Source organism: Salvia miltiorrhiza, chromosome 6, assembly GCF_028751815.1.
Source record: "Salvia miltiorrhiza cultivar Shanhuang (shh) chromosome 6, IMPLAD_Smil_shh, whole genome shotgun sequence".
Taxonomy (NCBI): Eukaryota; Viridiplantae; Streptophyta; class Magnoliopsida; order Lamiales; family Lamiaceae; genus Salvia; species Salvia miltiorrhiza.
The window spans coordinates 5092577-5163287 of record NC_080392.1 but is presented as its reverse complement, the minus strand read 5'-3'; the positions used below and the strand labels follow the sequence as shown (position 1 = coordinate 5163287).

Below are 70711 nucleotides of genomic sequence, written 5' to 3'. Positions count from 1 at the left end.
ATCATTGGTTACCAAGAATCCATGAAGATTACTATGGTCCAAGAATGCACAGACCTAAGCACCACTGATAAAAGATCACAATATTTCCAATCTCTCCTAATTTTTCACCAAATATGATAAAAGATCATCATATATATAACCATTCAATTTTTGTAGCCTCCCCTCCATCATGTAGTTCCTTACTTAATTGCTTTGCTCGATCTTAGTTCTAATCATTCCTTTCCATTGTAATGCAACACACTAATTAGAATTTCAAGATATATTTGTTGACTCGAGAATGAGTGAATCTCAAGCATTGGCTTTATCTGATTGATTGCAGGAAGCAATAGGAAACTAACTTTGATCGATATTTCTAGCACTACCACCATTGCTAAGGTTTGGCTAATTACATTACATCTTAACAAAAATAAAATAAATTTATGATTTCAAGAATCATAAAATTTTGAAATAATTAAGAAGACATACATATATGAATTTTTTACCCGGTTGTGTACAGAATGGTGAGATGAAAGCTGAGTTGAAAATAGGAAGGGAAGAACAAATTGCTTCTGTAAATTCGTCGTCGAAAACACAGCAAGGGCAAGAGGGTTTAGACATGGCTGAGATGGATTACACCTTGGCAAGAAGAAAACCGCCAATACACAACTAAGAGTAAGACAAAAACTTTTCCAACTTAAGCAAAAAGGGTGCAGCATTGCTGAAATGCTGCCACTTAGGAACATTCTGTATATAATATATATAGTGTATTCTTATGATCCCAATAATTAATTATTAGATTTTGTGATGATCATTGTGATCAAATTATAAGCACTAGCTACATAGGAAAAAGGTTTTGTTAGCTACGCTTGCTTTTGTAATTTAAAATAATTATAATGCGACAAGTACAGGTTGCCTAAAGCAGCTATGCTTTCATAAATGGTATCTCCTTTTGTTCTTTTGAGTTAGTTTTTTTATCGATGAGCAAAAGGTTTTAACTTTTAAAGATCACATGACGAATTTTAGGTTAAACATGCATTAATCAGTCTGTCACTAAATCAACGTAAACACACACAAAATGAAATAAAATAAAAACGAGAACAAATAAAAGAAATAGATACAACGCAACGGCACCGAAAAGAGTGCAACTCAAGAATTTCACAGGGATCACCTGTTCTAGTACTACTCTCACCAATCACATTTAATTTCGGAGTTATGATGAAATTCCAGTGCATTGGTTTATTTTGATTTGAGAAACATATAATTCGTTTTTAAACCAGGATTTATATATGCTGTATTTTATAGAAATCTAGATAACTTTTTTAGTACGGTACCACACACATATATTATAAGATTTCAATATAGTTAAAATTAATATGACTAGAAATCTAAATGACTTATTTTAGAAATTTAAATGACATAATTAAATGGACTTTAATAGGGGAGGGAACCAGGAATGCTGAGTGGGTGGGTGGGGGTCTAAATTTTTTCAAATTGATTCGAGCCAGTGTCGAAATATTCGACATATATATATAATAATATAATCAAACAAAAAATAAGCCTTATACGAAGTGTGTGTGACATAATGATAGGCGAGTAGTGTGTGTTTACGTATATTGGCCAAGTAGTAAGAGGTTAATACCTAAGGTCAAAAATCTTTGATTTAAATCCTTTATAGTGCGGCCTTTAAATTTTTTTATTTTAATATTGTTAATTTATCAAAAAAAAATAATAGGCAAGTTCATCACTTATATTAAATTAGGCTCCAATAATAAATAAATATCCAGAAACTTCACGGACGCATGTTTTCTGGCAATAACTCAGAATCCGGCCTCTTCCCGGGTTAACTAAAAGCCCATCAAACATAACATACTAAATACATTTAATTAAAAATATAGCAATTAATAATTAAGGATAGTGCTGACCGCAGAAACAATTGTGCTGATGATCTAATGCTTTACATTTATTGATGAACATCAGAATTACAATATAGTATGAGATATATTTATTTTTGCAAGATTCTTGTCTGGTATAATGCATTAAACTTAAGGGCCTCAAACGCATGTATATTCAATTATTCTTTGAATATATACTAGTCATATAATATCTCTTTTTTCGACAAATAATTATAAGGATTTTTTTTTAATTTTTTTTTTGGGTATATATTTGATTTGAAGGGATCTGTTATCATCCTTTGTATTTATTACAAGAACCCCATCTGGGCAAGGGTTTAGGTAAGTTTTGGTTGCACACATTTATTGCAGTTTCGGTGCCCATTCCCTACATGTACGCTCTTCCGCTCGATTAGCATTTGGTCCCATTCATGGACCACACACAACATGATGAGAATTTTCTTCACTACTAGTGGAGTTACGAGTTTGTATTCTTGAGGTTAAATATTTTAAATCAGAATCACATCTGATTTTCAAATGTGGTTTAATCTTTCATGTGGTCTCTTTAATGTGGTACGGCCATTATATACTTTCTCCATCTCTCAAAAGTTTATAATAAGAAAAACGATACGAATTTTAATAAAAATTAGTAAAACGTTATCACAAAAACTTGGGTGGTCCTGATCCGCATCCTAACCCGAACCCACATCTTGATCCAAACCGTGTAAATGACATTATTCGGTTATACAAATGGCACTGCCTAAAATGTTATAGTGTCATTTATATAATCGAATAATGTCAATTATATAGGCAGTGTCATTAGTATAACCGAATAGTGTCATTTACACGGCTAGTGTCATTTGTATAACTGAATAGTATCAATTATAAACAGTGTCATTTACAATGTTATAGTGTCATTTGTATAATCGAATAGTGTCAATTACAGGCAGTGTCATTTGTATTAACCGAATATTGTCAATTATAGACTGTGTTATTTGTATAACCGAATAGTGTCATTTACACGGTTAGTATCATTTGTATAACCGAATAGTGTCATTTACAATGTTATAGTGCTATTTGTACACAGTGACATTTGTATAATCGAATAGTGTTAATTACAGGCAATGTCATTTGTATAATCGAATAGTGTTATTTACACGAATCGGATCGGAATGCGAGTTTGGGTCAAGGTGCGGGTGCAATTCGGTTGCACGGTGCAACCAATTGCACCCAAGACCACCTCAAAAGTTATTTGGTGATGGGGTCATGTATAAAAATAGTGTTTAAAGGATTGTAATTATAAAATTGAATGGTAAGATTATGCATAAAAATACAAAATAATGAGATTGAGGCAAATTTTTTGAGAACATCCAACAAAATTTTTTGAGGATGAAGGGAGCATGAATTAGAGTTTACCCTAATGTATACTTCAGGTTTTACCTGTCATAAAAATTTTCTTAGTTTTGGGCACCATAAAAGTCAGTTGAGGTGTTAAATTATAGATATAATATGAATTTTATGATTTCATTTTTAGTGTGTGATGATTGATTAAAGCATATTTGAGCACTATTCCGTTTCAAATTAGAACTCAAGACTGACGTTGGAGTTCCCATGAAATGCGTGTGGGCCTGAAAAGACTTTTGCATGCACGTTCCAAAGCCCAACTTGTTCTCATTAGTATTCGTATCCATTGGGCTGGAACTAAAGCCCATTTATTACTTTTCGATAGGGACTCTTCTCGGCCCATGTTTTAGGAATGAATCGATCTAGTTCGAGTATATATGTACAAATTTCATTCTCTAGCACAGAAACTATTATATTATTCCCAAATATTTGAATACTTCTCAAGGGATAAAACATAAGAAGAAGCGAGGAATTCAAATTTCATCAAGATCTTAGATTAATATTATGCATGTTTATTGGATAGCAACATAGAAAAACATAAACAAGTAGCTAAAAGGGAAAAGGACTACTAAAATAAATATTCCAAATAAGAGCTTCTAACCATCAAAACTCATATACCAATAAAGTGGGCAATTTTATTCTTTTTACCCTTAATTATTGTACGAAAATTAAAACTCAAAAGGTAGAGAATTTACATTGAGAACATGGTAAGATGAGAAGTTTGGCATCATTTTTTTTATGGGATTATAAATATGGAGCACTTATTCAGTAACAATATTCGTATCCAAATGCATAAATATTTGTTCGAAAATGGGATAAGTATGTGGAGATATTATGATTTTGATCCTAAGTGATTGGACAAAGTCATCATCCCATGGGCCTTCAATAATAGTATTAGCATTAGGTACAAGTACAAGACAACTATAAAGATTCCTCTGTATATATGATAGATGGAGATTGATGTGACGCCCGGGGACGAAGTGCGGAGTGATCGCCGGTGCAAAAGAGGCACGGACAAGGAGCGGCTCCGGTTAAGACTTCCAAGCGGAGGGGCGCAGGGATGAACCGAAACACACCCGAACGAGAGGGATTCCAAGAATATGCAGGTATGGGACTGCATATTCGAGGAGAGCTTAAGTGATTTGATAGGTGCTACTCATATCAACAAGATGCATCTTCTTTTCTGGTGCCTATACGAAAGAAACTCCAAGGTTAAGCGTGCTTGGCTTGGAGCAATTTCGGGATGGGTGACCCCCTGGGAAGTTTCTCAGGGAGCGTGCGAGTGAGGACAAAACACGCTAGAAAAGACTCGTGTTGGTCTGTGGGGACAGCCGTCAACTCTGGAGCCGGGCTGTCACAATTGATGTATGTTGGGTTTCATAATTGTGGTGGGTTATGACTTTGGAAAAGACTAAAATCAAAAGGTGGGTTTCATTTCCGATCCAAAAATTTGTCTGTATTTTAAAGATAACTATGTGTTATTGCGTGGTTCTGTTTTCAATATGTTAGTGGTAGAATTTAATTGTAAATTTGTAACAATTGATTAATTTGAATACTAATGCATACTTATCGAATTTAATTAAACGTGCAGATAAAAATATGAACAAACTTGGGAATTTAAAGGGAAATTTTTAAATCTACAACTTTTCTTTAGTATAATATACCCCCCCCCCCCCAAAAAAAAAAACACACCAAAAAAGGACATTTGAATTCGAATGGGCACTCTTTATTCCTTCCTTGCCCTTCTTGTTTTGAGAAAATCTATTTCAAGGTCGTTTTCTATAGTAGCTTTTTGCATGGGTTATCAACTTTTCTTTAACATTTGAAATTATTGCGGACGAAATCCTCAAAGAAACAAATAAGCTTGGGAAAAGTCTTAACGAAATATTTATATTAATTAATAATGAACGTGGTTGTACATTTCTAATTAGTCCTTAATCATTTAAATATTTCGTTAAAGGTCTCATCATAACCATAAAACTATAAATTATTGGTTACATGCTCTAAGCCCGTCGATCTATATATCTATGGAACATTGAGTTATTATTGTAAATTTATTTCTGTAAATTACATTTTTCGGTTCTTATCTTCAAATTTTATATAAAACACACAAAATGTTATCTTTACCTTCAAAAACTTTACATTTTCTTTATTGTTTTCTGGGTTAACAGTGTTTTATGTCCCGAACTTTCAGTGTTTTCCACAAAATGCCCCGAACTTTCATTTTCTTCTAAAAATCCCTGAACTTTCAATTTTCTTTTTTTCCATAAAATGTCCTGCTATACAAATTTCGATGACGAAAAGATGATAAAAAAACCCCGAACTTTCAGCATTTTTCAACAATATTGGTGGTTCCCAATATGGTTTTACAACAATGGCAGTCTCCAAAATATTTTTTTCGGCGAGATAATTTATCTTTTTGTCACCGAATTTTGTATATTGGGATATTTTATGGAAAAAACTAAAAGTTCAGGGTTTTTTAGGAGAAAATGAAAGTTCAGAATATTTTGTGAAAAATGCGGAAAGTTTTAGACATAAAACAATATTAACCCTTGGTTTCTTATCATGTCTGTACTTTCATTCCTAGTTTCACTCAGCCCTTTTTATTACATTCTTTTTTTTTGTCCTTTTTATTACATTCATTCATTCCTAGTTTCGTCAAGGCTAGGACTTGATAAGTATAAGAACTTTGTAAAATTGTTGAAAAACGACTCAATTAATTAACGAAACCAAATTAGTAAGTTGAGGGCTAAAAAATGTTCTTGATTTATTGAATATTATAAGCAGATTGTTCCATCTTATTAGAGCATCCGCATTGAGATTACATGATAGCTTACTTGATAAGAGGGGACCACACTGAGTAAGGAGGCCGCATTGGGATTACATGATAGCCTATTTGATTTTTTAATTTTGATTTTTATGCTTTTCATTTAATTTTAATTGCTCAAATTTAAATAACACATTTTACTAATAATTAAAATTTCATTAAAATAAATTTCCTAAAAATTACATTAAAAAAAACTTAAAAACATAATAAAATTACATCAAGGCAATCAAAACTGCCACATTCGGTTGATTTTGAAATTTTGATTTTTTTTATATATATATTTTTAAATATGACGCGTGTAGAACACGTGCCGAATTTTGAAGCATATCAGCATACACGATAGAACGTGTAGTCTTCGTGTAAGGGAAGACTGCAACGCCTTATACGATCTCCCCTCTACTTGAGTAGAGAGGATCGTGTAATGCGTTGCGGATGCTCTTAAGCAATTTGTCACTGCATGCCAAAAATAGTTGCAATAGCAAACATGACTTTCCACGGCATAACAAATGAACGCTCTTTTGGCCTAACTTTATTCGAAATGCAAAAAGAGCAAGCCTTAGTCATATCATGCATAAAAAGGAATATTCTCATTAAATTAAATATATGAACGGTGGAAAATATATTGCTGCTAGATTTAGTGCACAAGTTGTGCAGCTGTTTCCTTCAACTTACTCAATTTCTTGCCAAAAGACTAAAATTATTAATCCCTCAAAAGGGCACAGCATTATATTACATATTTTAGGAAACTTTCCAAAATTATCCCAACATGAATCATTTGATATATCACTAGCCACACTTTCATCTTCAAAGCAATCTAATTAATGTGTGGTATCCATTCGCTTGAAACTAGACCGCATTCTTTGCGGTGATCATACTTTTGATGGTCAATTTTGATGAAATTTACAATTCATGCATGATGTATATTATTATTATTATTATTATTATTATTATTATTATTGATAAATTTTAGTTATTTTGAATTTAGAAGTAAATTTATGATTCTACTAGTGGGTGTCTAGAAGTTGCTAGAGTGGCCAAATCAACTCCATCATAATTAGACAAAGCATAATGATCCGTAATTAGATTAGTGTTTCTTAGTCAGTTTCGACTTAATTTATCTAGTTATATTGGACTACGGGAGAAAGAGTTTCTACCTGATCTTGTTCATATATGTATATAATTAATATATTTGACACACAATATTTGCTTATATTATATCCCACGTTTATTTACTCATATGAGCACACATCGACCTATTGCATGTTTGTATTTTGGCATTTTTTTTATTTTAGTTTTTTGCATTATTTAAAAACGCCTTTAATTGTAGCCACAACAATTTATAATTTACAAAGGTAGATTCAAATTCAAAGAGACAGAGTTTCACTTTCCATAACTCTGAGTTCGATTAATTAATTCATACATCAACTTAAACTGGCATAAACATAAACATATACGTGTATACTAATATATCAAAATCAACAGAGAAAATATTTTTTTTGGTCAGAAAAAAATGCTTTAATAGAAGGAGAAACAGTTTTTGGTACCTCCCGTACCAGCTGTTTCTCCTTCTATTAAAGCATTTTTTTCTGACCAAAAAAAAAAAACAGAGAAAATATTGTCGTGATTAAATAATTGTAATTAAATAGAGGGATCAAATTAAGTTACGGCTACAACTACAAAGAGCTATATAAGTTATTTAGAAGTATTAACACATATATATATGATTAATTTAAATTTGGGTAGTGATAAATTTACATAATATGTACATACATAATTGGGATATTATAGTCATTTTCTATTATAGGCAATTAATAAATTTTTAACTTAAATAATATTTTACATATTTATCCTTACACGGTAATTAAGGAATACAATATTTCCAATTCAACTTTTATTGTATACTGTAATTAAGGAATACAATATTTTACTTAAACGATGATTAAGAAAATCAATATTTAGCTTAAATTCTATACGTCTCAATAAAAAGTTTTTAAAAGTCTATATTGTATCCTTAATAATAATAGATATTATTTCATATTTTATTTGACTTTATAATATAAATTGTGTATATTTTGTTAGGGCATAAATTGTGTGTATGTTTTGTGTGTGTATAAACGTACAAATAATATATATATATATATATAGATACAAACACATAAATTTTAAATTGTTATAATTTATTTAATTTAAATTCAAATTTTACATATCATATAGTATAATTTAAAGATTTCATTGCAATAAGTAATTTCATATAGTTACATAAACTTTTATGAATAAAATAACACGAGAAAGAATCAAATTATACGAAAATGGAAAAGAAATAGAGAATACATATGCTATGATTTTTTAAGGGTAAATATCATGAAAACCCCTGAACTATACTCACTTTATCAAAAATACCCTGAAACTTTTGAAATGTTCTATAAACCCTCAAACTATTAGGTTTTTATCAAATATATCATGCATCTATTTTTCGATTACCAGAAATGTGACGTGGTTCGCCGGATGCCACAATGTAATTTATATTCTATTTTTTTTAAATGACACAGAAAAAACGACTTCGTTCGTACCATATTCTATCGTGTTTATCCATAATTATAGGTGATTAGCGTGAATTTCAAACACGATAGGAGTGAATTTTAAATTTCAGAGTGATTTTTTTAAAATGATATGGTACGAAACGACATCGTTTTTGCCATTGCATTTTAAAAAAATAGAATATAAATTATATTGTGGCATCCGGCGAGCCACATCACATTTTTGGTGACCGAAAAATAGATGCTGGACATATTTGATAAAAACCTGATAGTTTGAGGGTTTAGAGAACATTTTGAAAGTTTTAGGGTATTTTTGATAAAGCGAGTATACTTTAGGGATTTTTATGATATTTACCCATTTTTTAATTTGAAAATGTGTGTGTGTCAGGTCACAGGTGTTGGACATGAGGCGAACCTTGATAGGTGTAGTGCATAGAGGGGGTGTCAGGTATGAGGTGAACCGTGTAGGGTTTCGAGTGATTATATACTATATATTATACTCCCTCCGTCCCATTAATCAAGTCTCCTTGCTTTTGGACACGGGAATTTAGGAAAGCTAAAGTAGATGTAAAAATAGTAGGGACCACATAATTAGTGTATTAGTTAATGTTATTTTATTTCATAATTAGATGCAAAAATTCTCACACACGCAGATCTTCTCTCTCTTCTCTCTTCTCTCTATTCTCGCCCTTCTCAGTTCTCTCTTGCAATTCTCTCTCTTCTCGCTTGCAAAACTCACACACGCAGATCTTCTCTCTTGCAAAACTCACACACACAGACCTTTGGCAGAACATAGACATACATAAATGCATCCTCCACCACAAAAATCAAAGATACATAAATTTTTCATCCCAAAAATCAAAGATACACAGTCCGGACGGACTGTAAGAGAGGCAGCAACGGTTCCGCCTGAATCAGCAGAGAGCTAGGGCTCATTCCGAAAGGGGGAAACTCGCCTGTGCATTTCGGTGAGAGAGTAAGAGGTAGAGTGAGCGACGATCTCGACGGTCCTTCTGAGAAGAGAGCAGACGACACGAGCTGGCCACTGCTCGCCGGAAATCGAAAGCAGTAGCAATGATTTTGATGAGAGCGTTAGGGCTCATTTCGAAAGGGAAAACCAGGGCACGATATGAGAAAGGAATTGGAATTGAGAGAAAAGAGAGAGAGAAGAGCAGATGTGGCGGGGAAGCAGCGCCGGTGACCGGCGTGACGGCGACCTCGCCGGTCTTCCAGATGCGGCGGCTTTCTCAAAGTGGGAGAGAGGAATTGAAGAGAGAGTGAGGAGAATGAAGGCTGCGTGAGTTCAAGGAAATTTGGGTGCACTAATTCCAAATGGTGGTGAAAGAAGATGACGAGAGAGAGAAGAGAGAAGTGAGGAGAGAGAGAGAGAGAGGAGGGGTAGGTGGGTTGGTTTGTGAGAGGAGAGAGAATACCTAATTAATTGAACTAATTGTATTGTAATTTATGCCAAAAAAGGAAAGGAGACTTGAATATTGGGACGGCCCAAAAAGGAATAGGAGACTTGAATATTGGGACGGAGGGAGTAATACTTACTTTTATATTCTCAAAGAATTAAGAAGAAAAGTAAAATAAAGAAAAATAATAATATTTACTTAAATAAAACAAAATATGGGAAAAAGAAAAATGAAAAACAAATATTAGAAAAATACTTTGATTCAAACTTTTGAATTTTATAGTTTCTATTATGATTTCGGAGTTGGAACTTTGGAACCGTGGAATCATCTTTTTTAGCATGTATTATTGTGCGAGCTTCGTATTATTTAAAATATTGTCTTAGAAATTTTATCCTTCAAAATTATGAATCAAATTGAATATTCGATTTGATTTAAATATTCGTAAATTAAATACAAATCGCAAATAAGATTCGAAAGATATTTGAATATCGATTCGAAAATGTAAATATTTAACTAATACAAATCGAGTACATTGATATCTAATTTGATTTATTTATATCACTAGGTGAACATGTGACATTGTTCTCACAATTTATAGCCATTTTCTTTTAATTTTATAAATTGTAAATTTAATTTCACTGATCTCTTATAATTTGTATAGGTATAGTTTTATAATGTAATTGAACAATGACGTCAATATATAACGTTGTTCGTAAAAATACCTTCTTGCATCATCTCGTTATGTGTGTTGTGCATGTTATCTCCATGCGTATTTTCTGAATTCAAATTGAAATTTGGATTGTTGTTCGCTTCATACTCCGTAAAAGATGCATCACCTTCATCGTCGGTTTCAAATATTTCATACAATTTATCATTAACGTTGCCATCAATGTTGCTCGAATTTTTTCAAAAACATATATTTATGTGACTTTATTGTGTAGCTATAATCTTATAAGAATTTGGAAGAAAAAAAATGACGCCACTTGCAAGGAAATTGTTAGATGTTTTGAAGATTTTTAAAGAATATTTTATTTGCTATAATTTTTAAAAATGAAGCCAAGCAATCTATTTTTAAAAAATAGTCTTAAAATTTGATAGATGTTTTGATTTTTTTAAAATAATATTTTATTTCCTATAATTAAGAAAAAGTGACTACTCACACGAATTTGTTAAATATGTTTTACATATGCTTAAAGAGTGTTTTATTTCATATGAATATTTGAGAAAAGGGGCCATGCTCACACTAGCTAAATGTTTTAAAGTTTTTCAGAGAATGTTTTATTTCTAATTATTTGTTAATTCAAAGTTATAAATGGAAGTTTAAAAAGTGACGCTCACACTTGCAATGATTTGTTAATTCACTAATTTGATAGAAGTTTAAAAGAATATTTATTTCCTAAATTTACAATGTAGAAATAGAATAGAATCATATAATGTTACCACTTCCAAAAATATGTAATAAGGGCAAATTAGTCATCACATAATTTAATTAATAAAAACCCGATTTTAAGAAAAAATCGGTCCGATCCGATTCAAAATTGGAGGGTATTATGTATATACATGTTACGTAGGCAAATCTTTTCCCTTTAAATTTAGATCCCAATTGATTGGACAAGACGAAGCCACGTTTAAAGTTGCGTCAATTGCTTTCGTAACCAGTCATCAACTCGCAAAAGGATTCATTTTAGCAAATCCAATTTAAACCATGCATTTTCATTTTAATGTTCAACAATTTGCCGCTCCACTTTATAAAATAAAATAAAACAAAATAAAATGTCATTTCAATATTTCGAGGGTGTGAGAGTGTAGTAATTCTCTTCCTTTTTCTTTTTTTTTGAGATAAGTAATTCTCTTCCTCTCCTTCTAATTGGTGGCCGCGCAAAATAGCATCCCCGTGCGCATAACGGCACCTTGTCGGGCCAAATCAATCTATTTAATTAAGGTCCAATCTATTTAATTTAATCTATTTAATATCGTGTTATTTTTAATTCGGGTTAATCAAAATATTTTATTTTGAAATAAAAATTTTCAATTATAATACTAAACTTTTAACTTCTGAGGTAGTCCGTCATGACTCACGCCCACAAAGTTACAGTTATTCTTTTCATTTGTGAGTATTTTTTTCTCAATTAAAACATTTCACCTCATTTTTTATATATAAAAATAACTGTTCCAGTAAAAGAAATATAAAAATAAGTGCTTAATTTTCATGTCATGAAGATTAGTGAAATAAAGTTATTTAATTTATTAATTATTGAAAAAAATCAAAACACGTTTCACAAGCATCAAAATTTTATTATCGAATTAAAAAGTAAAGTAATTAAATTTGTCAACTAAGAAACAAGAAAAATATATGTTAATCAGCCACATCCATTCAGTATCCAGGCCATTCTTATCGTGCTCGGGTTATTTTTAATTCAAGTCAATCAATCGTTCTTTTTTTATGCCAAATTTGAATATTTTTTTTTACCTTAATCCTCCTTTCTGTCGATCTATTCAAATCAATCCATTAATTTCAGATCAATTCATTTTTTAATTTTTTTTAAAACTAATTTTAGATTAATTCATTAATTTCGAGCTAAATTGATGTTCCTGATTCTAACTTGTGTGTTTTTATTTCTAGTTTCTTCTTTCCTCTTCTTTTTTTTTTTTGGAATTTACGATGCTTCAAGGTGTTGCGTAGAACCTTCTTTGGAATTTACGATGCTTCAAGGTGTTGCGTATTGAGGTTCTTTGCCACGATAATTACACATTTGCATAGATATCTGTATTCCCAGAAATATGATTTTTATTAAGGTAGAACTACAGCTTGTGGGCCTGGCCTCTCTAATGACTTTTTATACTTGATTTTATTTTATTTCACCCAAGTCATTTAATATAAGCACTATCGTCAAATCAGAGAAATGAGTATTGAAGTGTCCACGTTGGATTGAAGATGGTGGCATGAGCCACTTTATATAGTGAGGCAACCATCTCCCTTATAAAGCCTTTTAAGGGAGGAATGTGCCCAATATCCATTTCTAACATGGTATCAGAGCCAACCCAATCCAATGATAAGCCCCCCAATATCGTTGTTAATAGATGGTGTTTGAGATAGTTCACGCTGCGCATGCGGGGGTGTATTGAAGTGTTCCACATTAGATTGGAGATGATGGCATAAGTCACTTTATATGGTAAGACATTAAGGGAGGAATAGGCCTCATATCCATTTCTAACAATGAGAGAATCGATTTCACTAATCAAGACTCGCCAAATATATGTACAACCAAATGTTTAAAATAAAACAATTAATAAACTATAGGCTACAGAGTGACATCCGCGTACAAAAAAGATACATTATAAAATAATTTTTGGCTTATGTGTGAAACGTGACTCGATCTTGCAATTCAAGATCTTTATCAGTTCACCACCACAAGAGATTTAGAGAGAGAGAGAGAGCGTGTTACCTAAAAAAGTTGGGAATAGATTTTTTTTCAAAAGAGTGACAAAGATATTAGATAGTTGGTGTTTGATTTCCACCTTTCGAATATTTTTTTTATAAAAGAAATATAAAGATATTAGATAATTTGTGTTTGATTTTACATCTATTTTCGCAAAAGCCCAAAAGAGAAATCTGATGTCATTGTCTTTGCATCATATTCATTACATACACACATATACGCGTGTGCCTTGTCCTTCACGACGACGATTTGTTATTTTACTTAACAGTCGTGGCACAATTATTACCAATTAAATATTTATGTATGATCCATGTAATTTCACACTAAAACGGTTGCTTTCATACCAAAAACAAACGATATCATTATCATACATAAATTGTGATTTTATTTTCTTTCTTTACTTAGTATTAGTATTAACTATAGTTAGTTGGAAGCTTTGCTTTATACCATGTCTCCATTTCAATCTTCGGATCAATGATCGTAACTCGTAAGCTTACAGTCAAACTCGACGGTACTTATATCTAATAATAAATAGATTCGACATGACTCTATATAGAAATTTGCGCATTTTCACAAATTTAAAACATGAACAAATTTGGTATGTGAAAATTGTTGAAAATTTAGTAATAAATAGCTAATAAAACTACAATTAATTATGGTAATCTGTTGGTATTTGTCGAGATTATTTGGTAGATTTGGAATCTAAATTTTGAGTACATAAATTTAATATATTTATAAATTTATTTTTGAATCGGGATGAATGAGCTATTAATGACTAAAGTTTGCTACTTAAAATATGAAAAATGTGATTATCTTAAATTGAAAAAATGTACTCTCAAACTATTTATAAGTGTTATTACATTAGAAGAAGAGAACAATCAAGTGGGTCTTTTTATTAGCTATTTTATGATTAGTCCAATTGCCTATACGTAGATGGTACAAGTCTGAGCACATGCAAGGCTGCAATGGACGTTTTGAGGCGCACTTTACACTTCGCACTGTGTAACTATTCAAGTTCAAACATATATTTTCTAACACAAATTATAAGAAAGGAAGAAGAAAATATTTTTTCTCCCTTGTCAAAACGACATTATTTTTATATGTGACTAATTTTAAAAAAAGTAAAAATAGTAATTTTTTCATTGGTAGGGAGAAAACACGAAGAAAGAAAAAAGGAATGGCAGTGAATACGAAAGGAGCAATCGAGAACGAACTATATTAAAAGATGTCATGTACAAATTTATGTATTTTTTCTAATTGTAATACTCCCTCCGTCCCAAACGAAATGTCCTATTTCTTTTCGGCACGGAGATTAAGAAATGTGTATAAAGTAGATAAAGTGGGTTGGTGGAAATTATTTAAATATTAAGTATAGAGAGAGAGTGTATTGCCAAAAAAAGGAAACAAGACATTTCGTTTGGGACAACCCAAAAAGAAAAACAGGACATTTCGTTTGGGACGGAGGGAGTAATATTATTCCATGGGTGTGTTTACTTTGAGATATAAGGGATGGATAAGCTACATTTATCACCTTATACTTCGTTTGTTTTGATGTATAAAAAAATGCAGACACGTTATAATTTTTCGGGCAGCCCCTTATCTCTTGGAAAATGAATAATTTTATACTTAAAAGATGGTGGTATAATTTTATACCAACTTATAAAGAATGGATAAATATATATTATCCTTTAAACCAAATAAAATATAACAAATATGGTCCTCACTTTAAGTGATAAATTTAAACCTCATTATATCCCTTCATTTAAAGGGATGAAAAGCAAACACACTCTATGTATATATATAATACACAAGCTTACATGCTTACATATGCAAATGGTATACGTGCCTATATATGATTTGGTCTCGAGATACATTACCTACTAATGTGATAAAGGAATAAATGAATTAGTAAGTATTATATACAACGAGTTTTTCTATATATCATAATATCAATCCAACCACCTATAACTTTTTAGAAGTTTTAACATACTTCAGCAAATGTGATTAATGATATTTTTGCGACAATATAAGGGTTTTTTAAATTTTTTGAGGGAGTGATACTACTCCCTTTGTCCCACGAATCTTGACACGTTTGATTTCGGCACGGGAATTGTAGATTAGTGTTTTAAGTGTGTAGTTAATAAAGTATAAAAGTGATAAAGTATGAGAGAGAATGTAATAAAAGTTAGTACTATAAAATATGAGAGAGAATGTAATAAAAGTGATAAAGTAGGAGAGAGAATGTAATAAATATTACTTATTGAAAATGTGTCAAGATTCGTGGGACGGCCCAGAAAAAAATACGTGTCAAGATTCGTAGGACGACCCAAAAAAATACTACGTGTCAAGATTCGTGGGACGGATGAAGTATAAGTTACAAACATAATTGTACAAAAAGAGTTTTCATAAATTTGGACATACCACACCTAAAATTAATTAATTAAATAGAAAAAGCAAGGTTGACAGCTAAAGCACAGAGCGTCCATCGCCCAACCAACTTGTCGATAATTTTCATAACTAGCCACTAGGTTTTCAAGATTGCTAGTTGTCAATAAAATTAATTACATATTGTCTATTGGGATAATTTAGGAGTAAAATTGCGATTAATATTTAAATTTTACTAGTACATTTTAAATTGAGCTTTTTGATAAAGTTTAATTATCTGTGCGGATCTCTAAAAATATAATAATACAAAATTAGGTATAACATATTTCGATCTTATTGGTTAGTGGGCAGCTAGAAAAGTTTAAGCTAGCTTTTATTTTCATAAAAAAAAAAAACTAAAACAATAAAAAATCAACTCTAATATATGCAATTAACCACGAGCATTGTAGTTCAGTGGTAGTTCTTTCGTTTTTAAATGTGATCGATCATGATAATTGATACGAATCCATCAAACCTTATTTTCAAACTCAAAAAGAAAAACATATGCAGTTAACTAATTGGGATCCAAAATACATCAAAATATCGAATAGCGAGTGTCTTATATGAAGACCATCTCATCATTAAATGTCTAAATTTAGATCAAAAGTTAAAATACATACCTTATGATAATATATGTGACCAAAAATTAGAATCTTGTTTTGTCTCGTAGTATCACAATTTTTTATTTATTAAAATAGACCTAATGAAATAGTTGACAATTTGAAAAAGATCCGAGATAAAATGCCCGCTTCCTTTATTGACCCCTACTTTGGATCTTGGTAAGGACAATCTAAAGTTGTATATAGCATAAAGTCATATTTAAACATAGAGAGCTCGTTTGGTATGAATAATTAGCCCACGTTTGGAGGTTGGAAAGGGAATCAAGTAATTGAATTCATTACTTGTTGTTTGGTTTGAGTAATGAGATAATCATTACTCTTACTTAAGGGTAATCCAATCACTCAATTTGTTACCCCTTAAAGTAGAGGAAAAACAAAAGAAAGGAAATCCCTTACTAATGATTCATTTTCATTGTTAAACCAAACACTCAATAAAAGTAATGGTTATTGTTATCATTCCACTCCTTTATTTGATTCAATTCTCTTTCCATTCATCTACTTGAACCAAACGAGCACTTATAATGTATAGTATACCCATGACACACTAATATCTTATTTAATAAGAAATAATACGAAATACACGATTCTTTATAAATTAAATGTCCGAAAATATTATACTAATTTGAGAACTCTGTATACCACCTGCAGATGTGGTATACGTAATACAAATCTTAATGGCTCGTTTGCTACGTGGTATGAGATAATGTGTGATATATTTTAAGTGAGATGTCTATTAATTTATTAGACATCAATATCGTATTTGGTAAGATATACTATAAAAGATGTGCTACGCTATCACACCTCTCAGGTGTGATACAAAATTCAAAAGATATAGGAGTAGATAATAAATAACATGACATTAATTTATAAAGAAACTTAATTTTTGAAGCAAACAATATATTAAGGTGTTATAGGTATCTGTTGTGCCCAAAAATATTGCTTCTAACGGAAAGCTAAAAGAATGCAAGAATGGTGTGAAAATATAGAAAACTTTGTATTGTGTAATGCTAAAGATTGTAAACAATTGAGAGATTGTGAGTGGTGAGTTTACAATGAGATTTTACATGCATTGATAGGCTAAAGCACTAAGAATTTTAGTAGGAGTAGGACTCCCTTTGGACTTATAATAGGACTATGATTCTTCATGCGATCTTCGTTTTCATGGCAATCTTGTTTTTCATCGGATATGTGAGAATATTCAAGATAGGGCCGAATTCGGCAAATCAGAGCTGCAGTGTGGTAAAGAGCGCCGCCTTTGGTGAATCAGCCTTAATTTTCCGATTTTTAAGGAATGCGTATTTTTGTCCTCATCAGTATCTATCTCACATCTATACATATATAAAAGCTGGTCCATCTAGCAAAAAAAATTTCCCGCTCTTTTACTCAATCTATTTTTGGAAAGTTGATTTATATTTAGAAAGTTCACTAATTCATAGGATGATATATATATAAGTTGCGGGGCCCACTTGCTACAATCTATACAGTGCTCTTTTATATCATGAAATTTATAGTTTTGTGAAAAATATCCTTTATTTTTGTGAATTTATATTTTTTTAGATAAATTTATATAAATATCCAATATTTAAAATTGAAAGTCACCAATATTTTTCAGTGTGAATTTATATAAAATTTGAAATATATATATATATATATATTGTGAATTTACCCGTGTGAATTTAAATATCCAATATTTAAAATTTAAAATCACCAATAGTAAATTTATGAATTTATACTTAGAATTTATATTTTTTGAAAAATATCCTTTTCTTGTGAATTTATATATTTTTAGATAAATTTATATTGAAATATCCAATATAAATTTATAATTTTGTGAAAAATTATCAATTTCAATTAAATCTTTTGTGAAAAACATCTAATATTTAAAATTCATAATATAAATACATATAAATTGCATGTGATCTTGTAGTCATTTGCAAAAGTGAATATTATTTTTCATTTACACGCAATTTTTTACTATAGATTGTTTTTCAATTGAAGAGAATAAAAACTTATTTACGAACTCTAGCAATATCTCATATTAATTCTTATGGATTTACACGCTAAACAAAGGGATTGGTATGCATGATCAATGGGATTTTTTGTATGATCTTCACGGCTAGACGATGAAGAAGCCTTATTTCAAGGTATGCATGGCGTCAAATTTGTGGGAGAGAGAGAGAGAGAGAGAGAGAGAGAGAGAGGTGATAGAGTGAAATGTGTAATTTGACAACATTCCTTATATATCTCCAAAAATGCAGCAACTTTTTATTATATCAAACCAAAATCAACTCCATTATCAAAGCATCTCATTTAATATAATATATTAAATATATAAGTTTCATATATATCTCCCATGAAATGTGCATCCCCATGGCCTATATAAACTAACTTTTCGTGTTAAAATTTTACTTACACTCCTTTCTCATTTTGATATTCATCACTTCTCTAATCACAAGCATGCCGACCATGTGGTCTATAGTAAAAAACTTGCAACCAAATAATGCCAGATCTACAATTAAAATGAGACTTGTGCGTGCATACAACCGCTCATCTCAAAGCACCAACAATGAGTGTATTTTTCATGATCGTGAGGTAAAAATTCTCTATTCACTAAACTATTATGTATTTAAGCATTTTTGCAACATTATTATGTTTTTCTAATTTAGTTGTTTTTTTTTTAATATAGTGTGACCACATCCATGCTACACTTGATCGCACGTTGATCCCCAAGTTCAAACATATCTTGAAAGAAGACAGTGTTTATGCCATAAAAAAAAATTGGTGATGCAATGATTCCAACAAAAAGTATAGAACAACGACAAATGTCTACTATATTAAATTTATTAATAGTAGTCATATAGTTGAAATTTATGAAGAAGGTTTTCCACGCCAACTATTTAACTTTAAAAGTTTTGAAGAAGTGGCCTCCATTGCAATGACAATATGCTATTTGGTAATGTGTTTATTTCATTATTTCCTTATACATGCATATTCAATTGATAAACTCAAAATTCATATTTTTATAAACTCAACATTTTGATATATCTACATTATTGGTATGCATTTATATATGTAGATGTAATTGGTGTGGTTTATCACAAAGTAGTTAAACTGTACTTTGCAATGATGGAAGACAAGTTGAAGGGGTCTGAAATCTTGATATATAATGAAGACAAAGTAGAATGTTCGTCTACTACAAATGTTGTATATAAAGAAATTTTCCAAAATTTATAATAATAAGATGAGAAGTTTCCAATTGTCTTTTCATGTATTATTATTTTTACTATTGATTTTTATGTAATTAAAAATGATAGTCTTAAATATATTTTAGTAGTAATATAATTGGTATAACAATTGTATAATAAAATATTTTTAAAACTCATTTATTTTAGAGATTATACAAAAATGTCTTCGAGAATATGTTACAATAAAACTTTAACAACATATGTAATCCCGTGCATCGCACGGGTAAAACACTAGTTTATCATACATAGCAAACGAGGACTAATTATAATTATTAGTATTAACTTAATATAATTTTAATATATCATACCAAAAAATATATTAAATTTTACAAATATTTTAATGCATTTTATCAAATATAATATTAATATGACATATAATAAAAGACATCTCAATCAAACATATCACACCTTATCTTATACCGCGTATCAGCCCTTAGTAATTATAGTACCATCTATATATGGCATTGGAAATTACATCATACCATTTAATAATTATTTACGTGATGTTAGAGTACTCGCCGAAAAGAAAAATCTCAACCCCAACCTGACAAAAGAGGAAAAAAAAATTATGTATGTATGTATTGGCTCAATGATAAAATAATTAATATATAAAGATAAAAATTTTAAATTTAAGTTCATCGTTACATAATCTTTAAAATTTTATGTATTCAAAAGAAAGATTATGGAAAGATATAGTTACCCTAAAAAAATATTAAACCATTCAACTAATATTGTGTTTTTAGGTAGATATAATTTTATAACAAGTAAAATTAAAAAGTTTGAATAATATGATTTGCTACAGATTACATGAAAGAAAGAAATCCAAATAAAAGCAACCCAGACTCCAAAAAGTGATGTTATACAACTACATTATTGCTAAATCTAAATTAGTCAAATAGATTAAAAAAAATGTTATTTTAAAAATAAAAAGTAGCTATTTTACTATATTATCCATATTATAGCTATTTTTATTTAAAGAGTCGGTCTCTTGTAAGATCAAGTGTATGGAAAAGATGGGTTGGCTCGAGATTGGGGCAGGTGCAAGGTTGCTCTATGGGTGGCCCATAAAAATAATTACTGTATTTCTTTTTTGAAGCCACCATAAAAGTAATTATTGTTATAAAAAAAAAGATAATGTACTTTTCTCCATGTCGATTATTACTTTTCATCACAATAATAATTACTTTGAATAATTCATATTTTTCAACCAATCCAAATTGGCAGAGCAGTGGAGGGCACAGGAGTAGAACGAAGGGCACGGTGACAGGTGTACTTATTTTAATTAAGTAATTATTATTGTAATAAAAAGTAATTATTGATATAAAGAAATGTAACGTTTCAAAAACATTACTTTTTTCATATCGATTATTACTTTTCATCACAACAATAATTACTTTGAATTATCCGGTTCAGACCCACGACCCGAGCCCAGATCCACCCTGACCTGTGCCCAGACCCGTTCCCTAACCTCAATTTGACCCGTCTCACTTATATATACGCTATGATTATCAAAGGATCTCTCCCCACCAATCGAAGGATGATTCTATCTCATGGAATGGATCAAGTTCTGAAAACTTTTTAACAAAAGAGATGTATTTATTTCTTCACAGAGACCCAATGATGGTTGTTAATATCCCGACAACCTTCAAGCACATTTGGATGAAATGCATCCCTGGAAAGTGTCATCTTTCTTCTGGAAAACCCTGCTCGATAGAATCTCTACGAGAAAGAATTTGATGAAGAGAAGAGTTAGCCTCGAGAACAATGATTACAGTTGCCCCTCTGCTCCTTCCAAGTGGAGTCTTTCGAACACATTTTGCTTCAGTGTTCGCTTTCTGGTATGGATTGAAAAAAAAAATCTGTAGTTAGCTTAGATTACCCTTCATTCGTTCATCTTCAATCTTGGATCACTTCTATGAGTTTGTTGAGAAGAGTGGGAACAAGATGGAAAAGAAGTTATTCAACTGTATCTGACAGTGTGCATGTTGGATGATCTGAAAAGTTAAAAACGAGAGAATCTTCACACATAAAACTCCTGATATTTGGTGGCTAGTATCATTTTTTGCATATGGAGATGGATTAAGGCGATGAGTCCCAATAATTTTGGCTACACATCACATGAATGGGCTACCAATCCAATTAGATATTTCTCGGCCAAAGTCCTTTAATTTCCCCATGTCTTCCTGTGTTGTTTTTCCTTTTTGTACTGTTTTGGTGTATCGTGTGATGGTGTTGTTATTTCTTTTTGTTACTGTGTTGGTACTGTTTTGGTGTTTTCGATTGAGTATTCTCCTGTACTCACTTCTTTAATAAAATTCTTTTACTTAAAGAAAAAGGAATTATAAAAAATAGCTATAATATAAATAATATAATAAATTTTTTTTAAGAAAAATAAATCGAAACAACCACCCAAATTTATCACAAGCATGCTTTTCACAAGCACTAATACAAAAATCTGTAGTCTCCCCCACTCCACCCCAACACACGCACACACATGGTATCTCTCTCTCTCTCTCGCCCCCTCCCCCTTCCACAAAATAAAAAAGCTATACAACCGAAATCCCAACTTACTCTACAGCATACCTCTCTCTCTCTCTCTCTCTCTCTCTCTCTCTCTCTCTCTCTCTCTCTTCATAGCATAAACAACATATTCTGCGAATCTTCTCTCGCCCAATCCAATCCAGTGCCTCATCACTACTGGTAGCCATAGTTTCCCCTCAAATATTCTCAACCTCCCAGGAAAGTGCAGAGAAAAAAGAAAGACGCAGAGACCCTTGTAGTTGACCATAAAAATATCATACAAAATGTGTGTTCAAGATGCAGAGCAAGTTAGTGAGGGAATGGAAGATATGGGTCTTCCAAATGATGATGATGTGAGCGAGGGAAGCGTGAAGTCTATGCAGCCATCGCATTCTGAAGCTGACGCCAAGGAAAATCGAGATAACAAGAATCTATCCCCTGCAGCTGATTCTGTTGCAGCTGCCACAATCTCCTTCCCGGTAGGTAAAATTTGTTGCAGCTGGCTCTGTTATGCGCATCTCTCTCTCTCTAGGGTGTGCTCTTTTTGAGGTTTTAATTTGGTTTTATTTGGTCATGTAGAGAAGGTAGTAGTGTGCGCTTTCTGCAATTTCGGGTAGTTTCAAGTTTGAATGGAAAAAAAAGAGAGAAACGAAGAAGATTTGCTTTTCTCTTTTTGGTATTGGTTAATTTCTTCTGTGATGTTCTTTGCAACGGTGAAGCTATTCGAATTGAGGGAATTGCTGTTTCATTTACTGTAGAGAAGATTGCGATTTCTGGGTATTGGTAAATAGTTAGGTCGTTTTATTTGGGGGATGGGGATAGGGGCGTTAAATCAACTAGTAAATATCACGTCTAAGATTTGAGCTCATTGTGACCTTTTGCTTTTCATAATTATTGCGATTGCTATTCTAGATACAATAAAATTTACCTCACAAATTGATTTAAATGCTTTTGTTTGTTTGAAACTTTGCCTCTCTTAGCCAATCTCATCTTCACACGTGAATTATTGTAGCCTGTTTCTGTCTAGTGAATATTCTTGACTTCAAATGTTATTGAAGCGCACATATAATTTTCTGAGTTGAAAAATGAAGATTAGATGTATTTTCCTTTTCCGGTCCTTATGTGAAACGAAATTATTCATGTCGTGCAGTAGAAAGAATGAAACTTTAGCCTCATTCATGCCATGTGCAACATCGGGATCTGTTTCAAGCATCCAAAAATCCTAGTAACTAAGTATGAAATTTAATCTTCTCTGTTTTTTTCTCCATTGGAGCTTTAGTTCTAGGCTGTTTTATCTCTGGATACTGACATATATTTTGAGGATTGCTTGTCTTAATTTCATGCGAACGGATATTTTCTTTTTGAGCAATTTAGTGAATATGGAGTAGTAGTTTATCCTTCATCCTTTTCGTGTTTCGCTGAAGGCTTACTGTGCTCTCACTTGGCTTAGCATTGACATTGTGCTGAAGACTGAACTTGAACATTTTTCATCAATCTAGAATCTATGGGCCTCAAATAACCTAGACACTGCTTTCCAGCGTGTTGTTCCATTATCAAGAAATGGACATCTGTTGAGATCTGTTATCCGGGACACACACACACACACACACACATCTTATGTATTCCAAAAAAAATTAGGTGGTAATGCTTCCTTTTATTAACACCAGCTAAATGGTGGTGGGCCGGGGATTGGTTTGACAGCCTTTTGGATTTTATCTCATATGATCATTGAACCTTGTATACCTAATTTACTTATCTATCCTTAGAAGTTAAAATAAGTAAGGATATTATAGGCATATCAAAATTTGTAAAAAAGCACACTTTTATAATAGTAATAGATATAGTAATAAGCTGAAGTGTGGAAGTTCAGTATTAAGTTTTTCCTAGAGTATTGGACTATGATGGTATTCGAGAAATGTTTAGGAACAGTAAAATGTTGATTTCTGCTTTGCTGGATTTGTTCTTTAAGCACACCATCTTCAGTAGTTCCTCATATCCTCCCTCATATTTTCCTTCACAGCTGGAAAGCATTTCCGAAGAATCAGCTATCTCAGACAAAACACAGATAGTATTAAACAATTTTCTGCCCGCCCTACGGTCTGGGGAGTGGTCCGACATTGGAGGCAGGCCAGATATGGAGGACACTCATGTTTGTATTCCCGACTTAGCTATGAATTTTGGTTGTGCTGCACGTGGTGACGAAGCCATGTCCTTCTATGGTGTAAGTACTTTAATTTGTCTTTAAGCATATTTGCATTTGGACTCGATATAGGACAATTAGACATGTGAATACTTTGTGACATTCGTTCAAATCTGATCAATAAGTACTTTTTAGATTTTCTTAACTCATGGCTATGGTATATGGCAGTCTGTGTTGTTGAATTGTGCTTTAGCATGTTCACAGATCTCCTGCATGTAGCAATTTATACACTGCCAGATTTCTCCTGCAGTACTTATATGGTTACTTGTGCTTCCTTAAATTATGAATTTTTTTTTTCATGAATGAACATATAATTCGAAAGATCGGGTGACCGTGGACTCAGAACTGAAGACCTTTGGACATAGGCATTAACTCCTCTACCACTAGACCAACACATTTCTTATTGAAGATTTGTGTCATTTCCATTTGGTCTACAAAGTCATACATGTATTTTTTAATTGAACGCGTACCTTTTAATTCGACATATTATCTTATTTGAGAGGAGTTACACTTCTCTATCATTCTTAGAGATAACATGCTAGCCAGAACTACTCCGAATTCAAGATAGAATTTATATCATCCAACGATATGGCATAAATCAGATCATCAGTGTGACAAAATAAAACAATTCCATATCTCTTTTTTGGCTTACATGTTGGTTGGATTTGTGGCAGGTGTTTGACGGACATGGTGGGAAGGGTGCAGCTCAGTTTGCACGGGACCACTTGCCAAGAATTATTGTCGAGGATGCTGATTTCCCGTTGGAACTCGAGAAAGTGGTTACAAGATCTTTCATGGAGGCTGATGCTGCATTTGCAAAGTCTTGCTCTGTTGAGTCCACGCTGTCATCAGGCACAACTGCACTAACTGCAATGATCCATGGCAGGTAAAAGAGCCGTTGACTGTCGTTCTTTGTATTAGCAACTGCATTTGAAATCCCTAGAATCGATTTTTTGCATTTGCTAAATATGGCATAGTTCTGAACAGGTCATTGCTAGTAGCAAATGCTGGAGATTGTAGAGCTGTTTTATCTCGATGTGGAGTTGCTGTCGAGATGTCAGAAGATCACAGGCCTTGCTGTGCAAGCGAAAGGAGGAGGATTGAATCAGTAGGCGGGTACGTAGATGATGGTTATCTAAACGGTCAGTTGGGAGTGACCCGAGCTTTAGGCAACTGGCACATCAAAGGACTGAAGGAAGGGGAAAGAGGCGGACCTCTGAGCGCAGAACCGGAACTGAGGTTAACAACACTCACAAAGGAAGACGAATTCTTGATAATTGGAAGCGATGGAATATGGGACGTCTTCATGAGCCAGAACGCAGTAGACTTCGCCAGGAGGCGGCTCCAAGAGCACAACAATGTGAAGCTGTGCTGCAAAGACATAGTAAACGAAGCCAAGAAGCGAGGGGCTACTGATAATTTGACAGTAGTGATGGTTTGTTTTCACTCAGAACCACCGCCTCCGGTTGTCGTTCAAAGGCCTAGAGTTCGAAGGTGCATCTCTGCGGAAGGGCTTCAAAACCTCAAATTCCTGCTTCAAGGCTAGAGCAGAGCTGCAATAAATTTGCCAACATTGATCCATTTCTTCTTACAGGTAAAACAAGTTATTAATTATTATAATAATTTGATGTTGTGAGCAACTTGTATATATGCCTATTGATACCCCATTCTTCCTTCGTAAGCTTCCATTTCGTTGTCGATTGGTTGCGTAATCGGGGAATAAATCACGAGATTATTGTTGTATGTTGTTGGAAGAAACAGGACCATATATGTGTACATAAACACAAACAGTGTATAAACTATATGGCCATTTTTCTGATTTATTAATCATTTTAAGCACATCTCAATTGAATGCATGAAATGGGATGATTGATGTATCATGACAAAAATGTAAATATGCATTACAGATCTCACACTGCCCTACACCAATTCTTGCCAAACTATGGGAAGGGCTGAATGTTTATGTATTCATATCTCCAAAATCAGATCTCTGCATGCTTCTGTAAAATACATTTCCTAACTATACCTATAAATGCACACAAAGAATGAAGCTACAGTCAGCTATCAATACTAAGGGAGAAAAAAATAATTAAAAATACAAATGTGAAACAAGGCCATGAGATCACCTATCAATTATGCTGAGCCATAGCCATCTACCTTCATTCAGCTTTCCTTTAATTTCATTTCTGACTACGCGAATCAACAAACACGCAGCACAAGAAATCGAAACAATAAGCATGAAGAAAACGCTGTTCCATCCTCTAGTCGAAATATATCCAGCCAGAAGAGGACCGAGAGCAGCACCTACAGAACCGGTGCCATCTATGATTGCTGTAACAGTAGCTAATGCACGGGCACTCCCACTTATCATGCTCTGGGTGCCAAGATCAGCAGCGACTGCGGTTGTTATTAGCGAGTAGGGTCCATTTACGAGTAAGCCAGATGCAAACATTAGTGCAATGTTTGTGAACATCGATATACTTCCATAAAGACGGTAAGAAATAAGGGTTGGGATGGATAGCAATAAAAATATAACTGAAGTAGCACCACGGGCCTCAATCATGTCGGATATGTAACCTGCTGAAATTCCACCAAAAACTCCTCCAATATCAAAGATTGTCGAAAGAATCCCAGCTGTTTTATGAGACATATGCACTCCAGCAACAGCTGCAGTTTACAAGAATAAACAGAAGCATGATGAGTGGGCAATTTTTTGCAGAAAGATAAGCTCAATACTGAGAATATTTCAATGTAAATACACATTGGCAACTTCAGTAAGAAAAAAAAATAATGCACAGTCAGGGATTTTACAGAACTCATTATAAGAACAATTTCTTGCATGAGATTTGAATAAAGATTATATACTTAGGTAAGTCGGTTTGTAACTATGCATTAACGGCCTCCAAACACATAAATCCATCAGAAAACCAGTTTGAAATTGATCTTTGGAAGATACTATAATATTAGCTGAGAACAAGAAAGATATAAGACTATCCTGAAAATATTCATACAGAAGAGTTTAAAATTGAACATCAAAACAAAATATTTAGGCACTGCAATAGCTTTTCAACTACAAGTTTAGTACTAGTATATCTGAAAGAATGATCCTAAACATTCCATTAGCTTTTCAGGACTAAAGGAAATTAGAAGCTTCTAAGACATGTTCCACAAAAAATCTAAGCAGTCAAACTTGAAGTTTACACCCAAATGAAGTAAAATGGCAATCACATCATTTGAGCATGTTGAAAACTACTTTCAATAACCATTAAATATGCAATACACACTCTCCTATCTAACAGGGAAATAAAAAAAAGATCAATTATTACCTGTGTTCCTAATGTAAAAGGGCAACCAATACAAGAATGTGTAAGCCACAAGCTTAGAGAAGAACAAGCAAAATGCAAAAGATGCCACATTTGGCAGCCTCCATGCATCCAAGAAACCTATAGCAACCAAACCCTCACCATCCTCGGTTCCCATCAGATCCCCGTTCTCGACTTTCCCCGACTCAACCAACGCCACGCCCTCAACATTCGACTCTGCATCCTCTCCAGACACCTCAAACCCAATGTTTTCAGGATGCACGACAAGAAACAAGTAGACGAAAACCGCCACAACCATTATCAGAAACCCCGGTAGGAGAAACGACCAGCCCCATCCGAAGCCCAGCACCGACGAAGCAATTACAGAGCCAATAATGTTACCCACAGAGGTATGAGAATTCCAAACCCCCATGATCAACCCTCTCTTCGCCTTACCGAACCAGTTCCCCACAACCGCCACCACGCACGGCCACCCTATCGATTGAAACAACCCACACAACAGTTGAATCGTCACAAATGCGCTAAAAGAGTGCAAATCAAGAAAATACCCCAACCCAAATAGCATCACGAAGATGCCGCTCCCCACCATCCCAAGAGTTAACAGAATTCTCAGATCAACCGTGTCGCCCAAATGACCCGCGAAATACATGCCAATGGCGTAGGCCAATAGGAACGAGAGATCCAGCTCACCGAGACGGTGCGGGCCGTCCGGGCCGTCGAACGGGGCCCACCCGGTTCCATTCGAGGCGGATCGAGATGGATCGTGATCGGAAACCGGAGAGGGGGCGGCATTTGAGGTTAGGGTTTGATTAACTGGGGCTGAGAAAACCGCTTTAACTATGCTGGGGGGTTTGCGGGAAGCATGGAAAGCAGCGTAGGCGGCGAATGTGAGGAGGAGGACGAGAAACTGATGGAATTTGCGGGTTCTTTCTGCGGCGGCGACGCTGGGGAACAATCTGAGGCCTGGCGGCGGTTGTGGCGGTGGAGAAGGGGTTATGGTCTTGAGCTGCATCATACTGTAATGAAAGCGTTTTCTTCTATTAATGGACTGCGTGTTTAGCACCAGAAATCACGTTTTTGAACACCTATTTAGGAAAATCGGTTCTTGATTTGTTTGGTTGATCTACATTTATTTGGTCTGAATCAGTTGAAAATTCATCGAGTTTCAACTTCATGAATTGATTTTTTCAATTCGGTGCTGTCGTAGACATTAAGATTTGGCCCTTGAATAGTCAAGGAGCTCTGTGAAATGATTTATTTTCGTTAACTTAAGAACAAATTGCACATGATTACACCAGTACACCACATTTGTATGATATCTGATTAGATTTAGGGCTAATAATCAATTTATAATCAAATCGATTTTTCGATTAAAAGAACGATAACACTCTTGTCTATTCCACCAATTTGTTATTTATGCTAGAACAAAAAAAATACTTATATAAAAACATGAAATTATATATATTTTGAAATAAAAAGAACATTTTAATTTTAATTTTTAAAATTAAATATATCGATCGGTTACCGATTAATTTAGAGAATTTGATAACCGAAAATTGAATCGAATCGATGAAAATCAATTCACAAATTAATTGAAAATTCGATTTAATTATGGTTATAATCGAACCCGTTTTACCATCCTTATTTCTAATATCGTTAAATTAGAATTGACGTGGTTGTCAAAAAACAGTTCGCATGTGAAAAAGCGCTAAAAGTTGCAATAACTTGTTTTACATGTTTTTTTGCTTTTCTTTATAAAGTAAAATTTGCAGACACTATCAAGTATTTGGTGGTTAATCTATGGGCTATTTTTTCCCAATAATAATTAATAACTTGGATATATTTAAAGGAGCTTTCTCTCTATGAAACAACATGAAAAATGGAGCCTTTATCGCTAGCACAGACCATCTTTCCAGTTCAACAACTCCATCACAACAACTCTCCAAAATATACATACAAAAAATATTTTGTATGTATATGTATATATATGAACAATGAAAACATATATAATATGCCCACACATGAATCCACCATAATTCAAATTCTTCTCTTTGTATCTCCTCCTCGGGAGAGAGGGATACCGTGAGGAATAAGCCGCGGATGGGCTTAGGCGCCAGCCATCGGGGCGGCTCAGCCCCTTCTCATCGGGCCGAGCCGTTGCGAAGCCGGCGCCCCTCGATCAGACGCACCATCTCCTCATTCCTCTTGTGTGGCGCCTCCCCATCCTCCTCCCACAGTGGTATAGACGTACATATATTGTTGATGCGGCCGTTTGATGCTTTCAGCATCTTTTCTTTGCTTTTACTTAAATGATCTATCATGAATTTTCGCATTTTTATAAACTGTCGAGTGTATGGAGTCGATCTCATCTCATGAGGTGAGATTTCTGTTGTTAAACTGCCCTTTGAAGCTTTTGATTACTCCACTTTGTGAATGTTGGATGAATGTGCTCTGCCGATATAGGATTACCAGATTGGATTGTTGTTGGCTTATCAAGATAATAATAATGTGAATTTGTTAAATGGGATATAGGTCCGACATTAAAAAATTTGGAATTGCAAACCATGTTTTCTTCGCTACCACGTTGAGGAATTTCACTTGTGATTAAACTGCTTTGAATTGCTAATTCCAATACAAGACTTACATAAATACTGAGAATTTGCTCATTCGCATCTGATTATTGTTCAGTAAAAATTTTATGCTCTCATGGTTAATTCGGCATCTGATAGGACAGGTGTAAAAGTTAATTCTATGTGATGCATTTTGTCTTTCTGTAGATGGAGGATTTTCCAGCTGGAGTATTGATGACTCCAGCAGAAAATGGTGATGGGGAGAGGTTGAAGGACAAAAAGAAAGGTTCTGATCTCCCCCTGAGTAGGAGAGTTGCTCCGGTCGACATCAGGGTCTCATCTGGAAGATGCATGACTGGAGACGAGCTCGCAGCACTTGAGACAGTCCCAGGCAACGTAGGGCTTGAAGATAAAGGGAAATACTTGTATGAAAGTGAGAGTATGATTTCTTGTCAATCCACGGCTGATTCTAGCAACGATGACGCTGCAAGTACTCCTTGCATTGTTCAGCCATCTCCAGATTGTATCTCTGCCAGTGAAATAGCTGATTTTGATGCTGCGAACAGCATCATAAGCAGAGATTCTTCTCAGATTTTTGATCCATTGAGCGATCCGGATCATCTTCCTTCTCATTGTTATGGAGAGTCTTCTCTAGATGAAGTTTCAGCAGGAAACGACATTGCTGAAGCTATTGATTCTTATTCTGAAGATAGTTCTTCTTTTTTTCATGATTCACCTGCGGCTTTGCACTTAATGCAAGATGATAATCTAAGGGTGGTGATGCCTTCGACTGCAGAATTTATAGTATTAGGAAGAGAACAAGACAGGCAACCGGGGGCTCTATGTCAGGGAGATTTAATGAGTGTATCCTCAAGCAGTTTAACGAGTGCATCCTCAAATAGTCATGATATAAGGAATTATACATCATTTTCATTTTCAAGAAATACCGTCTTTTCAACAGATGGATCTAATTTCTCGAGATCTCCAGATGGCTCGCATCATGATTTTAGCACAGATTTCTTTAGCGACAGCCTTCAAGGAAGTTTCACATCTCTTGGAAGTGGAATCCATGGAAGTAGTGAGCTGGGATGGAACTCCAGATCTGAGGTACTAGTCTTGTAATTTATTGAATGTTTTATTCCAATTTATGATACAATTCTGCTTCACTCTTTAAGAATTAGGAATACGATGCAATGGATCGTCTTCTTTCTCTATTCCACCCCAAGTATCTTGTCCATCACACACACAACTGAGTCATGTAACTCCTTATACATGTCTGTGAATATTTATTCATATATATGCATGAATAATTTCTTATCTGTTGATATGCATTAATCATAGTTTGCTTGTAATGCATTAGCTTCCTCTGTTTCCTATTTCATAGGGGTTATGATCGGGGTCCTGTTCATTTGGACCTCTAATGGTAGTTAATAGTTTCTTGTTGTGTACAGTTCTGGGAAAGATTCCATGGTAGTATCGATACAACTGATACTCCGACTGATGTCTGCCCTAGAAGGATACATGCTGGTAGCTCATGCTTATGCCGATCTGGTTTATCAGCAGAGGAGCCTAGCTCACGAGCTATTTCTCGAATAGTTTTGCTTGCTCAAACATTGTTTGAGGTAATCTTCTGGATGAGACAGTTGAAGCTGTAATATTTATATTTTGGTATGTAATATATCTGGCTGCTTAGGTGAAGGGAGATAGTTGATATTGAGAGTAACTAGAAAGTTGGAAGGGGAAGGCGACAGTTGATAACCCTTTTTGTCAGAATGCATAGTTTTCCTTAAGATTTTTGGGGTTGTGATTGCATATTTCTTTTTTACCTCATATCTGCAGTTCATATTCTTATGAATTTTTTTATTGTTGTGGTTTATTATGTGCACTATTCAGGTCCTTGACCAAATACACCAGCAGCCTATGTCGGTTTCCTTGTCTATGATCTCACGTCCAGCTCCAGAATTCAGTTGTTGCCGCAGTTGCCAGTGAAGATTCATGGGAAGGAAAAGATACCAGAATGTGAAGAAGATATTTCACAGTAAGTTTGTAGTCTTACCTTTGGACAACCAAAGTAATTGATAAGATGAGCTATCAATGCAAATGCTACCTGCTTTGAAAGATCACTTTAGTTTCTTTCCATTCGTCCCGTAAGTGTAACCATGTGATGCAGGTGTCACATTTGCCTGGGTGCCTATGAGGAGGGCGACAAGATACGAGTACTTCCATGTCAACACGAGTATCACATGTCATGTGTGGATAAATGGCTCAAAGAGGTTCATGGGTAAGTAGTCATGCTACCATTTTGCCCTTTTTTGTGTGTGTGTGTGTCAATTATAACAGACTTTGTGCCGCTCGCTGCCTTGTAGCGTCTGCCCACTCTGCCGAGGAGATGTATGTAAAGGCGTCACGGAAGCAAACCTAGACATCATTCCTCATTAACTCATCTTATTTGTGGTTAGATAAATAATGAAGTCTTTGTGAGGTGAAGATTTCTGGGAATTACACATACTTAGCCTCTTGTTGAATGTGAAGGAAAGTTGACGGTAAATGTTGGCATGCTGAAATATTAATATTACAGTTATTTTCCAAGGCGATGTATTTTGATCTTCAAACTTTATTTGAGAAAGAAAAGGTTGATATAATCAATCTGCAATTGAAGCAACAAACTCCTCAATATTTTGATCCGATGTGCCTCCTGCACCAACTGCCTCTCTAGCTAATCTTTTCCATGTCTCTGCACTTGTTCTCATCTCTCCCCTTTCTTCACTTTCCATCACATGCTTCACACAACGAACTATCTCTTCTTCCCTCACTATCCCTTTCCGATCGGGGCGAGCCCGGATCCCCATCCTCCACACGTCCGCCACCAACTTAGAGTTGGTGGTTTGGTCGCTCCACTGCGGCACTCCCAAGCTCAACGCCTCGAGCGTGGAGTTCCAGCTGCAGTGCGTGACAAAGCACCCCACCGTCCCGTCCGCCAACACTTCCAACTGCGGGCACCACTGCACCACCAACCCTTTAACTATTGGCTCAAGCCCTCCGCCAATTCCTCCATCTGCTCCGCTCCCAACTCCGCCATACTACCAAACGACACGTAAACAACGGATCTCGGAGCACATCTCCCAAGCCAATCCAAACTTCTTAGCAACATCGAGGCACCATGGGATGAGGGGGTCGTCGATCACGCAGTCGACGGCCCGCCCTGAGTTCGTGTGCGATCCACGAACTCCTGCAGGTCGCCTCGCCACCCGTCGGAGATCGTCTCCACAGAAATGGAACCAAATGAAAATTCCTGCATGCTCTTGAACGTGTAGCGTGTGACGACCAATGTGATTTTCACTCCTTTTTGTGCTAAGCGTTTAGAGAATTGGAACATCGGTGGCTAGTATTTGATACTATAAAATATCATAGAACCTGAGAATATTGGTTACGGTGTTGAATGTGAGACTAAAACATATAGTTTTTCTCCATAGATGATAAAACAGGGGATATTTAATTTTGACTTAGGCTTAAGTTGCAGATTAGTATGAGGTTTGTTCAACTGCTACATTAACTATTGGCCAAAGCAAACTCTTATTGGTACAAATTTGACTAGAGCCTTTATTAGTGATTGCTTATGCATATTTAGTATATGTACATGAGTGTAATCAAACTGAGTCGTGCTTACTTAAGTTTGTTTTGTTTAATATCGAGTCGAATTTCGAATTTTTCTTATCGAATATTTCGAAGCTCACAAGATAAATCGAGTCTATACGAACTTTCTAAATTTATATTTATATTCAAAATATTGATTATTTTCTTTTAAAAATAAATTATTTCATTCAAAAGAACAAATACATGAATTATTTTCTTATGACAAATAGAGTTAATTAGAGATTTGATACAATTATTAATAATTATAGTAGATAAATATAAGATGTACCTACTAATGAATTATTTTTACAAGCTGGATCATTTAACGAACTTGTTCACAGACTAATAATTTGAATACTATCAAATTTAAATTTAGTTTGTTTATTTATTGAACTTCACTGAACGAATTTGAATAAGATTTTTTCGAACCGAACTCCAAATAGTTTACGAATGACTTGATTTGTTTACAATCCTATATATACAATATATAATGTTGCACAAATTTACAATAGAAGACCTTAAATGGTATACTCGAGCTGCATCGTCGCTAGCTCGAGCTCGAATTGGTAGCAAGTTGAAGCTCAAACTCAGACTCAATTATTCATTAAAAAGAAATCTAAAAGATTATAATACCTATTTTTATTTAATTAAAATATCATTCATTTACCATTAATTAATTTGTAAATGTGTAAACAAACATGTTAGGGTAATTGTAAGTGCCTCAAGCACAGTACACGGCTGACAAGCCTAGAGCTCAAATATGACTCGACTAATCTCAAGCTAATTTCAATTTTTCTTCAAACTTCGAAGACACTCAAACAATTAACCTTGGCTAGTAAAAAAGAACAAGGTATTGATTCTACAGGTTCAATCGCATTGCTCATTTGAAAAAAAAAAAAAAAAACATACAAAAGAAAACAACATGCACATTAATTGAGATTATAAATAATCACAAAAACTTAAGTACAACCGATTGTACCGTACAATCAGGTTGCACCCTGACCCGTATCTTGACCCAAACCCGCATTTTAATCTGAACCTGTATCCTGACCCAAATCGTGTAAATGACATTGTTCGATTATACAAATGACACGGTCTATAATTGGCACTATACAGTTATACAAATGATATTGTCTATAATTAACACTATTCGATCATACAAATGATACTGCATATAAATGACACTATAACTTTTAAATTAAATTAAATTTTGGAATTAAAATTGGAGAATTTGAGAACCAATTCCTCCCAGCCTCCTCTCACCCTCTCGACCAGACGGCTATCGGCGAAGAGCGCCGACGCCGCCCCTGCTCCAGCGAGCAGCCCGCCGCCGCCGCCGTCTCCCTGATCCGGTGAGCAGCCAGCCGTCGCCTCCAGCCCGACGCCTCGTCCCTCCCCCGAGGCGCAAGGGAAGTTGAGCCACGTTTCCGCTTTACGGCTCAGTCGATCTGATGTGTTAAGGCTTCGGGAGGATCTGCGAGTAATGTTGCAGTAGCTCTTGCGAGTTTGGAGGGCAAACTTGGGGATGGTGCCTTTGGCCGATCCTTGTATTTTCTCAACACCAACAGAGTGCAAACAAGATCTGCAATCAGCTCCTCCGATGGCCTCACGAAGATTTCTGGGAGTTTGAGCAGACCGGAATCGTTGAGGCCTTTGACGCCGGCTTTTGTTTCGTCGAAAGCTTTGAGCATTTGCATTCGATCGTATTGCTGATCAATAACTGATGAATCTGCCATTTCTTTTTGAAGTGTGAAATTGGTGGTGGTGTGTGGGGAAGAAGAAGAATTTTAGGGGAAATTCCTATTTGTGCAGGCAAGCTGCTCGACGAATTGTCCCACTAAGGTTTTGGGGCAATCTCAGTTCAGAATTATTAGTAGTTGTTAAACATTGTCTTCAAAAATTCTGTGTTAGCTTCAGCTATCTGTTCTTGTGTCCGGCCGGCCGGCTTTGGTTTTCTCCGGCCGGCGAGATGACTGCTCTTTCCATCATCGAGTTCCCCACGTTGGGAAAACCCTTGGCGGATGTTCTCCCCTTACGTGCTGTCACCAATGGGATCGTGTTCTCCAACCATGTTATCAACGCGAAAAGTACCTGCTTTCCTGCGACGGAGGTTGCCCCTCTTTCCATTGACGCGGCTGCAATTAGGGATGGTTCCTTATTCCCGGAAGTTCAAGAAATTGCGTGCTTTCAATCAAGGGTTTCTCATTTGTGTTTGTCTGATAGTTCTACGACTTCTACCACGGCGTTCTTTGATAGGGATCCGTTGAATTTGCTGCATGGAGTTTCTGCCGACCAGCCGGAGACGGTTTTCGACGGGAGTTTCTTTGCGAATAACGTTGCTGCGCAATCTCAAGGTTTTTCAACTTCGACGGCGGATATCAATACTAGGGTTTCCGTGAAGGCAACGACGGCGGCTGTGGAATCTGATAAATTTTCTCAGGGTCTTCCCCCCACGGACTCTTTGATCGTTGCCTCCACAGCGGTTCAGGACTTTGCTCCTCATGGAGCTCGGTCGGATGAGCAGCAACATACACAAGAGCCCCGACCTAAAGGGAAGACGTTTGCCGAATCCCTTAGGGTTGCTTCTGGGCGACCTCCCGATGTTCCGGCGCATGACTTCGCGGTCTTGAAGCCGACTATGGTTGAAGATCGGCCTTGTCTCATTATATCCTCGGCTTTCCGAATGCGTCAAATCAAGTCCTTTCAACATGCTATCCACGGCCGGATTCTACTAAAAAAAGGTCAATCACCGAGATTCGCCGCTGACCTTCACTTGGAACTCTCGGCAATTTGGAATCCCTCATCTTACTGGGAAGTGATACCTCTCGGTAAGGGTTTTTTCACGTTAAAATTCTCGTCACAAGAAGACTTTGCTACTGCTTTTGCTAGGAATGCTTGGCGTCTGCGTGCCGGGATTCTTGTTCTACAAGCCTGGACTCCGAATTTCAACCCGTACAAGCTGGAATCCTCCATGGCTCAGGTATGGGTTCGTATTTTCAATTTACCCCATGAGATCTGGCACCCTGAGGTTTTAACTGGTATTGCTCGACATGTCGGTACTCCTCTTCTTATTGATGGGCTATCTGCTAGAGGGTCCGTAGGGCAATTTGCTAGAGTACTTGTTGATTTAAATGTTGCTATTGATAACCCTTCGTTTATTGATGTGAAATGTGACGATGACACGTTCGAAATTGAATTTAGATATGAGGATATGCCTCTTTTCTGTTGTCTTTGTTCTTCTATTGGACATTCTACAGATTACTGTCGCAAGCTCTCCTCGGAGGCTGATGACAATGCGACAGAGCCGTCTTCTCCGACTAATACTTCTAATGAGGCTACCGGCCGACGTGGTAGGGGACGCAGGAACAAGTCGGGACGTCTGCGAGCGAGAAGTCGCTCGATCTGGCGGCCTCGACCTACGGAGGATAACGACGCGAAGGTGAGGAATGCGGCGGTCCCTCAGAAATCGGTGAGTATTGCTGTTGAGGACGATCACAATTCGAGGACTGTTACTTCAGGTATTGCCACATCCAACAAGTTTGAGATGCTTGAAGATGGCATTGAGATTGATCAGGGAAAGGGGCCGAATGATATGAGCATTATCAAGGATTCTACTCAAAGGGCGGAGTTTAGTAAACAATTGGGAGATGGGCAGTGCTGCTTGATCTCGGAATTAAGAGATATTTCGGATCGAAGGAGCGACCAGAAGACTAATGAGTCCAGCGATGATAGAGTGCCTGAGCAATCCAGCCTACCGGAGCAAAGCCGGACTTCGGAGCAAAGTCGGGAATCTGAGCAGAATGAGCTAATCATGGCGTCTGAACATCAGTTTGAACAGAGAAATCGGTTGACTGAGCAGAATAGGACGACGGAACAGTGCCAGATGCCGGAGCTCGACAGTTCCACAGAGCAATCCTGGAGGACCGAGCGGTGCATGGGGACAGAGCAGAGTTATGAGGATAGTCAGAGCAGATTAAACCCGGAGGATCTGAATACTGACCAGGTGCATTCTCAAGAACAGACCACAGGTTACATGGCTGACAAGAACAATGTCCCTTCTTCTCGGCCTGATCATTGTCAGATGGCGATCACACATCAATCTGGTACCCTCTCGTCGAATTCAAACCGTAGCCTCGGACCACATTCTCCTCATCCGAAGAAGGCTTCGGCTGCTAGACCGCCTCTCCCTCAAGGCCGGGGTGGACGGGGTGGGCGCTCCTCCTCAACAAGCGGTATCTCTTTAGACCCTCCCAGGAAACCTGGTGGAGGAATGAAGTCTGTGATGGTCGCCCGAAGAGGCCGATCCCCTGAGCCAAATGTTTTCCTTGACAAAGTTTCAGCAGCTCAATCTGCGGGTGCTTCTATCCAGAATTTCACCATTGATTCCTCCACTGCTGGCGCTATCCAGTGTATGTCAAATATCTCGATTCGGGCTTCTACTAAACGGTGGGGAGATGAAGATGTGGATGATTTTAGTGTTCCTCTTCAGGAGGATGGCTTCTCTTTCGGTTCTCAATGAATATCTTAGCATGGAATATTAGAGGCATCTCTTCCTCTATGGCTCTTCTTTCACACTACTGCAACCTTTATCAACCGTGTTTTCTTGGTATTTTCGAGCCTAAGACACGGTTCTCTGGGATCCCAAGTTCTTTTTGGCGTTCTTTACATCTCGCTCCGGTGCATCAAAATTCACGGGACAGACGGCGCTCCAATATTTGGGTGTTTGCTGACCCCGCTTTAGTACCGACGGTTGTTTTTTCCTCTGCTCAGGTGGTGGTCATTCAGTGTACTATTATGGGGATTGATTGCACTCTGGCTTTCACTCATGCTTCTTGTAACTATGTTGAGCGTCGCCAGCTTTGGTTAGATATGATTCCTTTTATTGTGGGTCATTTCCTTATAATTGGGGATTTTAATGCTATCTTAGGGGCCCATGAGCGGAGGGGAAGACGTGTCCCTGCTTCTACCCCTTGTACTGAGTTCAGGGCCTTCATTGATGAACATAACTTGATCCAGCCGGACTCTTCGGGTCCGTTTTTCACATGGACTGACCGTCGGAGATTTCCTTCCCCGATTGAATCGGTCCTGGACCGTGCTCTTTTCTCTCAAGCTTTCGAAGATATGTGGTACTCTATCAATTCGATGGTTCTTCCTAGACTTGGATCCGATCACTCCCCCATTCTGTTGAAATGCCAGGACACGGCTACTCCTCCCAAGGGTCGTCGATTTCGTTTTCTTAATATGTGGTGCTTACACGAGGGATTTCTGGATCAGGTCCGTGCTTCTTGGTCCCAACCGCTGGATTGTCTCTGCCCGATGGTTCGGGTTATGAAAAAGCTGAAACGTCTTCGCCCGACTCTCAAGACTTGGAATAAGGACACTTTTGGGAATTACAATGTTACCCTCGCCGATCTTCAGCAGGATCTGAGTTCACTTCAGGAGAATATTGACGAACGAGGGTATACAGATGAGCTCTTTGATCAAGAGGTTAACTTGCAAGCTCGCATAGGATCGGTCCTTCTGCGTAAGTCTGAGCATCTGCGGCAGCAAAGTAGGGTCTCTTGGCTTTCTGATGGAGATAGGAACACTCGCTTCTTCCATTCTATGGTTAAGTGGCGTCGTTCCAATCAAAATATTAAGAAGCTTAATATTGATGGGGTTATCTCGGAGGACCCGGGTGTCATGGCGGCCCATGTGATTCATTTTATGAGGACCTCTTTTCGGAGCCGATTTCTCCGCCGGTGGATAGATCTTGGATTTCCGGTTACATTACAGCTTCAGTCTCCCCTGCCCAGTCTGACATGCTCGTTGCTACTCCCTCTGCTGAGGATATTCGGCTGACTGTCTTCTCCATGGATATGAATAGTGCCCCTGGACCAGACGGGTTTTAACGGCGCTTTCTTTAAGCATTCGTGGGAGGTGGTTGGGGAGGACCTTATTGCTGCCGTTCGTCGGTTCTTCACTCATAGCTATCTTCCCCAGGGCCTTAATTCCAACTTGCTTTGCCTTCTCCCAAAGAAGACTGATGCGGTTCTTGTCTCTGACTTCCGACCTATTGTGTTGGGAAATTTCCTTTTCAAGGTCATCACCAAGATTCTTGCCTCTAGGTTGAACGAGGGTAGCTGCTGTTATTGTCTCGGCCAATCAGTTTGGGTTTATCTATGGGCGTTCTATACAGGAATGTATTCTGCTGGCCTCTGAAGGAGTGAATTGCATGGAGCGCTCAATTCAAGGGAGGAACATGGCTCTTAAGGTAGATATTCGGAAAGCTTTCGATACCCTGAATTGGGATTTTGTGGAGGTTGTGCTGGATTGCTTTGGTTTTCTTCAGACTTTCAGACACTGGATTAGAGTTATTTTTCAATCTGCCAGAATTTCGGTTCTCTTTAATGGAGAGCAGCATGGTTACTTTGGTTGCTCTCGAGGGGTTCGTCAGGGAGACCCTTTGTCTCCGGTTCTGTTTGCTTTGGCGGAGGAGGTCCTGAGTAGTATGCTCTCGGACGCTGCTGATAGGGGATTCATTGCCCGTATGAGGATGTCCCGCTCTTTGCTTTTTCCCGCTCATCTCCTGTATGCTGATGATGTCCTACTTTTTTGTAAAGCTACTTGGCGCAGCTGCAGGATGATTGAATCGATTCTTCATATATATGCTTTGGTTTCTGGACAGTTCTGCAATAAGGCCAAATCCAAGGTTTTCTTTGGCAAAGGTGTTTCTGTTCAGCTGAGACGTCGACTACAGCGGGATCTGGGTTTCTCAACTGGTTCCCTTCCTTTTATCTATTTGGGAGTCCCCATTTTTGCTGGTCGTGCTTCTGCTGCCCGTCTTATCAGCACTCGTGATCGCATCATCGCCCATTTTCCTAGATGGCAGGGCATGCAGTTATCTATGGCGGGCCGTCTTTGCCTCGTCACTTCAGTCATTCAGAGCGCGGCTGTTCACAGTATGCTGATATATCGTTGGCCAACTAAGCTTCTTCATGATTTGGATAGAGCTTGTCGGTCGTTTATTTGGACTGGCTGCACTACTTCTAGGCCTAAGTCATCTGTGGCTTGGAATCGAGTTTGCGCCCCCAAGACTCAGGGTGGGCTTAATGTGAAATCCTTTACACACATCAGCCAGAGTTTCATGTTGAGGTTAGGCTGGTTGCTGATTACTGCGGACTCGATGGGTTTTCAGTTGTTTCGCCAACGCTATCTGGATGCGTGCCTAAGACCTCGCTCCCCTTGGTTCTCTTCTACGATTTGGTTGGGCACCCGAGCTGCTATCCAGACTCTCGTCAGCGACACTCATTGTTCTATTGGTTCTGGTTCTACTATTCTTTTTTGGACTGATAACTGGTTAGGGTATCGTCTGGTTGATAGAATCGGCATTCCGGATACTTTTCATCATGCTCTTTTGCAGCCGATCTCGGATTACTACTTTGATTATACCTGGCACTTTACTTTGAATTTTTTGCAGATCTTTCCGGATATTGCCTTTGATATTGTCTCGGTTCCTATTAGCGAGGGAGAGGATCGAAGAGCTTGGACCCATTCTCATTTTGGTGAGGTCTCCGCGTCGCTTGCTTCGGATCATATTCGTCCCTGCTTTCCGACCGTTGATTGGGGTAAGTGGATCTGGGCTCCGTTTATCCCAATGCGGCGTTCCATTGTCACTTGGCGGGTGATTCTGGGGCGTCTTGCGACTGCTAGCTCTCTTCGTCGTTCGGGGCTGGTTGGTCCGGGCTGGTGCCCTCTCTGCCGGAATGCGAATGAGGATATTGATCATCTTTTTTGGGACTGTACTTTTGCTCGACAAATCTGGCGCTCCCTTTTTGGCTGGTTCAGGGTGGATAGTCCGTTGATTCACGACATTGGGAGTCTGCTTCTCTGGGCAATGAAGGTGCAGACTAGCAAGCAGGTTGTAAATCTTTGGCGAATGGGTGTTATGTCCACGATTTGGAGCATCTGGAATATTCGTAACAGAGTTGTATTTGATGCGGCTTCTGTCTCTGAGAGGGCACTTTCGATCCAGATCAAATCTTTTATTTTGGAAACTTCCCAATTATGTCCTGGTGAGATGGCTAACTCTGTTGAGGACTTACTGATTCTTCATGGTCTTGGGGTGCCAAGCAGACCTCGTCGCCCGACCTCTTTTGTTTATGTTTTCTGGATTCCGCCTCCGACTCCTTGGCGCAAAATCAATATTGATGGCTCGGTTCATGGATCCCCTCCTCTGATTCACGCTGGTGGAGTTATCAGAGATTCTTCTAGCGTTCTGGGTTGTTTTCATTTCTCTGCTGGACGTGGTTGGGCTTTTGAGGCAGAGCTGCTTGCCCTCATCATTGCTTTGGAGCAATCTGTCAATCATGGTTGGAGACACGTTTGGATCGAGACTGACTGCGCTTATTTGGTGGATCTTTTCAGTTCTCGGTCAGACACGGTTCCTTGGAGGTTCTTCAGCCGGTGGCGTAAGGTTCTCTCTTCCCTTGCTGGTTTTCATTTTATTATCACTCACATCTACAGGGAAGGGAACCGGGTTGCGGATTGTTTGGCTTCTTCTGTAGCGGAGGAAGGCTATTGGAATTTTACGATCCCGGATATCCTACAGTTGGTGAAGGATGACAGGCGGCAACTTCCTTACATTCGGGTTGTCAATTGAGTGGTTCCGGAGGTGACCAGAGCAGGGAAGATTCATGATGCGTTCGGTGGGCATCCTGTGCTGCCCGCTCGGCTTGGTCCGGCCACTGCAGATTTCTCTGGATGGCCAGTGCTGCCCCCTCGGGTTTTGTTGTTGGCTCTTTTGTGCTTGAGCTGTGTTTCTTCCGGCTTAGGGGGACGACTCGCCGATGGGTTTTGGTTTGGCCGTAATCTGTGGCGGCGAATTTCCCGTCCCCCTGAACTGTGGTTTTGTTTTTTGGTTTTTCGTTAGGTCGTGTTGCGCCTTACATTGGTCCCTTGCTGTACTGCTTTTCGTTACACCGGTTTTGTAACAACTTTTCTTTCTTTCTTTTCAATAAAATTTTTATTTCAGCAAATGACACTATAACATTGTAAATGATACTATTCGGTTATACAAATGTCACTATGACATTTTAAAATGTTATTGTGTCATTTGTATAACCGAATAATGTCATTTACACGATTAGTGTAATTTGTATAACCGAATAATGTCAATTATATATAGTATCATGTACAATGTTATAATGTCATTTATACGCAATGTCATTTGTATAACCGAATATATAGTATCAATTACATGTCATGTCATTTGTATAATTGAATAGTGTCATTTACACGGTTCAGATCAATATACGAGTTCGGGTCGAGGTGCGTGTCAGGGTGCAACCCGATTGTACCCAACACCAACTCATAAATAATTATATATATACTTGAGTAATGGTATTGAGATATGTGGTGGGATGAGGAGGAGGGAAATTAATTAAAGATATACATTAAACAGAAAAAACAAATCAATCTCTACCATCAATATTAGTATTTCGCCCCGCATTCCACTAAGCAAAAAGTCACGTAGTTTTTGACATCAATTCAATACACCAGATTACTAGCTAGCTACAAGTTAGATTGACGTTGCATCACACACACACAATGACTCTTGTTTGTGTTTTTTTTTTTATTGTTTATAATCGATAAAGCAGAGCATGTTCAGGCCGTAGTCTTTTGAGACGTTGTTCGAAGAATTTTAGTCATGGAATAGGCAAGAGCCATAGCCGGGTTGACTCTAATGGTGGTGTTGAATGCCCGACACACGCTCATGTGCGCATGCAGAGCTTCTTCCCTCACAATGCTACGCACCCCTCCCATCTTGCTCGACTCCTCGCTCACCGCCTCCGAGCACAGCCCGCACACCCACTTCCCGTAGAAGCGCGCCCGCGTGTGCCGGATGTACGCCGCCGTGCAGTCCTCCGACAGCCCGCAGCACTCGCACGCCACCTCGTTCACGTCGTTTGACGCCGCCTGGTAGCTCGCCGTCGGGAACCTCAAATCCATGTACTTGAATATCCCCCTCTCCGAGATTCTCTCTCCTGATCTCTGCAACATGTCCAGTGACAGCCGCCGTGTGTTTCTGTTTCCCAACATTGTGTTCTTGTTTTCTAACATCTCCCTCTCCAGATAGATAGCTTCTAGGTATGCCTCTGTCTACTATATATATACACATAACAATTTGATGGCATGGTTGTAATATCTGGTGGAGTTGTCACAGGTTGGGTAATGGATGCCATTCGTTTCATGTAGTAGCAGTGGACTGTTGAGGGAATTAATTGAGTGTACAGCGACATGCTGCATTAATTGTTTTCTTTTTCATGTGAATAATCGTCATCCATATCTCTCTCCCCGTTGCATTCACCGCAGCTGGTGACATAGACATGTTGCACCTCAAGATCTCAACGACTTCATGATTTTCACTGGATTAAAATAAGAGTGTAAATGAACTGAATAAAATCATCAGATTATAGATACAGCACGGTTGCAGAGTGTATATTACAGCAAAATAATCAAAATCTACATAGGAAATAATTAGCTAGATTGTATGATACAATCCTTTCCTCTTTACAAACAAACACACATAATAAGGGTAACTTGTATAGAAACTTGGCTTCTGGGTTCTTGAAAGATTGTGCCGATTGTCTTACATGTCGAAGAAGGGATTATATCTAAAGCCCTTATCGATGCTGCTATTGTTAAAAGATGTGCGTGAAGCAGTTCTTGAGGAAGACAACCTGGTTTGCTTCACAGAGTATGACTGATGTTGAGGAGCAAACAAATTTGGGTGCGAGTTTTCTTCTTCTTCTTCATCAAATGTGGTCCATCTTTTCGAGTTGCGTTTCTCTCTCGCTACGTTTTGCCCATTGCTGAAAAAGATCAAAGCAACTATTTAGAACTGTCTTTCTATTTCACACTAGATTGTTGAACTATGAATTTGCTTGTTTTTATTTAAAGAACGCCAACAGAAATATCCAAGTTTGATAACTTACTTAGCATTGTTGACTGCATGACTATTCGAGACTTCATCAAGTTGATCATCTCTGGCATATCAAATTAAGCAGAAATTTTTGTCAGAATTGTCATTTATTAGTAATAGAACCGTATTATTGATGCCAGAATGAAGTGCTTACGAGACATGGATGCGTGTACTTCTTGCACTGAGTTCTGTTTGGATTCGAGACAGTTCCTTCTTTATGTTATCTCCAAAAGCCTACAAAGACAGAAGCAGAGAAAGTTATGTCACCTATGCAAGCTCAAACATAGCCAATATATACATAAAACAATAGAATATATCTGAGATATTATGGTGGTTATGAAGAAAAATGAATAGTGTTGTTAACTGAAGTTACCTCATCTAAAATCACATCATTTGGATGCAATTTATTCTTCATTTTCTTGGTTTCTGGTTCCTTTGTGTCATCTGATTTTTCAGTTAGGGACAAGGGAGTTCTTTCATCCTCGACATTTCCCTTCTTCCATTTCTTGAATCCATCAAAACCCCATGTTTTCTTCACCAACTTCCCATTTTCTTTGCTGTCAAGAGCTGGATCATCATTCCCCTCCTTTGGCTCTCTTTGAAAGATGGCACTAAATGGTTTCCTCTTCCCCTTTTCACTTCCAATTTGCTTCTCAGATTCAGGTAAACTTTCCATCACGAAAACGGGTTTGGATTCATTTTCTTTCTCATTCAAACCAGCAGCATTCCAGAAAGGATTTTCAGTAGACCTCAAAACCTCATTCCCTACATTTAGAGCCTTTGGCCTCATATTCTTTCGATCCGAGCCACTTTCATCCTTGTCCTCCTTCAACTTCCCATATTTATTGGGCGATACGAAAGCCAAAACAGAAGAAGCCCCTTTTGTTTTCTTTGATGCTGAACTCTCTTTCAGTTTGTTTGTAAGCCTTAAGCTCTCTGATTTAACCAAGCATTTCTCTTCCTTCAAATCTATTACAGACCACTCTTCATTCGAAATCAGTTTCTGCGCCCCGCCAACTGTCACGTCCGTTTCCTTAATCTCTGCTCCCTGAACTGCTAGCCTCTGCAACAAAGGCCTCTTTGATGCATGGTACTCATCCTCCGATATGCAATTTGCATACAGCAACTCCTAAAAATAAAAGCATCTGTTAATGATCAAAAACTGTAATTGGATGATATTCTATACAGCAACCAAAAATCCATCATCCACAAGATTAATCAGAAAATAGCTTAAGCAAAACTGGTAACAAGTTAGCATATTTGATCAAGTAGTCCAAGAGCTCATACAAAATGCAAACATTCATTTGAATTATTTGGTAGAAACTCATTTCATCATTTGCCCTTACAATCCAACAATTTCCTAGAGTGATATACCGTACCAAAGGTCTAATACAATGAAACCCTAATACGCCACCATAAATGAAAATTTTGATTTCACCAAATAAAAATCGTAAAAGAGGCAACAAAATTTTGAGTCACCTGCAAGAAGATGAGCTTATCCCTTAGAATCAAAGGCGACTCGTAATCGACCGGCGACATGATGAGAGTTTCGAGAAGATGCGCTCTGAAAGCAGAGACCTCATCTTCATGAAGAATCCCCTCTTTACAGAGGCCCATCAAATTATGCATCTGGTGGAACGATTCCTGCTGCCATTTCAACTGATCCGACTGCTCCTTGGCCCGCTGCTGCTCCGCCGCAGCTATCGCCGGCATCCGCTTCTTCTTGAACGAAAACGGGAGGATCGTCTTGCAGATAGAGGTCATGGAATCGTGCAGTGATGTGTAGTATGTGGGCTTGTATGCGTACGCCATTATCTGATCAAAAAAATGTTTGATTTTTGGCTCTGATTCAGCTGCGTTTTGCAGGATTTCAATTCTTTTGTGCCTTTTCTTCGTAAATAGAATTTATAGTTGAGTTCTTACACAGTTTGATGATGAGGTGTGGCTTTGCTGTAAGAGGTTTTGAAAATATGTTAAAACGGTAAGGTGGAAGTAGCCGTTGGGTTTTAAACGTTGCCTTGATGTGATACAACGACGTCTTTTGTTTTTATAGGCTCAAGCTCAACACATGGGCCATCAATTTGGGCCTATTGGGCCAAATCTATTTCAGCCTCATTTTTCTCACCTTGACGTAACAGCCCCAATAATTAGTTACATGATAAATACTGTATTTTATTTAAGATTTTGAAGTCTACCTCATAATTAAAATTTATAGGAAAATAAAATAAAGCCTCCAAAGTTTTTAGAGAGAATAAAGCCTCCAAAGTTTTCTGACATATTTTAGCCACATAATCTTGATGACCTTTAGAATCATTTATTGCTTCATTTCTTTTGTTGTGAAAACTAGATTTATGTCGCTTTTCAATAATATAAAAAGAACAGTAATTCCATTCAAAATAACGTATTTAATTCATAAAGTTGATTGGTTGTTGTTTTAATATTTTGAATTTTCGTACAGAAGTAATATATAGACATATTTTAATTAATCATCTTCGTTGTTATGAAATCTTTGATAAATTATTTATTAAATTGGGATGGATCAGTCATTTCTTAATTTATTGTTTTTAAATTTAAGAATAACTAAAATAAGAAAATTAGGTGGTACTTTCAAGCTTTATTTATATGTTTTCTCTCTGTAGTGAGGTAAACACTACAAGAATAGACATTTGTAACGCACAAGCCAAAATAAATACTCCATCCGTCCCAATAAAGTTGAGTCATGTTCCTTTTCGAATCGTCCCAACAAAGTTTAGTCGTTTTCTTTTTTTGAAATAAATTAAAGCTATTTTTTCATTCACTCTCTCTTTCATTTTATTTTTTCGTTCACTTTTTTACTAAACACTAGCTCCTTAAATCCCGTATTCAATATAAATGTTTCACCTTCGCTTGGACGGAGTGAGGGAGTAACAAACAAACATTTCAATAAAATCTGAATGTTGAGGGTTTCACCTTGTTCCACGTCAGAGTCAAGACAAAAGTCATAAATGTAGAATGCATCAAAACTTCAATAATGTGAGTCGATATGCTAGCATTTGCCCCCACAATTTGCGAGAAGAATATTACGCCACAAGAGACAGGAGAATTTCATTTCATGATATCGAAAGTGAATTTGATGTGTACTGAAAAATCGCACAAATTAAAAGTTTTTTTTTGCGATGGTGGCAAAAATTTTCAATTATCCTACTTAACTTTCAAGCATCGAGAAATTTGTTCGAGGACGGATATATAGTTTCCCATAATTTGAGTTTCAATGATAGATTTTAGAAAAATGACAATAATTTCATAACTTGAGATAGATTTACATTATTATTAGGTTGTTTGTTCTTCAGAGAAAACAAAAGTAGATAGTTATTGATACCGATCGGGCAAATAATTTGGACCACATAGAGACATAGATTACATACAAAAATTTCAAAATCCTATTGAGAGAGGTACAAGTTACATTATATGCTATTTAAAACAATTAATGAGTTTCTTAGAATTATTTGGCAGTCAAATTAAAGATGTTAGTTACTTTGAAAGAAATTTATTTTGAAAATTCATTATAATCTAGAGGTTTGTATTATTAGAATTGACTTAGAAATATATATGTAAAAAAAGAAGAAGAATATAATTAATTAAAGTTGTAGTAGTAGTTTGAAAAAAGAGGATATTACAAGAGCGTGGGAGAAGGAATTTGCATTCTGCAACAAGGGCAGTGCGCATTGGCCTCTAACCAAGGCAGCAAACAGAGGGTGTGGAACCTATGCCCACACCGCAACTGCATTAGAGTTTCGGGATCGCCGTTGATCTGATCCAAGCACACCGCGCACTCCTCCTCTTCCGACGACCTCCGCCTCAGCTTCAACCACTTGAGCCTCTTCGATCCACTCTTCTTCACTTTCTCTACTTCCCTGTCCACGTCAATTCTCTATTTCAATCTTTTATATAAAAAAAAATGGTTGAAGTTTGCACATTTCGAAAACCTTGGGGCAGGGGCGATTTTCGTCAAAAATGGAGGACTGATGAAGAAATAAGTTTCCCATGATAAGGACAGGTCAGAACATGCAGCCGGGAAGGGAATTCTAGTGTTGGAAAGTTACCGGAAACAACACACGAGGAATAAAAATAATCAGAGGAAAAGCAAAATTAAATCATCAAAATATTATCGATAATTACCTGGTGGTTTCCGATCGCCACTGCGCCTGCAGCCTCTCGTCCAATCGCTTCTTGGCTTCTCTCGCCTCCGCGCCAAGCCGGCTCTCGTCACACACTATTTGGCTCCTCTGCGGTTAATTTCCAGATTTTACACGTTCAGATCTTTCAATTTTCAAATCAAAGCTGCGGAGAAATCGATTCGTGTTCGTACCGTGGAAGACGCTGAGCTGCAGAGGTGGAAGTCATGGCTGCTGACGTATAAACAGAGAGATGATCGCCGCGTGCAGCCGGATACGGCCGGAGATGGTTCGGCGTGGTTGCTTTTCTGGTGGAATCTTCTTCTTCTTGCAGCTTCAACTCCCGGCAGCATACCGGCCATTTTCTTTTTCGATATAACCAACTCCAACTCTTGCTTTTAGTGTCGCCTTTTTTCTCTCTCTCTTTCAATGGAATTTAAGGCGGAGAAAAGGAGTTAAAACCTCTCTAAATACTCCTATTCATTAATTTGCTCTGTAGTTTAGTGTTAGCTAATTTTTAGTTCGGTTCTCTTTTGCATTTACTTATTAATTAGTACATTTTTTTTTTGAAGCAAAAGAAATGGCTATGTATATTACATCAAATCGACATCTACAATATCCAGGAGCTAGGATAGGAAATCCAACTTTTGGATCGTTACATTTTGAAATAAAATAGCAAAATTTACGAGACTATGAGCCGCAATATTAGCTTTCCTACGAGCATGCTTCTACAAGATTGTTGTTAAGGGACTCTGAACCGCCAAAAGGGAATCACTAAAAACTTCGATAGGGCCAGATCATGCTTGATACAGAAGTCGATTGAAATTTTTTGTTGTAATTAATACAATATATCCAATCCCACCTTTTAAATTGATGTGAATCAAAGCAAAATTAACTCAAATTATATTTATCAAACGCCAAGCGTATCCTAAAGTTTCAATAATCTTAAGAAGCATTTGGTTTAAGTGATAAAGCATGATTGATAAAATAACACACAACTTAATTAAGTGTTTGGTTTACATAATTTAGCATGTGATGAATAACTCGGTTTGTACCGTCATACAATTGGACGGATATTTATCACTCCAAAATTAAGTTGATTAATAAATGGGGGATTTTCTTTAATACACAAGTTTCTAATACTTGCTACACTCTATACCCACTTTTTTATTTTGCTACACTCTATATCCACTTGATTTTTTAATATTTATTTGTTGAAAAAAGTGAATTGATAGTGACATAAATTTAAGTAATCATTGTGAGAAGTGATGATTGGTATAATGATTCTCTTCTTTATGAAGTTTCCGGTTGTAAAGTTTTCGATTAAATGAAGTTTCCGCCTATTTGTTCTCTAGCATATCAAAGTTTCCGAATTTTTCTTTACTGTTACTTAATTAATTGTAGTTTTCGCTCGTTTATTTTAAGTCTCCGCTCAATATTAATTAAGTTTCCGCTCGCTCATTTTAAACTTTCTGATCGCTCAATTTTAGTTTCCGCCAATTAAATTTTTTCGCTCCAAGGTTTTCGGTAGAGAGAGGGCAGTACTAGGGGTGTTGTACTTTCATCTGACAAATCAAATCTCGAGTACAATGAAAATTATATTTTAATGCATATGGGTATGTGGTGTAGGAATTTTAAAAAGTGGATATTGGTGGTATCAATTTTCACAAAGTTGTGTAGTATTAAGTATTTCCATTTAATAAATTATGTGTTTACCCCATTTCTGGGCGTCATTTGTGGATGTTTTGGTGCACTTTCGAGCATGCTCTGTGCTTTTTAGTATCATTTTATACTTGCTCGATTGCTTTTCGTGCGCTTGTGTTGTCCTTGCAAGTTGTCGGTGTTCTCGGGCATTTCGGGAAGTGTTTGAGGCCGATTTGGAGGATTTTGGAGCGGCCACCGCCGCCTCGCGCCGCTCGCTCGCTTGCATTTGGTGAAAAGTCGCGAAGGGCGTAGGCGGCGGTCGTCGCCCGCACGATTCTGGCAATTACGTTTTTTGGGTTTTAAAACCCATTTTCTAGGGTTTCAGCCCCCACTTCCGACACCCTACAACCTCCTTAGGCGATTCTTCATGTTTTTCCTTAGATTTGAGAGTGTTCTAAACTCATCGAAAACATTAGTTGAATCCGCGGATCGAAGATTACTTTGAAGAATTTGTTTTGGATTAAAGTTCTTTTGATTTATTGTAAGAACTCATTTTAGATTTATATCTCATGATTGTTGATTGTTCTTGGTTTAATGATGAACTTGTTAGTTGATGATTGAGATTGATTCATGCTTAGTTTCTTGATGTCCTTGGTTGTTATTCCTCTTTCTATCATTTATTTGCCTAGTTAATTACATTTACAAGTTTTTGTTCTTGATCAAGTTATTTGATTTGGTTGGTTGAGTTATTGAGATTGTAATTGTGGTTTATGTTCATGCTCTTGTTGTTTATGATTGTTGTGATTCGTTCATCGATTTCTTTCCCGCGTTTTGGTTAGATCAATGTCATCTAGAAAATCGTTCATTTATGCCCTAGTTATTTTCCGTTGGTTGCTTATCGTTGGTTGTTTATCCTACATTCATGATTGCATAAGTTTGATGATGTCTTTTTGTTAGTTGAGTTACTTTCTTGTTGGTTATTTTATGCCTAGAAGGATAGAGAGTTTTTCCCGACCCAAACTTCCGATTAGAGTGTTTAGGTTATTTACCGTTTTCTGTGAGTAACACGATTAAAGCCCTGCTTAGCCTTCCGTGAGAGACGACTTGGGTCAATTTATCATGCTAGGATGTTCTTGTGCTATTGCAAGTCAATCTAGAAGCATTTTAGGTTGAGTCATTATGCTCCAATCTTATTTATCCCATCTACCAAACAAAATACTCTATTTTACAAACAATATATGAATTACCTTTCACAGACTATATTATCTTTGATCTATTTATACTAATCTTTTAGGGTGTGTTTGCTTTTTATCCCTCTAAATGGAGGGATAATAAAAATTTGTGCCTTTAAATGTTTGCTTTCTTATCCCACATTTTACACAAACACCATTATCCCTCCTTGAAGTGAAAATAAGGAAGGAAAAATGATGTTTGTGTAAAATGTGGGATAAGAAAGCAAACATTTAGAGACATAAATTTTTGTTATCCCTCCATTTAGAGGGATAAAAAGCAAACACACCCTTAAAGTAAATGGCCCTTAATACTAATACTCAATATATGTGATATATGGAGGAAAACTTGCGTGCGACTGCGAGTGTCCGCGTGTCATATTTTAGTAATTAATGAATTATTTAATAATTGGAATTTAAACTAAATCTTAATTATTTGGTCATATGGTGTGGTTGTCCACTCTTAATATCACATCTGAATAATACTCTCTTCGTTCCATTGATCTTGTCATGTTTTCTTTTTTAGTTGTTCCATTGATTTTGTCCTATTTTTATTTTTGGTAATGATTTTACACTACAAATAATATGACCCCACATCTTCACACATTTTTACTATGTACACTAATTTAACTCTTTTTAATAACCGTGTTCAAAAAAATGGGACAAGCCCAGTGGAACCGAGGGATTAATTTTGAAGATGATGGTGGACGAAGGATGACCTGTTTATATAGCTAATGGAGTTTAGTGGGAAGTGAGGCAGATTGATAAATAGCTTCTTCTTTTTCCCGATGATAGATTGAATAGGTCTGAAAGTTGCTCAATTATGTGATTTTGTACTAACAAAAAAGAAGATTCATCTTGAAAGAAAATGGAGAAATAATACAGGTGGATGAATAATTGAGAGACAATGGCCCTACCAATAAGTCGTGCAACCATAGCAATTCAATATGATTGGTAAAATGTCATTCTATCTTTTTGTAGGGATATATATTATTGATAATTTGTTCATCTCTGAAAAAATATCAATAAATTAATATATATTATATATATTTTAATGGGAAACACTATAAACCTTCTCTATTGGAGGTCTCACATTCTTTTCTAATTACGACATTCCCTTCAGTTGCCCCTGCCTTTTGCAATTTAGAATATTTTAAAAGGCATTCCATTTTCTGTAACTAGGCCAAACCTTAAATGGATTCTTTTCATCAACCTTACTCTTTGTTTTTGTGAAAGTAAGTTTTTATGTATTATATGATAGCGAAATATTTGACAACGAAAATTCAAGATGAAGTTAGGAAACTATATATGTTTTCTAAATTTATATAACTACTCTTTGAGTAAGTAGGAGTAATTGGCAATATTGTTTCTTTATTTAATTTGAGAAAGTACATAACAATAAGCAATTTATATAACACAAACACGTTAATGCGCTCGGCCTTATAGTGAAGTATGAGTTGGATTGGTTCGAATTTAATATAAATTCTGACTCAAATCTTGACCTATGATTTATGTCAATTAACCCGACCCAAACCCAACTCGAACCATATGACAAATCGACCTACAAGTTAGACAAAATATGAGGCAAATGAGAATATGAGATATCGTTGTTGATCGTCGGTTGTATAAAAGTTATTAGACACATCACACATGTGATTAAACTAACTTTAGTCAATATTTAGCCAAACACAATCAAACACGCATTTAATTGTTCGAAGTTTGGGGAAGAAATTGATATGTATTTAATAAATTAGCTTACCTTTTTCTTTTTGGTTTTGAAATGAAAATCCCTTTTCTTTTTTGAAGCATTGAAACGAAAATTCTTGGCCATTCTAATAAACACTATTTTGACGTGATAATGACAAGAAAATATCTTTCCAATGATCAACAAAAAAATAAAGATCCACTCATCCAAGTCTTTTGTAAGTACCTAAACCTAATGAAGTAGTTTTTCCTGATAAAAATACTCTTTTAACATTATACCTAAAAAACATCTTGACAGCAGCAGCTGAGATTTTATACTAAACAACTTATCTATGACTGGCTTTTAATATGAATATCCCACACTTTTTAAAATTTGGCTTAGTATTATTTATTTGAGAGGTTTGGTTGGCCATGTGAAGAAAGAATATCCCCGTACACTTTTATCAAGATTTAAATTATTTGAGGGGATTGTGTTGCTAATTAAATCTTATGGGGCTATTACTTTTTTAGATTCTTGTATACTTGCGTGTTTTGATATATAGGAGCAGAATCAGGAACAAATTTCGTGTCGTGGTAATGAAAAATACATCTTTACTGTTCATCTTAACTAAATAAATGTTTAGAAATTTTATGATAATAGTTTTTAATGTATTACTTTTAGGGGTGTGCAGAAATCGAACCGCACCGTAAAATCAATCGAACCGTAGCTTGATGCGGTGTGATTCAGCATGTAATGGTGTGGTTTGCGGTTCGATTTTTTTATTTAAAGAATTGAAAACAAATCAGTTCAATTTCGGTTCGCCATTTTTTTCCAGTCAAACGCCGAACCAATATATATATATATATATATATAGGCGCGAGAATTAAGGAGAATGTGTACATTTGTTAAAATGGGTAGGATTCACACTTTTTTAAGGGTTAAATTTTTTTATTTATAAAAATAAGTCACTTATAATGGAACGGCAAAAAACGAAATACATGTCACTTTTAGTAGTACCTATGTAGTATTTCTTTCTATGAGTCGGCCCAGTTTGATTAGTAATCCAAAGTCTAGCTAGTGGATTTGACACGTGACGTTGAGAAAGAATTTTGCCACACATATTGGGCCCAATATCGGTTTATTTCTAGCTGAACCCATTAAATATGCAGATGACATCTCTCTCTCAAAAAAAAAAAAGGCAGATGATTGATGGTGAAAGATACTAGTAGTTCAAAACTAGTTGAGCTTATTCATCCAATTAACCTTAGCCTCCTAAATTTTAAACACGATGGATGCAATCACGCGAATAATACACATCAAAACATATGCTTTAGTTATTATTAATTTTAATTTGTGCCCCTTGAAATATATAAAATTATTTATTTTCATATAATCAAAATCAAAATATACATAAAAAAATTGTAATTGTTCCATCCGTTTTTTAAATCTTTATCTCTTTTGCCATTTTAATATGTCTCTCAAATCTTTACTCCTTTATATTTTTGATAAAATTACGCCACATAATCCTATAATAAAAGTGGAATCCCCGTTTCACTAATAAATATTTTATCAATTAATAATTATCTTTGAGTAACTAGATTCCTATAATATTCTAAATCTACTATGTATATATATTTTACAAGGAATATTTGTACATTTTTAATGAAACTACCGAATTATGTCCGTGTGACCAAATAAGAAGCCGGCAAATCCACGCGTTAAGTGTATCCATTTGTTGAGAGAAAAAAAAAAAAAAAAAAAACTAAATGGTCAAATAAAAAGTGTCTTCAAATTTAGTTAATGAGTCCCCTATATTGTTGAAGCTATAAATTGCACCCATCCGATATTTCCTTTACACTCTCATTGCAAGTTCTTGGATATTTCTTCCCATTTCTATCTTCAACTCTCTCTCACGCACACACGCGCGCGCGACACGCTTAGACACAGATACATAAATACATTACGAGAGAGAGATATATATAACTTCAAATAGAATTGCACACACTACATTAGAATTACGTTCCCTCCACCCTTGTTTTCTCATCATATATGAATATGAACATGGCAACATACGATGAGACGGCGGCGGGCAGCGGAGGTGGCTGCAGTTTCCGGCGGTTCTGCTGCGGCGGGGACGAAGACGAGGGCCATAGGTCTCTTCTTGGCGAAAAGGAAGGCGGAGCGGAGTGGTGGTTCGTAGCAAAACTCAAGAAACTGAGGGAGTTGTCGGAGGTGGTGGCGGGGCCTAAATGGAAGAATTTGATCAGAAAGATGGGCAGAATTTGCAATTCCAGGAAACAGAATAAGAGTGCCGTGGAGTCTCGGTATTCGCCGGAAAGCTACGCCCTCAACTTCTCCGGCGACGCCAATGAAGACGACCAAGAATTGTCGCACAGCTTCTCAACGAGGTTCGCCACCGGTTTTGCCATCAATGATCACCAAAGGCGGCCGGGGTTGTGACTTTTTTTTTTTTTTTTTTTTTTGAGTTGGTGTGATTATTGTTATTAAATACTTTGATGGATTTTTTAATTCTTTGTTCTGGAATTCGTGGTGACTACTAATGTATGATCATAATGATATTGCTATTTTAATTCATTAATGTATCCTTCAAAAAAAAAACTCATTAACGTGTCCTACCTCGGATCGTTCTACGCTGCATTTTACTAGTACACACATTGCTGGCGACAAGATAAATTACTCATTATAATATATATTAATTCAAAATATTATTTCTATTTTTTAAAAATAAAAAAAATGGATCATTTATTCTTCTTTTTTTAGTACCAAGAGTAATGTACATACATCATTTATTTATGTGATTTAGAATTTTTGTATAGCATGTTTTGTATAGTATTTAGCAATAAAAGACAAAATGTTACTAAAAAAAAAAAAAAAGGTACCGCGTGTATTAGGTGGTTAATCTCATGCTTCTTTTCAGTGACAAATGGAGCCTAAAGTTACTAAACATCATAACTCAATCTCAGCGACTCGATTGAGATTTAGGATTCAGTTAATTACTTATAAATAGTTTTTTTTTTTTTTTTTGAGGAAATACTTATAAATAGTTGTTCTCTCATTTCATTTTGTTTTCAAAAATTATAATGATAATCTCTGGCTAAATAATAATCATTCTCGTGCGTTCTTTTCATTTTGGTGATTGTGCAACTGCAAGTGTATCATCTCCTAAGACAAACAAATGCGCGTTTGCAGAGGTACAATAGACAAAGAAATAAAATGAAGTCAAAATTATGAGTGGCACAAACAAACATATATAGTAAATTTAAGCAGAATAATTTTGTAAAATGTGGTTGATTCGTGATTATCTAATTATCTAAGCAGGGCCTCAAAATCAGATTTTTATACAAAAGACAATTTTGATGCAGAGATGAGCCAATATACCCTCAGCTATCTCAACACTAACACTAGTAGAAGTCTAAACCATGAGCTGAATTGTTGTTGTTAACTGGTACCTCATCCTTAAATCGAGCAGGTTTCGACGTCTAATGCTATAACAACCTAAATATGTAAACTGTATGTTGCTTCATCCACCAAACCCCTGGTTAATTAGTTGTTGTTTTTGTCACCTGCAGCACTGTTAATTGCATCCCAAGATTAGATTAGTTAGCAATCATATTAAGTAATAGGCTTGAGCATGGATAAAGGAGAGAGATTGGCTCACTTCTTGCGCTTGCTTTTCTGTGAAGAAGATGAAGAAGAAGGATTGCTGTGCCAATTCCTTTTTCTTTGGTTGATAAACCAATTATTAATCTGCTTGAGCTGTAATCCAGTTTCCTGCACTAGTCTTGCCTTATCTTCCTCCTAGTATATACAATACAACATTTAGATAAAAAAATGTATTGCTTCATATGCAAAAAAGCTAGCTTTTCACTTACTGTTGGATATGGCCACTTGGAATGTGATTGCCACCAAGCTTTCAACATGGATGTAGTGTCACCGGGCAGTTTTCCTGCTCTCCGCTTTCTCAATATTTCTTCTCTGATGTCGAAGATCTTCTCCTTATAACCCTATATACACAAGGAGCAGTCTAAGTGAGTTAAAAAGATTAGATTGATGGTACAGCACCACTGTGAAGGTCCATGATGATGCTTCACCTGTTTGAGCTCGTGTTTCAGTTCTTGTTTCACGCGCTCCATCAGAGATCTCTCGCTTTCAGTGGGCACGAGAGGGCCGAATCCCATGCTATCCGTTCCATCCAGACTCTCATCAAACAAGTTCATCTCGCTGTCTGCCTGCTCCTCATCATCATCGGACATGGTTGCCCCTGTACCTTCACCCGGTGCTACCCCTGTCACGTAAACATTGAAACGAATCAACAAGCGATGATTGAAGGTTTAACGTTGCATTTTCTGATTGTGTCTTGTTATGACAGTAGTTCAATAATCTAGAATAGTGGATCAAGTTTGGGGTCAAAATCATACAAGAAAATTAGAGAAAGTAATCAGATTATAACCTGTCAAGCTTTGCAGTGACTGCTCAAGCTCCCAACAAGCCATGACTGCTTCCATGGCATGAACTCGGACATGCTGCTGGAGTTGCTCTTTAAACGAGGACAACAAGAGAACATAATGCGTCTACAAACACGACGAGGAGGGAAGATCAATACGAGAAAGAAGCGCAAAATGTGTGAGCTTACTTGGTTAAAAGTAGCATGTATATATATGATCCTAAATGCAAAATCAGTAAGCACATCGAAAGATGAATAAGAAAATGTCTTTGTACTGATAAAAAAAGGACTGAAATTTTCTTAATAGTAATAGTCATATCTAAGAGAAACATCCATTTAAAAACAGATACTCGTAATTCTAGTCCAATATTCATATATTACACATAAAGCTTTAATTTTTTCAGAAGAAAGAAACATGAAGAAGCAAGTAGTAAGTGGTGCTACATCAAGGAAGAGATTCTCCAAAGCACTAAAATATAGAGTTTCAATTATTAGTTGACTAATGACAACAAGATTCCTCTTTTGATGCGACAACCAGATATTCCTCACATTAAACGAACCGAACAACAACCGTACCATATTCCTCCAAGAATCACGGCTCCCAAAATATCACCAAACCAAGACACCCTATCTCCCATCCTCCTCAGCTAAGGCATTTAGTCATTTATAGTTGCAGGCAGTCAACAATGGTTGAACTCACAGCATAATTTGACAAATCGAGAACAAGAAGTTGTTATTAAACCCAAAGGCGGCTTAGTAGAGACAGTATGTTGTTAGTTTAAGTATGCAAAACTAGTCCGTCTCTTACTAATAATAATTTATTGTCCACAAACGAAGTAGTCAGTGGTTAAACATACTTATTCCCAAACTGGAACTGAAACATGATAGTAATTCTAGAATGTCCAAATTGATCAGAAATCTTAAACATGCTGGTTTCTGCTTCTTAGGTTGTCTAAGCTGCGAATCAAGCAAACAACTGAATCCCATCAACAATTCTCATAAAAAAGAATGATTATTTATGCAGTGGAAAAAATACTAACTAGTTCTAACCCATATTAAATCAAACAATTTTGTTAATAACTTTGAATCTAGTAAATTAGGATGCGCTTGCAAAATTGCTCCAAGAATGAGGGTTACAATGACTCAAAGTGGCAGACAAAAAAAAAGTTTCAATCTTGCGGACAATACGTCATAAATTTCCATGTAAAACTGGTAAATCAGTGGAAAATTAGATGAAAAGCAAAGGCAAAAATAGCAAACCATGAAATGGTCGAGGTCCTTGTCGTGGAGGGGCTGGTGGGCGTGTCCGAGAACAGAGTACTTGGCGAGCATCTGGTGCGACTGGGCGAGCTGGGCGTCAATCTTGGGCAGCTGGTCGACGGGAGTGGCGATGCGGAGGCAGGCGACGTGGGCGGAGAGGAGCTGGTCGTAGAGAGGGTGGGAGAGGATGTCGGCCTTGCACCGCTCCTTCTCCCAGGCGGCGTCGTTGCTGTCGCCGCTGTCCTGGCGGTGATCGCTGTTGTCGGGGGGGCTGGGTTGACTTTGGGTGGGGAGCCACTGGTGGTGGAGCCACGTGGAGGGCTTGTCCTCCGGCGAGGGGAAGGTGTGGTGGTGATCGGAGTAGCGGGGGAGCTGAAGGGGGATTTGCTGTTGGGAGAGCTCGTGGTGGTCCTGGAACGCCATGTTTTGTCTATGGACGAGGACAACTCTATTTCCGGACCTGCTGCACTGCACCCCCTTCATATCTACAACTTCGCTATATATAGATTATAGGGATACACTGCATCACCATGCTCCTTCAAATATATGGACTACTACTTTATTAATTAATTATTATTTTACTTTTAGTCATTTCCTACTCAAATATTTTTTCTAAATATAAAAACTGAATTAAACATAATCTTAATTAATCTCGTATATATCAAAAAACACACTTGAAGTTAATAAGTCAAAATTTCGACTAATGTCAAATTAGATTTCGCTGCCAAATTTAAAATTGTCAAATAGCTAAATGCAGTGAATTTAAAATAATTTTAGTTAATCTACGAAAAATTTTCCTATTTTTCATTTCTGAAACGTTTACAAAAAAAAATTCCTATCTATTTTAGATTGTAATTATAATATTTTTTTTATCATTCTCATTAGAACTTAACCATCTTTTATTTTACTTTCAATATACTCAATAACTTTTTTTTCGTAAAATTTGTGTCAATTCTTACTAAAAAAAATTTTATGGAGGGAAGCAGGGTTAACAAAAATTTGGTTGTTCGGTTAAATGAAAAATATAGTACTATAAAATAGTTACGCATTCCATGAAATGTGATCTCTCTAGGGATGAGCATGAGGCCGTCGAAACTGCTCAACAACTAGGAATAAGAAGTGCATAAAATATAAAGTACAATCATGTCAGCAGAGGGTACAGCATAAAAAAACGGGCCTTTTTCTCTTGAGCAGTAAAAAGGCGCAGAACAGAAACTGGCGTGGCGAAGCTCGCCGCAACGACGTCGTGGCGGCCGGTTCGCGTCGCGGAAAACGGAAGAACCGGAGGGTAAACAAACAAACGCCACGTCACATTTTCCATTTTTGTTTTTCTTTTTTTCCTTTTTCCGGAATCCAGTTTTGGTTGTATCGGTCTTTTTCAGTCCTCTGTGAAGCTGCGTGTTATTTTAAATGCAAACGTGAAATGAGACAAAAAAATTGGACGATTGATTTAATAACGAGTTAAAAAAAAACAAGGTCATTTTTAATAATTTATGTCTGAGTTGGTTGAAATAGGAAATAAATAAACGGGGGGAAATGACCAGTGATTGACGTTGGGACATCAATATGGTTGGTTCTTTGTTTGATATTAGGGCTAATTTTTTGGACTTTTCTCCTTTTCCTGATTGGTGTTGCTTTTATAGTCCAACAAATTAATGACAGCCAGCCAATATTCTATCCCTTTTTCAATTTTACTTTTCAAATACTTTGGAAATTCATAATTTTTAACTATACTTTGTATTCAAATTATAGAGGAAATGTTTATGACAATGATATTATATCGATTTTATGGTATCATTTTAGATCTGTGAAACTTGATTTTAAGTTTAAAGTGTGTGACGCAATTTAACACAAGATATGAATAAAAGTATGCAAAAGGCGTGATACAATTCGAAGTACAAATCTGCACAATTTATTCATTTGAATTTGAGGAGTCAATTGTACAAATTGACATTGCATGAATAGAGAAGTAAATGAAGCTACTCTTTCTGTCTAAATCTATTTAGTTATATCACATTTATTCCAAACAGGGTACAGATTGACATTGTATATATATAATGAAACTAAGCTAATTAATCATTTTTATCGAAACTCGTTATATCATATATTTGTATACTTTGACGGAACGATAAAATTAGTAGATAATTTTGAAATGAATCGTCAAGATGCAATAGGCGATTTGATTTATTTCCATACCAATTAGTAACATATATATGGAGACAACAATGCTAATTGAAAATAAGATCAACATAAACATATAGATATGATGAACTATAAATGCAAAGTTAGTTTCACTATTTATTTTTCGCGGCATTGAATTCATAACTCAAAGATTAATGTTCATTTTCCCTTTTTATCTTCACAACCCCTTTTCTCCTTTCGGCTATGGGCGTAAATAAATTTGAAATTGCGTGGCTTCACTTTATGTTTTTTCCAAGTTAAATAAACAGATGGTATTAACATAGAGATTTATTATGTGCGCATTGACAATAGCAATTGGAGCTTCTCACACATAATAATAATAATAATAAATGATGGAAATTGGGAGTGAGAAATATTGTTGGATCAAAATTAGCAGAACCGTTTTAGAGGGAGAGTGGATGAGGCGTTTCTCAGTGGCTCTCGTTATCAGAACCTACGAAAGTAGAGAGGGGATAACATTAACATCAGCCGCGACACTGACACGGTCTCCGTACATGTTCCACGTGTCAGGCTGTGGGTAGCATGGACCACAAACAGGCGGGGACCGCATGAAAGCACGCGCCACCCCCAATCACGCCCCCAACTTGCCTCCAATATCTGAACTCTGACCACTGCTCGGCTCAGCTGTGCGGCGGAGGCGCCGGCAGTGGGCGAGGGCCACCGTAGAATCTTGGCCCACTCTTCTCCTTCTTCCTTGGTCCCTACCCTATGTTCTTCTACACCCATCAATAATACTATTGCTATTCACCCATTTCGAAAATAAAGAGAGCTCAGGGAAAAAAAACAAAGTAATGTCATTGATGTCTGTGGGGTCGCCCCCATTTCTTTTCTTTCGTGTTTCAAAAGTTTCTTCACTCTTTTCTACACTTCAAGTTAAATGGTTTTATGCTTATTTCTAAATAAAAAAAATACTACTAGCTCTATCCAATACTCTCTCACGAATTTTAAGAAATATATTAAGTGTAGTGTGAATTAAATAAGGATTCTACATTTTTTAGTGTATTAATTAAAGAATTGTGTGAGGTACACTTGCCAAAAAGGAAAATAGGTAGGGCTGTAAACGAGCCGAACCGAGCCGAATACTAGCAGGCTCGAGCTCGGCTCGTTTAAATATTCGGGTGTTCGAGCTCGATTCGAGCTTTTATCTTGATGATCGAGCTCGGCTTGATAAAAATTTCGAGCTCGAAATTAGGCTCGAGCTCGGCTCGTTTATTATCGAATCGAGCTCCGAACGAGCTCTTTTCGAGCCGAATCTCGAATAGCTTGCGAGTACCTCTGTTCATTTACAGCCCTATAAATGGGTACTCAGTTCGTGGACGGATAAAAAATGAAATATGGGTACTCATTTCGTGGACGGATGGAGTATCATGGAATTTGAAATAGTATATATAGTGCTGAACACGAAATAATATACTCCCTCTGTCTCATAAAAATATGAACATTTGTAAGCGGCACGAGTTTTAAGAAATATTAGATAAAAGTGTATTGTGAGTGGAAAATGGGTCTCACTTTTTGAAAAATAGAGATGAAAAGTAAAGGGATTGTGGTGGGGTAGTGTCTCAAAATAGAAATGTTCATATTTTTTTGTGATATGCCCTAAAATGAAAAAATGTTCATGTTTTTGTGAAACAGAGAGAGTATATAATGGGTGGTGCGTGGAAATTGAAAATAACTAATTTAAGTGTGTAATATTTGGATATTTAAAAAATGAGTGAAAATTTAAAATGTCATATTTCTTAAGTTATATATGAAAAACGTCATTTCTATAAACATAAGCTTCCTATACCCTATTCTTTAAATATTATTGATGTTGATGGATTTGCTTGATTTTTTGTGAAAGTCTTACACATTTGACCAATTTGACAGCGCCTATTAGTCAACGATTTGATAGCTATCAGTCAAGAGTACATGTTACCGGTGGATGGCTAGATTATCTGACCGCCCGGGCGGTCTGTTCATTTTACCGGGCGATCACATAATTTTATCGGTCGGATCGGTCGGATCATCTGACCGGCTGGTAAAATCATGTGACCGTCCGGTAAAATGATCTGACCTCCGGATGGTCAGATAATCTAGCCACCTACCGGTCACATGTACTCTTGATTGATAGCTGTCAAATCGGTCAAATGTATAAGACTTTAATAAAAAATAAGCAAATCCATCAACATCATAGGATAAAATAGGTTTTTCATTTAATTAGGCATAAAATGCTTAAATTTATAAAATAGGGTATTTTTAACATACAACTTAAAGAATATGGCATTTTTGCCTATTAAAATTGTAGAAAGTGTGTAATATTCGGCGCGCCAAGGTTTGGATCCATGCTTGTCAAGCAACGTTGTTTTTGGTTTGATTGTTTTTCTTGTTTTGATTTGATTTTTTGATTGGTTTCTTGTCTTTCATAATTTTTTCTACTAAATTTTCTCTGAATAGATTTTGATGAGGCTCGGGCCTTAATCAGTATTTTTGTGCTTTCATTAATTATTATGTTTCTTTTATTTTATTTTTTAAATAAATTTTAGTTAAATATCCGTTAAAAGGCTTGAAAGTCCATTCGTTCGGATGAGATCTTTTATCCCATAATTTAGTGTGTATCACCGTGTATTACTCTTAATTTATGTATTTTATAATTGTTTGTTACAAAAATAAAAAAATATTATTATATTATGAACTCTAAGTCTCTAATTAATATTTATCCCTAAAAATTGAAATTTAAGAAATCTATATACCGTAACTGATGAGGATGGAATTCGAAATTCCCACCCTTATAAAGAAATGCCCAAATGAGATACTTAAAGCCCACTGAATATAAGCAATATGTGACTATAATTAAAGTGTTATATGTGTATTATTTTGATATTGTTACAAGTCTGGAGCAATTATAAAGCCAATTCGGCCCGAGCCAAGTATTATATTTCAGAGCTGCATTAAATCTAAAGAGGGAAGTCAGATCTAAAGATGCAAGCCAAAATTAAAGAAATATCAAAGACACGTGGCGGATTAATCAATTTTGGCCAATGAACTTATATTAATGGGCTTTATGGTTAAATATGAGCCCAAGTGTTTAAGGGCAAAGTTTATGCTTAAAAATATGACCTTAGGTTATGAGTTAAGAGAGTTTCTTTCATTATTTCTACACCATGTAAAATGTAAACCTTCCAAATATAGTGAAAAAAACCCAATAACCTCCCGTGGATGTAGGTGTTAATGACCGAACCACGTAAATCTTGGTGTCTTTTATTGTTTTTATTTTATTTCTGCTGTTGAGATTAAAACCCAACTCAGCAGTAACTTTGAATTAATTAACCTAAATAATTTATTATTAATTTAAATAAATATAAAATATAAGTATAAACCCTAATTAGATGAGTAAACCCTTATTAATTATCTTTTTATTATATTAAAGCAATAACAAATTAAAATTGAAGAAAACATAATTCAAAAATATAACAAATTAAGAATGGTACACGGTGGTACACACTAAATTATGGGACAAATGATCTCATCTGATTCATGATTCATAAGACACTTCGTTTTTTCTCCAATTATTAGGTCTAAAAATCGAGTTACTTAAAGAGTTAAAAGGTGTGTTTTTCTTTGTTTGAATAATATTTTCTAGATTTTCTATTCCAATTTGTTGTGCACGGTTATGAACGAAACATAGAATATAAATTAAGGATGATTTTGTGTAAAGCTGTTTTATAGTCAACTGAGTTAAGGTCTATATATCGAAATTCATATTTCATGGCATATAAATAATATAATAAATACTTATAAAATTATCAATATAATAATAGTGAAATAAGAATTTAGATTCGGAGAAACTCATCTTATCACGCGTGGTTAGTTAGACTATTGAGTAAGTAAAGCCGTTGGTTCGTTGATTGGCTGAATTTGTCAAAATTATTGATGTACAAATGAATCGCTATTTGTATTATCTTCTTTTTAATCAATTTTCCTCAACATGCTAGTCATTTCAAATAAGACAAATGGAGCATCTCTAAAGAAAATGAATAAATGTGTTTTGACACCATTATTGAATTGAAAATTTAGAATGAAAAGAGTTGCGTGCACCGGCTAGAATTTTGAAAATCTTCACCTTCGGTCGAAAAAGGCATCGATTTTTCTTTTTTTTTAAAGGGACACCTTAGAAGTGACGGCTACCGAATGAATACACAATTATTCATTCTTTAAATACGAAAACGTCGTAAATATTAATTAGATTATGTTGGATTCTTATAATTTACTACTTATTTTCTAATTCAAATCAGTGGCTAAGTTTGGATTGATTTAGAAAAAATGATTCCTTGATCACACGGTCAAAATGACCAAATATTAATATATATCTATTTCACTTATTTATATAATGCATAAAGAGGAATTTTTTTTCTCCATTTTTCCCTTTTTTCTCTCTCTTCTCCCACCAAATTTTCACTATTTTTATCTATTTTTTATATAATTTAATTATTTTCTAACCATAGTCAAATTTGATTTATGAAGAAATATTTAAGAAACAATAGGGACGGATGGCCCTATTGGAGATGGAAACTCAAATTTTGGCCACAAAATGAAAAATCACAATATTTGGCTATCTTTTATGTGTCATACCTAATCTACCATTTTAACTCAGCAGATCTAGCTAGGGGTGGTAAACCAATGTCGGTTTTTCGGTTAAAACCGTAACCGAACCAGGAAAAACCGGTTATCGGTTACCGATAACCGGTTTTTCCGGTTCGGTTCGGTTATCGGTTAGCACTTTCCCAGTAAATCGGTTAATCGGTTTAACCGGTCGGTTAACCGGTTAAACCGATTAACCGGTTTTTTTAAAATTAATTAATTTAGGGTAATAGGGTTTATTGAGGCCCAACTGGATTTAGGGTTTGAATTAAAATTGGCCCAAATGAGTGAAGCCCAACTCCAACCCTTGTTTCCCTTTTCTCCCTCAATCAACCACTCCCCTCGGTTCTGTCTCTCTCCCTCTCTCAATTCACGCCGCCCACCGTCCCTCTCTGCCGCTGCTCCACGGAAGCACAGAAGCACAGACGCACAGACGCACACCGTCCTTTTTCTCCCTCAAGCAATTCACGCTCGGCTCTCCCTTCTCTCTCTAATCACTCTCTCGACTGGAACACAGACGCACGTCTGCGCCACCACCTCCGCCGCTTCCCTCATTCTCCCTCTCAAAGCTCGGCCGCCGCAGCCTCCCTTCCGGCGACCGCACGGCCGGAAGACCGCCGCCCTCGCCTCTCCCCTGTGACACACTCTCTCTCTTAAACCCTATCTCTCTAAAACTCTAGATCCCCAATTCTAGACTGCCCTCTCCGACCTCCGATATCAACAGCAGCTCCTCGCCGCCGCTATACCGGGGCTCCCTCGATCCTGAGTCAGACGGCAGTGAATCACCACCAGTCGCCCGACTCACCTCAGTCACGACTCAACTCCGACCTCTCCCTTATCTCCGGCGACACCACAACAGTCAACATCCCAATACCCATTTTCCGCCTGGTTCCTCCCTCCGGCAGCAGCAGCACTTTGCCGGCGTCGCTCAGTTCGCCAGGCTCGCATCTTCCCTCGTTTTTCCCTCCGTCAGCAGCAGCTCCTCCATTATTAATCGGTTTTGACCGGTTAACCGATTAACCGGTCCGGTTAACCGATTAACCGGTCCGGTTAACCGGACCAGTTAATCGGTTAACCGGTCAAAAAACCGGTTCGGTTTTCGGTTAGAGGAATTCCTCTTAATTGGTTCCGGTTAACCGGTAAACCGGTTCGGTTAAAACCGAACCGACCAGTTTACCAGCCCTAGATCCAGCTCAATTTTCTTTGACCCGTCGGATCCAGCTTGCTTTCCTCATCTTCATCCCCCCCCTCTCTCTCTCTCTCTCTCTCAACACACAACACAACACACGCCAAGACTGACGCCGCCCCCTTCTTCCCCGGTGGAGAGCACCGCCGTCAGCCACAACCGCCGGCCACCCCTCGCTCGTCACCCTCTCAATTTCCTCTCTCGTCTCTCACCTCTTGTCCCTCCAAAAACACAACACCCTCACTGAAGCAGATCTCTCTCTCTCTGTTTGAAGGCTCTGTCGCCAACCTCGTCGGCGCGCGCGGGTTTGCTCTTTGCCGCCTCAGCCGATTTGGGACTAGGGCTTTTCCGCCGATTTGGGGCTAGAGCTTTGTCGCCGTGACTGCCGTTGATTTTTCCTCTAGCATCTGGTTTGGGTGTCTGGTTTTGGAGAAGTAGTCACAGGTGACACCGTTAGGGGCGAAGCAGTAGAGGTCATCGTGAATCTTGATGCGTGTGTGTCGAGTGGGATAGAAGGCAGCGACGGCGCCGTCGGTGTTGGGCTGTTGTTGTTATGAAATTGAAGAAAAATGAGGGGCTGGATTTGGGGATCTAGGGTTTGGAGGTGGCGCCGCTGCTCATATGCGGGCGGCGGTTACTGAAAAGCAGATAAGAAATGAGAGAAGGACGCGATGGCCGGCGGTGTTTTGGAGTGGTGTCGTAGGGGTAAGGACGGGAGAGGGCGTAAAGGTGGCGGCAGCGATTTGGTATCTGTATTTATCCGTTGTTTCTGTATTTGTTCTGCACATATGGCACTTATGGCACTATTAGTGCCATAAGTGCCAAAAGGACTATTTTAAACATTTCCCCGTAGGGTTTATATATCCCATTTAGGATTTAGATTATCCATTTAAGATTTTTTGTTTGTTTGTTTGTTTCATGTGCTTCATCTTCTTTACATCATGATTTTTTTGATTCTATTGCTGTTGTTTCTATATTTATGATGCACGTATGACACTTATGGCACTAATAGTGCCATAAGTGCCAAGATTTTACTTGGTTTTATTTTGGATTTCCTTTGGCACGTATGACACTACCCAGTTCGCCTCATTAAGGGTAAAAACGTCCGAAATCAATAAAAATAGCCAAATTTTATGTTTTTTCAATGAGTGGCCATAAATTGTATTTTATGCTTCATTTTGACTACTTCAAAATTTTACTCAATATTTAATATGCAACTTAAATTTAAGCTTGTGATAGAAATATTTAATATCATCAAAAATGAATTTAAAACGAATAAGATAAAAAACTTTAAAATATTTTATTTTCTCTCTTCATTAAAATTTTACTCCCTCCGTCCACGAATGAACTTCCTATCTTTCGTTTTTGGGTTGTCCACAAAAGAACTTCCTACCTATTTTTGGACTATACCCCACCACTTATAATAACTCTTACTTTCACTTTTTTCACAACTCTCAATATTAATTATAATACTTTTTCACCACTCCCAATACACTCAACAACTTTTTCTCCACTTTTAATACACTCAATAATATTTTTCTTAAAACGCGTGTCACTCCCTCCTAGGAAGTTCTTTCGTGGACGGAGGGAGTATAACTTTTTAGTTATTTTCGTGTATTAAAATATTTATTTATTATTTATTATGACGTGTAATGTTAGTTTTCATTATCAAATGATTTGAAATGGTTTAATAACTATAATTATCATTGCAATTTGTACGAAGTTGAAAATTTACGTTTTAAATTTAGGATATTATTGAGTAATTGATGTGAATTATTTTATTTTATTTTTAAAACATATTTTACATTTATGTATATTTGAATTCTATTTAAATTTTATACCTATTTATATTATTTGAATACATCGTTTACTTTTAATGTTCACCGTGCATCGCATGGATGGCCGTATTAGTTCGACATAATAATTCGAAAAGGTTTATATGTACTTATTGGTTGATCAAGGATACACTCAATATTTGAAAGCTTAAAATCTTTTTTTTCCAGAGGGTGACAGCTTAAAATCCCAATTTCGAAATCCTGATTCAAATATATATTTCAATTAATACAAAACCACGTTTAAATGTGCTCATTTCCTCGGCAAATAAACATCTCCAACCATTAAGAAACGTAAATCGAGGGAAAAAAATATATATTATCGTTAATCTATAATTTGTGGGGAATATGATTTTTTTGCAAAATATGACATATATTTGGATTTGGACTCTATAATTAAGAATATTTCCGTATGTAACATAGCACTCACACAAGCCCCCATCCACGCCTATGTCCAGTTAGTGGAAAACATATTAATAATCGTTAATTATGATTAATGAATGCTCCAAATTAAAGCTTTGATAGTTATTTATTTATAATTATAAAGTACATAAGTTCAAGTCATGAAAGCTAAATGATATGTTTGAAACAAGACAATTACGTAACAACAATGTTCCCTGTCTCACGTTTTTTGGTGGCAAATAGATCTTGGATATAATCACCATGCCTCCTACCATAAAAGAGAGAAATATTAATTAAAAGATGATCAGTAATATAGGAGTACATGTTAGTCTATCAAACCTTAATTATCACCTCTTAGAATATAAACCTCTTAGAATATAAAGTATGAATTATTTTCAGCCCTTAGATTATTAAGATTTACGGTTGATTCACCACTTTATTAATTTGATGAATTCATGATCCCGATTGAATTCAAATCTTATAAGTAGCGATAATTTATCTTTTTATTTTTATTTTTGAACCACACAAAATGCATAAATGGCGGAAGTGGGTTTCGAATCTCATAGGTAACAAAAATTTAATTTTCGCAGTTCATATAATTATATAGAGAATTTATGGGTGATCTAAATAGAATTCATACATTTTAGTTAATTCATAGTTTATATATTAAAAAGTGTTTATACAGTAATAAACCCATATATATATCAAATGCTTTTGTGACGATAATAATGATTATCTAATTATGTAGAAAAGTAGATAATTTTATGGAGATAGTGTTGAAAACTTTTAAGAATGGATAGCAGTAGGGGCCACGGAACTATCATTGGTCAAATGCCTTTTATGTCACCAATAATGACTTCTTATCATCTCATTAAAACTTAAATTATGATATATATTCATGAAAATGAATTAGGTAGAAAATCATATTTAAACCATCATTGCTGCCACTTGTATTTGTTTATCATTGTATAAATCGACTGAGTATGTGATTAGCCTACCGACCTAAAATGTTAGACTGATTTTTCTATAAATTCGTGTATCATAATA

At 36.3% G+C, this 70711-nt stretch overlaps 9 protein-coding genes and 1 pseudogene across 11 annotated transcripts in view; 4 read left to right on the top strand and 6 right to left on the bottom strand.

Annotated features, from left to right (window-relative positions):
* Window positions 1–916, top strand: part of LOC130988147 (uncharacterized) — a 1536-nt gene extending 620 nt beyond the window's left edge. For both annotated transcript variants that reach the window (XM_057911921.1, XM_057911920.1), the window contains exons 4-5: window positions 320–375; window positions 497–916. In XM_057911921.1, the coding sequence (XP_057767904.1) occupies window positions 320–375; window positions 497–649 (209 nt within the window). In that variant the 3' untranslated portion in view covers window positions 650–916. The remainder of the gene's footprint in view (window positions 1–319; window positions 376–496) is intronic.
* A 21286-nt stretch (window positions 917–22202) lies between these two features.
* Window positions 22203–26347, top strand: LOC130988146 (probable protein phosphatase 2C 27). The gene is made up of 4 exons (XM_057911918.1): window positions 22203–22779; window positions 24321–24521; window positions 25175–25386; window positions 25488–26347. The coding sequence occupies exons 1-4, from the start codon at window positions 22585–22587 to the stop codon at window positions 26044–26046; spliced, it is 1167 nt and encodes a 388-aa protein (XP_057767901.1). The 5' UTR covers window positions 22203–22584; the 3' UTR covers window positions 26047–26347.
* A 98-nt stretch (window positions 26348–26445) lies between these two features.
* Window positions 26446–29114, bottom strand: LOC130988145 (putative glycerol-3-phosphate transporter 5). Its single transcript, XM_057911917.1, has 3 exons — window positions 27827–29114; window positions 26627–27167; window positions 26446–26526 (listed from the first exon to the last, which is right to left on the bottom strand). The coding sequence occupies exons 1-3, from the start codon at window positions 28836–28838 to the stop codon at window positions 26517–26519; spliced, it is 1563 nt and encodes a 520-aa protein (XP_057767900.1). The 5' UTR covers window positions 28839–29114; the 3' UTR covers window positions 26446–26516.
* Window positions 29115–30066: 952 nt separating this feature from the next.
* Window positions 30067–32982, top strand: LOC130988142 (uncharacterized; annotated as a pseudogene).
* Window positions 32983–32989: 7 nt separating this feature from the next.
* Window positions 32990–33961, bottom strand: LOC130988144 (UDP-glycosyltransferase 74E1-like). The gene is given in 2 exon segments (XM_057911916.1): window positions 32990–33418; window positions 33421–33961. Coding segments are annotated over 2 exon segments (507 nt in total). The 5' UTR covers window positions 33545–33961; the 3' UTR covers window positions 32990–33035.
* A 9525-nt stretch (window positions 33962–43486) lies between these two features.
* LOC130988141 (uncharacterized) lies at window positions 43487–44378 on the bottom strand. The gene has a single exon (XM_057911915.1). The coding sequence runs from the start codon at window positions 44125–44127 to the stop codon at window positions 43672–43674; it is 456 nt and encodes a 151-aa protein (XP_057767898.1). The 5' UTR covers window positions 44128–44378; the 3' UTR covers window positions 43487–43671.
* Window positions 44379–44455: 77 nt separating this feature from the next.
* LOC130988140 (uncharacterized) lies at window positions 44456–47004 on the bottom strand. Its single transcript, XM_057911914.1, has 5 exons — window positions 46469–47004; window positions 45363–46118; window positions 45144–45223; window positions 45003–45053; window positions 44456–44879 (listed from the first exon to the last, which is right to left on the bottom strand). The coding sequence occupies exons 1-5, from the start codon at window positions 46799–46801 to the stop codon at window positions 44657–44659; spliced, it is 1443 nt and encodes a 480-aa protein (XP_057767897.1). The 5' UTR covers window positions 46802–47004; the 3' UTR covers window positions 44456–44656.
* Window positions 47005–48582: 1578 nt separating this feature from the next.
* Window positions 48583–50013, bottom strand: LOC130988139 (probable E3 ubiquitin-protein ligase XERICO). 2 transcript variants are annotated; one of them, XM_057911912.1, is made up of 3 exons: window positions 49338–50013; window positions 49148–49254; window positions 48583–48882 (listed from the first exon to the last, which is right to left on the bottom strand). In XM_057911912.1, the coding sequence occupies exons 1-3, from the start codon at window positions 49503–49505 to the stop codon at window positions 48642–48644; spliced, it is 516 nt and encodes a 171-aa protein (XP_057767895.1). In that variant the 5' UTR covers window positions 49506–50013; the 3' UTR covers window positions 48583–48641. The 2 variants fall into 2 exon arrangements, with proteins under 2 accessions (XP_057767895.1, XP_057767896.1); XM_057911913.1 differs by having other exon boundaries at window positions 48583–49053; window positions 49338–49974.
* Window positions 50014–55557: 5544 nt separating this feature from the next.
* LOC130988138 (uncharacterized) lies at window positions 55558–56475 on the top strand. The gene has a single exon (XM_057911911.1). The coding sequence runs from the start codon at window positions 55750–55752 to the stop codon at window positions 56158–56160; it is 411 nt and encodes a 136-aa protein (XP_057767894.1). The 5' UTR covers window positions 55558–55749; the 3' UTR covers window positions 56161–56475.
* Window positions 56476–56993: 518 nt separating this feature from the next.
* Window positions 56994–60513, bottom strand: LOC130988137 (homeobox protein knotted-1-like LET12). The gene is made up of 6 exons (XM_057911910.1): window positions 59426–60513; window positions 58172–58292; window positions 57813–58006; window positions 57594–57725; window positions 57380–57519; window positions 56994–57292 (listed from the first exon to the last, which is right to left on the bottom strand). The coding sequence occupies exons 1-6, from the start codon at window positions 59906–59908 to the stop codon at window positions 57265–57267; spliced, it is 1098 nt and encodes a 365-aa protein (XP_057767893.1). The 5' UTR covers window positions 59909–60513; the 3' UTR covers window positions 56994–57264.
* Between the last annotated feature and the right edge of the window lie 10198 nt (window positions 60514–70711).

Coding starts and splice junctions, on each gene's coding strand:
- LOC130988146 (XM_057911918.1), top strand. CDS start 22,585: ATGTGTGTTCAAGATGCAGAGCAAGTTAGTGAGGGAATGGAAGATATG. Junction 22,780..24,320: donor CTGCCACAATCTCCTTCCCG/GTAGGTAAAATT, acceptor TTTCCTTCACAG/CTGGAAAGCATTTCCGAAGA. Junction 25,387..25,487: donor ACTGCAATGATCCATGGCAG/GTAAAAGAGCCG, acceptor AGTTCTGAACAG/GTCATTGCTAGTAGCAAATG.
- LOC130988145 (XM_057911917.1), bottom strand. CDS start 28,838: ATGATGCAGCTCAAGACCATAACCCCTTCTCCACCGCCACAACCGCCG. Junction 27,168..27,826: donor CTTTTACATTAGGAACACAG/GTAATAATTGAT, acceptor TGTAAACTGCAG/CTGTTGCTGGAGTGCATATG.
- LOC130988141 (XM_057911915.1), bottom strand. CDS start 44,127: ATGTTAGAAAACAAGAACACAATGTTGGGAAACAGAAACACACGGCGG.
- LOC130988140 (XM_057911914.1), bottom strand. CDS start 46,801: ATGGCGTACGCATACAAGCCCACATACTACACATCACTGCACGATTCC. Junction 45,224..45,362: donor ATGATGTGATTTTAGATGAG/GTAACTTCAGTT, acceptor CTGTCTTTGTAG/GCTTTTGGAGATAACATAAA. Junction 45,054..45,143: donor AGTACACGCATCCATGTCTC/GTAAGCACTTCA, acceptor TTGATATGCCAG/AGATGATCAACTTGATGAAG.
- LOC130988139 (XM_057911912.1), bottom strand. CDS start 49,505: ATGGCCGGTATGCTGCCGGGAGTTGAAGCTGCAAGAAGAAGAAGATTC. Junction 49,255..49,337: donor GCAGCTCAGCGTCTTCCACG/GTACGAACACGA, acceptor AATTAACCGCAG/AGGAGCCAAATAGTGTGTGA. Junction 48,883..49,147: donor TGGCGATCGGAAACCACCAG/GTAATTATCGAT, acceptor TGACGTGGACAG/GGAAGTAGAGAAAGTGAAGA.
- LOC130988138 (XM_057911911.1), top strand. CDS start 55,750: ATGAATATGAACATGGCAACATACGATGAGACGGCGGCGGGCAGCGGA.
- LOC130988137 (XM_057911910.1), bottom strand. CDS start 59,908: ATGAAGGGGGTGCAGTGCAGCAGGTCCGGAAATAGAGTTGTCCTCGTC. Junction 58,293..59,425: donor AGGACCTCGACCATTTCATG/GTTTGCTATTTT, acceptor TCGTGTTTGTAG/ACGCATTATGTTCTCTTGTT. Junction 57,520..57,593: donor CCAAGTGGCCATATCCAACA/GTAAGTGAAAAG, acceptor TGTATATACTAG/GAGGAAGATAAGGCAAGACT.